At 32.3% G+C, this 72,089-nt stretch overlaps 4 protein-coding genes and 2 long non-coding RNA genes across 6 annotated transcripts; all 6 read left to right on the forward strand.

Moving 5' to 3' along the window:
- Positions 1 to 3,950: 3,950 nt before the first annotated feature.
- LOC133825822 (uncharacterized) lies at positions 3,951 to 5,765 on the forward strand. Its single transcript, XM_062258716.1, has 2 exons — positions 3,951 to 3,997; positions 5,291 to 5,765. Exons 1-2 carry the CDS (start codon positions 3,951 to 3,953, stop codon positions 5,763 to 5,765), a joined length of 522 nt encoding a protein of 173 aa, XP_062114700.1.
- Positions 5,766 to 15,865: 10,100 nt separating this feature from the next.
- On the forward strand, positions 15,866 to 16,151 carry LOC133824748 (uncharacterized). Its single transcript, XR_009888565.1, has 2 exons — positions 15,866 to 15,921; positions 16,028 to 16,151. It is a non-coding gene; the product is annotated as an uncharacterized LOC133824748 (long non-coding RNA).
- Positions 16,152 to 19,080: 2,929 nt separating this feature from the next.
- LOC133824749 (uncharacterized) lies at positions 19,081 to 24,141 on the forward strand. Its single transcript, XM_062257724.1, has 4 exons — positions 19,081 to 19,577; positions 19,660 to 19,803; positions 22,779 to 23,230; positions 23,315 to 24,141. Exons 1-4 carry the CDS (start codon positions 19,133 to 19,135, stop codon positions 23,954 to 23,956), a joined length of 1,683 nt encoding a protein of 560 aa, XP_062113708.1. The 5' UTR covers positions 19,081 to 19,132; the 3' UTR covers positions 23,957 to 24,141.
- Positions 24,142 to 32,972: 8,831 nt separating this feature from the next.
- Positions 32,973 to 35,593, forward strand: LOC133825823 (uncharacterized). Its single transcript, XM_062258717.1, has 4 exons — positions 32,973 to 33,405; positions 33,499 to 33,642; positions 34,121 to 34,572; positions 34,958 to 35,593. The coding sequence occupies exons 1-4, from the start codon at positions 32,973 to 32,975 to the stop codon at positions 35,591 to 35,593; spliced, it is 1,665 nt and encodes a 554-aa protein (XP_062114701.1).
- A 6,216-nt stretch (positions 35,594 to 41,809) lies between these two features.
- LOC133824750 (uncharacterized) lies at positions 41,810 to 44,007 on the forward strand. Its single transcript, XM_062257725.1, has 4 exons — positions 41,810 to 42,317; positions 42,402 to 42,554; positions 42,719 to 43,170; positions 43,265 to 44,007. The coding sequence occupies exons 1-4, from the start codon at positions 41,870 to 41,872 to the stop codon at positions 43,901 to 43,903; spliced, it is 1,692 nt and encodes a 563-aa protein (XP_062113709.1). The 5' UTR covers positions 41,810 to 41,869; the 3' UTR covers positions 43,904 to 44,007.
- Positions 44,008 to 49,978: 5,971 nt separating this feature from the next.
- LOC133821706 (uncharacterized) lies at positions 49,979 to 50,474 on the forward strand. Its single transcript, XR_009887747.1, has 2 exons — positions 49,979 to 50,220; positions 50,344 to 50,474. It is a non-coding gene; the product is annotated as an uncharacterized LOC133821706 (long non-coding RNA).
- Positions 50,475 to 72,089: the final 21,615 nt, after the last annotated feature.

Consider the following 72,089-nt stretch of genomic DNA (forward strand, 5'->3'; position numbering starts at 1 on the left):
CGTTTTTTCAGCAACCAATTTTCCAACTTTGCCAAAACGTTTCAAATTCATTCCCACTTGATTTTGTAACTTCCATACACATTATGAGAGTTAAAATCACATCTCTAACAGCTATATTTCACATATGGCTTTAAGAAATTCAAATCAAAATGTGTAATATCAAATCTACATATTATTGGGTAATATTTGGGAGTTACAAATTTGTAACTGATTTTGTAACTCCAAAATATGTCACATTTGGACACACACATGTGTCTAATTTTGTGACTCTCAATAATATGTTACAAGGTGTGACAAATCACATTTTGTCACATTATTTAACCTAATATTATATTATATGAAATAATATAACACCTAACTTCTCCCGAAGCATTCACATGATTCTTGCCCATTTGTATAAATGTTTGAAGACTATTCCAAAACTCATCAGAGTTACGACGCCTATTGGTTATCCAACTCTTGTCAATCGTCATAATTGATTCAAGTGGAAAAAAATTATCACAACGTGATAATCATAAAACTACGTTTATTTGGTAATAATTGTAAGCACTATATTTTTTGGTAAGTAATTTATGATATCTTATTGAATCTTATGAATAAATTATTAAATTTTATGAACATCTTATCAAATTTTATGAACATATATTATTGTTAGTTATGAATGCATTATAAAGATTCATTATATAAAAAAGTAATATTTTATTGTACTTATTATTAAATTATTTAATAATTATCAAATTCTTTTTATAATTTTCATTTTTTTAAAATTACCAATAAAGTTTTATTTTTTTAAAATTTATTATTTTAATTTTAAATTAGAGTAGAGTTAACTTAATTCCTTATTCTATCTATATATATTATTGTATTTTATAAATATATTATATTTATTAATTTACCATTAAAGATTACTATTTTAATTTCTACTTATTTTATAAAAAAAATATTAATAAAGGTTTATATTTGTATAATTTTTATTATAATTTACACTTTATTATTTTTATAATTAATTGTTTTAAAATTAATCAAAAATTAAATGGTAATGTTTAATATTTCTAAAACTACTAAAATTTCGGCAGCATAACGACTATTATCTAACATATCCCAAAATTTAAAACCTGCATAAAAACTACAAAACCAGTCCCAGAACATACATATAATTGATTTCAAAGATTTATATCTCATATCAACAACATAAATCATATTATAAACATTTAATTATATTTATCTAACGTAATAATCTAATTATTATTTTATTCTAATATTCACATCTACATTAAATCATATAAACATATTCACATTTTTTATACATACATTCATATACACATAAAAAAATAAACATACATATATTAATAAATAAAATTGTATCATCTTATATCTATACCTATCATATGCATTTTTTTTATACACATCTAATATTTTATATCAACATAATCCCCTAGTGTGCTATTTTTGTACTCTACAGTGACGACATGTCGTCACTGTAAGAAGTGAAATTTGACTTAATTTTTTTGGCGGTTCACGTTCCCACGTTTTATTTTGGACCCTATTGCGACGACATGTTGTCGTTGTAGAGTGCAAAATAACTGATCAGTGGATTATATTGGACTCTACAGCGACGACATGTCGTCGCTATAGGGTGTGCAAAATAGGCAACCAACTCTGGACGGCTGAGTTCCCTGAGCATCCTACAGCGACGACATGTCGTCGCTGTAGACAGACATATTTCCCTCTTTTTTTCTTACGAATACCCTACAGCGACATATCGTCATTGTATAGTCAGTTCTCGTCTCATGTTCCCTCCAAATTCCTGGAACCCTACAACGACGACTAGGGTATCAGGAATTTGGAGGGCCAGATCGTGTGTTGTTTGACGACCCTACAGCGACGACATGTTGTCGCTGTAGCTTATTTTTTAATAAATTAAGAAAAATTAATTTTTCGTGGATTTTTCCTACATACAGTGACGACTTTAGAATTATCGCAATAGATGTCGTCGCTGTAGAGTCTTTTTCTTGTAATGAAAGAAGGCTCTATATTCATTTAAGATGAATGATGAGAAATCGGTAGATGAAATCCAATACGGCTCTATATTCATTTAAGATGAATTGATTCTTGATCTTGAGAATATTGGAGTAACAATTGAAGATGAGGATCAAGCCTTGTTATTATTGAGTTCACTTCTGAAATCTTGTGAGAATTTCAAAGAAACTATGTTATATGGAAGAGATTCTGTAACTCTAGATGAAGTGCAATCGAAATTGAATTAAAGGGAATTAAATCAAAGAAAGAATGCTAATAGTCAGATTAATGGTGAGGGCCTTACTAATAGAGGTAGATCGGAAAAGAAGGAACTGTTGGGCCTAAAATGTTCGGCCTAAAATCCTTTCCTCATTTACCGAACGTTTAAAACGAATCGTTTTGATCTACAGAAGCTTCGAAGGTAGAAGCCACGGGTCAGAGGCAGCCTGCGCCTCTGACTTCTAAACGTGAAATTCAAAATCAGTATTTTTGGAGGGAAATTCGGTTATTTTCCCCCACCAATCCAGGGCTTGCTTGAACTAACTAACCACTTTACATATTCATAGAAAAAAACAAGGGATCGAAATTTTTACTGACTTAAGCATCAGAATGTCTTTCTTCCAGGTAACCCCGACGAGTCAAAGGCAAAATTCATCACCGGAATAGTGACAAAGCATCATCCATCGTTGGAATATACCTCCATATATAGAAAGACAAATTGTTGCTTCAACAATTGGTGCCGTCTGTGGGAATCGTTAAACATTTCGGCCTTAGCACCATCGTTGAATCAAGAAATCAAGAACCCTCTTTTTGCATCCAAGATCCTCTTAAACCTTGGAGCCATGCCGCCAAAAGGCCACGGAGTGTCGGGTCCAGTCGCACCGAGCGTCCCTCCGGCGAACGTGGGCGACCAGATCGACAGGATGTGTCGCCTGTTGGAAGCTAGCCAGCAGCGGTCCGACAAAGCAATCAAAACATTGACTGAAGCTCAGGCTAGGCTCGAAGCTGAGATCGCTGAGCTGCGCAGGTCCGTTGACGTCACATGCAGCACCCAAGCCAACAACAACCTCGACTCTGGTAGACCCGAAGTTCCAATTGACCGCACCAGTTCCCCTCAGCAAAACACGAACCTCGGTGGCGAAGGATCCCAGGGTCTCCCACCACCCTTTGGGGCCGAAGAGCAACGAGCCTCGCTCTGTGTCACGCATATGCGAACGGAAGCAGAACCGATCCGGTCCACTCAGCCAACAGCCGAAACCCGGCCACAACAAACCACACATCGGGCCACGCGTGATTCACCCTCTGAAGGCCGTGTTCCCTCGATCTGGTTCTTAGACAGTTGGAAAGAGGATATGATGAGAGAAATGATGCAGAAGTTCTCAGAGGGGCGATCTGTTTACGCCACCGAGCATTTGGATCTAGTGTCAAGAACCACTGAGAAATCTCCTTTCTCAGAGTGGATTCAGAATGAGCCTAAGCCCCGAGATTTCATCATCCCTTCCCTGCCTGCGTTTAATGGAAAGGGAGATCCGCTAAATCATCTATTCCAATTTCAGCATAAAATGGCGTTAGAAGCTAACAACGAAGCCATTCAATGCAAGGTCTTCTTGTTGCGAAAATTATAGCAATTAAAATACGCAAGTATACGTAGCCGCACAAGTAATATAATGGTAAATGAGTATCGTCTCCACAGGGATTTTAAACTAAATAATTGCAAAACCAACTAAAGAACAATTCAAAAAGACAATAACCAATTCAAGGGAATAATGGGTAAATGAATCTGGAATTAAAAGTATATATGCAGAATTAATTAAACTAAAATAATGGAACCAAGAGAAATCAAGTCTGTGAGAAAATTCTACGTGAACACGTGATCTGGGTGGTTAATCCCCCTATAATTTCTTTCGAGTTGTTATAGCATAAGTTCAGCAATGGCTCAGCAATTACATCCAGAGTTAACAGATTTCAAAAACGCCCAGTAAGTCTTTTCCAAAACCCACTGTATAATGCTTACAACCCTCTCAACACACTCCTGTATTAAACCAGATTGCAAACAGTCTATTAAGCAACAAATCTTGTGTTATACAAGGCAGCAAAATATCCCTATTTCACCACTAAAATTTACCTACAAATAGGCAAGTTTCTTGCATCAATTAAATGGGTTCAGCTAGCTTAAGTTTTTCCAAACTTAGATCTAACAAGGATACAATTACTTAACCATGCATCAAAACATTAATTCATATTATAGGGTTCATAACCACCCAAACCTCTAAGGATTAGTTCATGTCTGAAATGAAAAGTACAAAACCAGTAGCAAATAGAATATCCATAGAGTTGTTCACAGTTGAAATGGAGAGAAAATTTAATACAAAATTAAAAGGAAGAAGGAAAGAGTAGAATGTATTGATGAGCTCAAGTCCTCCTAGGCATCTGCCGTGGTCCTCTTCCCTTTTTGGTATTTTCTCTCTGTTTTCTTCAGCTCTCCTCTGTACTTCTTTTCTCTCTTCAAAATGGTGATAAAATTTTCTTCAGCAAAAAAATGGTCCTCTATGTTGCGGCTGCCCCCCTCCTTTTTAGGGTACTTTGCTTTACCCTAATAGGAAAGTCAATTCCCACCTTGTCCTCCATGTGCCACATCACCCAGCTGACTTAAGTTTTTTAAAATTCTCGCCACATAGGCGCTGATATTACTCATTAAGTCCAGTTGGCTTCTCTCCCCGTCATCTGCCTTTTCCTTTGAATTGCTGTGTGGTGATCTTGCAGCATTGAAGTAGCAACACGCCCCTTTCAGAATTTGTTTTCCCCTTGCTTCCAGCATTTTTCCTTTCATATATTTTCTTAAGCTTCCTTTCTTGATTAACACAACACAATAATTTACATAAAAACACTGAAAAATATTACAATATATAACTAATTCTTACATGGACTCACTACCTAGAATAATACACTAAAACTAACAAATTAACAATAAACAAGGACTCATTACTCTTTTTAATTTGAAAAGCAAGTTCAAAGATTATAAGAATAACTCTAAATCCTAGAGTTATCAACACCCCAAACTTGACCTATTGCTCGTCCTCGAGTAATGATGAAAACAGAAATAAAAACACACACAACTAAAACATAAAAACAGACACAACTTGCACATGAGAGAGATATCTAAATAATCCAATACAGCTTAGTGAAAATAATTGCTCTCAGAAACGTGGAATGGAATGAAATGATGTAGTGTTTATGCCCTGACTTTATATGCTGCATTTCTCATTTTCAGTGCTAAGGATATCATTAATACCTCCCTAAGCAGGTACTGCCTCTTCCATAAAGATCACGGCCATACGATCGCTGAATGCCACAACCTGCACAATCAGATCCAAGCCCTCATGAGAAGTGGAAGGCTTTCCCAATACATTAAAGAGGCAGGCAGACCCGGCACCTCGCGGCATAATCCTGCTTCTGCCCCAACACCACAAGCGTCAGATCTCGTGCACACATCCTCTGCTAGCCCTCAAGAGCCTCTTAAGCAAGTCCCTATGATACATGGGATTGTGGAACTTACTGAGAACCAAGAACATGTCACCAAAATCCATAAGAGGATGGAGGAACGGCTGAAGCGATGCAAATCATTAGGCCACACAGTCAATCTTGTCACTTCAGAGGACAGAAGTTATCCAGCCTCTGCAATCGCCTTTACCGACGATGACCTGAAAGGAGTTCACCTACCTCATGACGATCCACTCGTCATTTAACTACAGGTCGACCATTGCTAGCTTGGAAGAGTTCTAGTCGACGGGGGCAGTGGGGTTGATATCCTCTTCTGGGAAGCCTTCCAGAAAATGGGGCTAGAGGAAAATCAGATCCGGCCCTCCACCACACCCATTTTGGGATTCAACAGCCAAAGAGTATATCCGAAAGGCGTCGTACGATTACCTGTGGTGGCCGCGGAACGCACCCTACCAGTAGATTTCCTCATTATATATTCTATCACAACCTACAACGCCATCATGGGGAGAAATTGGATCTACAGGATGCATGGGGTAGTCTCAACTTTGCATCAGGTGATGCGATGTCTATCACCCAACGGGCGCTACACCGTCGACATCAAGGGATGCCAGAAGCAGGCCAAAAAGTGCTTCCTTACCTTGAAAGAAATAAATAGTTCTGGCACTTCCTCCCATAACGATTTTCCTGACAAATAGCAATTACAACAGGACCTACCAGCATGCCTCAAAGGGATCGGTCTAGAAGAAGACCAAGAAAAACCCCCAGTTACGCTCGATACCCTAGAACAAATATGTCTAGACCACGTTGACCCATCTAAGATAGTGCTGGTAAGTACCAAGCTCTCTGAAAACGAAAGACAGACCCTAGTACAATTTCTCAAAACCAGAATGGGAACTTTCGCCTGATCCCCACACGACACACCCGAGATAGACTCCTCTGTCATGAGTCACAGCCTTAATATATCAAATAGCTTCTCAACTGTCAAGTAGAAGCAGAGGAGGTTCGCTCCCGAAGTAAACCAGGTCATCCGAGAGGAGGTGCAACGGCTCCTGAGCACAGGGGCAATCGAGGAATGCCTATATCCCAGTTGGCTTGCCAACCCTATCATGGTCCCAAAGAAGAACGGAAAAAAGCGAGTATGCATAGACTACACCAATCTAAATAAAGCATGTCCAAAGGATAGCTACCCTCTACCAAAAATCAACCAGATGATAGACGCCACAACAGGGTATGAAAGAATGAGCTTCCTCGACGCCTACTCTGGATACAATCAGATCCCAATGAAATCAGAAGATCGGATTCACACAGCTTTCATAATAGAAGATGGATTATATTGCTACAAAGTTATGCCCTTTGGACTAAAAAATGTAGGCGCAACATACCAAAGGCTGATGCACAAATTGTTTTCCTCATTGCTTGGAAGAAACATGGAGGTCTATATTGACGACATGGTCATCAATTCTAAACAAAGCTCTTCACATATAGGCGATTTGACCGAGTGCTTCGACATTCTCGACAATTACAAGATGAAACTGAACACCTCTAAATGCGCCTTCGGGGTGTCCCCTGGACAGTTCTTAGTGTACGTGGTCAGTTAGAGGGGGATCAAGGCCAACCCAACACAGATTGTGTCCCTCTCAGAAGTCAAAGAACCCAGAACCATCTGAGACATACAAGCTCTGACGGGAAAAATCGTAGCATTAAGCCGGTTCATATCGCGCATGTCCGACCGTTGCCAGCCCTTCTTGCAATGCATAAAGAAATCCACCAACACCACCTGGGGAGCAGAACAAAGTAGAGCATTGGAAGAGTTAAAAGCTTATTTGAGTTCCCCTCCTATATTGAGCTCCCCCATCGCCAATGAAGATCTATTCTTGTATCTGTCTTTCTCACACTTCGCTGTGAGTTCTGTTCTTTTCTGGGAAGAGGCTAGTCGTTAGAGGCCAGTGTTTTATTGCAGCAAAATGCTTCTGGACGCTGAAACTCGCTACAGTATGATGGAAAAGCTGGCACTCGCACTCATCACAGCGAAGAAGAAGCTACGACAATATTTTGAAAGTCACACCATCATTGTATATACGGACTATCCACTGAAACAAGTATTGAATAAGCCTGATCTCTCTGGAAGGTTATCTAAATGGGCAATTGAGCTAGGGACGTATGATATACAATTCTCGCCACGAAAAGCAAAAAACGGACAAGTACTTGCTGACTTCCTGGTCGAAATTCAATCCTTCACCCTAGACACCCTGCCTGAATTGTTAGAATCAGAAGATGAATGGGGCATCCAATTCGCAAGGAGCCGGTATTGGTGTCGTGTTAGAGGCTCCATCAGGCCTCAAAATCGAGGAAGCCATTCGCTTAGAACAATCCGTGATGAATAATGAAGTGGAATATGAGGCTATGATCTATGGTTAAGAACTAGCACGAGACATGGGCATTAAACGTCTGAATGTCAGAGGGGATTCACAACTTATGATAGAACAAGTGGCTGGGAATTTCGATACCAAAGCACCCCATCTGGCTAGCCTACTACAGAAGGTAATTGACTTGCGATCACATTTTCAATAATTTGAACTCGTCCAAGTACCATGAACAAAATCAAAAGGCCGATGCCCTTGCCAAATTAGCCTCTGCAGGAGATTGTACCTGCCAATCCTCCATATCTATAAGCCGATCGATCAAGGCTATGGATGTCTGCTCAACCTCATCAGAACCTGAGTGCTGGATGGACCCAATCATTCGATACTTGTCCACCTCTGAACTCCCTTCTCATCCAAAAGATGCAAAGCTTCTGCGCCTTCGAGCACAACATTATTCCATAATCCATGGAACGCTATACCGCAAGTCCTTCGATGGCCCCTACCTACGGTGTTTGCATCCATCAGAAGCTAAAAAACTACTGGAAGAGATACACGAGGGGGCATGCGGGAATCACACAGGGGTCGGAGTCTGGCACACAAGGCACTTACAGCGGGGTATTACTGGCCGTACATGATGACAGAAGCACGTGACTATGCCAAAAAATGTGACAAGTGCCAACGATTTGCACCCACCATCCATCAACCCACTCAAACTTTACACTCAATCGTTGCACCATGGCCTTTCGCAAAATGGGGTATGGACGTGGTAGGTGAACTACCTAAGGCTGCTGGAGGAAGACGGTATGCTCTGGTAGCCACTGATTACTTCACTAAATGGGTTATGGTAGAAGCATACGTCACAGTCAGTAAAACAGACACTATGACCTTCATATGGAAGCACATCATCTGTCAATTTGGGATACCATGGGAGATAGTCGTTGACAACGGAACCCCGTTCCAAAATTCCAAAGTACAAGAATTATGTGACACATACAAGATCAAGTTGAGTTTTTCCTCTGTCACTTACCCGCAAGGCAATGGTCAAGCAGAAGCTTCCAATAAAGTCATATTTGCTAACATTAAGAAGAACCTAGAAGATAAAAAAGGAGCATGGGCAGAGGAACTACCGAAGGTGTTATGGGCATATAGGACAACAAAAAGGTCCTCTACGGGTGAATCTCCCTACGCCATGGTATATGGAACAGAAGCTATCATCCCCACAGAAGTGGGCCTGCCTACACTTCGAACAGAGATCGCCTCTAATCACACCACAAACAACATTCAACTAATGCACAACCTTGACCTTCTGGAAGAAGTACATATGCTAGCACAATTACGACGAGAAAATTATCAAAAGGCTGCAGAACGCTACTACAACAAAAGAGTCCACTCGCGCACATTCCAGAAAGGAGATTGAGTTCTGCGCAAGGTCACCGACAACAAAAAGAAGCTAGAACCAAATTGGGAAGGGCCTTTTGAAATCTTAGAAGTATTAGGCAAAGGGTCTTACACCCTTAAGAATGTATGTAGTGGGAAGATCGTACCCCGTACTTGGAATTCAATATCTTTGAAACAATATTATTGTTAATAATTGTACTGTGCGATTCAAAAGTAATACAACAACTTTCCCTTTTTTCACAATATTTTAAATTTATCTTGTACATTCCATTTTTTGACATTATTGTCCATAAAGATTCCTCACTATGACATCACACTAAGCAAGGCATGTGACAACTGACACCTCACTTGAAAGGTGCTATCAAATATATCCCCACCTACCCTTATTAAAAACAACATTATTCACGTGCAATTAAAACTACCTACCACTCTGACTATAAATAAGTAACTATCTGAGTGCTTGAAGTAATCAGTTTCCATAACAATACACCATAAACCTTTGGTCTCAATACAGACATCCCCCACGCCTAGAGTGAAAAATAATGCATGATGGGATGCAGCGTCTCGCCCCACAAGTTGGCACAAGGCAGATCCTCACTGGATCGAGACAGCAAGGCCACTACACATAATCTGTGTACACAATCTTGCTACCTCTGCCATTTCAGTCAATATTGTGGATTATTGAAAATTCGCCTAAAAAAGGGCAACTTCATCCACTCACGATGCTCACCTGCAACAACAATATCGTCATCACCAACCGATCACTATAACACTACGACGAATCACATACAGAACACTTAACTGGGCATTCTCTCCCACCATCTGTATGGTTTTTCACTGTATCTCACACGCAATGGCCTAAAGGGTCTATGAAGCTTCTGATCCGAATAAACCAACTGATTCTCACTTGTCGTAATGAATTTAATTAAGTACCCAATGGAGAATAACACATCCAATAACACACCAGACAACAAACATGGAACAAAACTCAACTTGTATTGATAATTTTCCCTATTACAATTGTCTACATACTAACGGCCAAAAAGACCAAAGAATGCATATACAAGAATTAATACAAAGCAAAACATAACAAACTTTAACAAAAAAGATAGTGTGTCATTCATTCTACGACACCTCTATCACCATCTGACCTGGCCTCTGCAACAGGCACTGATTCTATCGCCTTCTGTTCAGAAGCCTCATCGACAAAGCCTTCTTCCACAGCTTCCCCGTTAGCATTATACATCGATCCCAGCGCGTCGCCCGTCAACTTCAACTTCTCAAGATGGCACGCCGGATAGGAGATCTGCAGATCCCTGAGTTCATTCAGATACTCGTCAACATTATACTCTCCTATTTTCACATCGACGCTTTTACAACACATCTCGAGTTTCGCCCATTTCTCCTCTGGGGTCTGCTTCTTATTGTGTAGTGCCAGATCAAGGTACTTCGCCGTATCTACCTCAGCCATCCTCACAAATTTACGTTTGATGATCTCACGATCTTGGATGCGCTGCCTTGTGGCTTCAATCGCTGCCTCTTCTACCCTCTGTAAAAGTAAAAACATTATGAAATCAACACCCGTGCCTTATGGACCCACCAACTTTCCAATACATTAATAACTACAGAAAAACCACATACCTTAGCCATCTCCTCCAACTGCTTCTTGGCTTCGGTGACCGCCTCTTCTGCTTCCTTCAAATTCTTCCCTAGATGAAGTTCAGTCTCCAGCTTCTGCTTCTTGGCATCCGCTGTATTAGCCTCAAGCTCCTCTGACTTTCGCTGCAATTCTCTCTTCTCTTTTTCTAAGATCTCCTTATCCGTCTGCAACGACACTATATCCTCATCAAGGTCGTTTATCATACTGCCAAGCTTCTCCATGTGGGCTTCATGCTGTGCGCAGACTTGGTTTTTCTCCATCCACTTATTGGTCATATCCACCAAGTCAGCTTTCAGTTTGTCTCGCTCTACTTCGAGTCCGACAGTGCCTACCAGCTTCTCCTCTGTGGCGGCCACCTTCTTTTTAGCCTCTGCCAGCTCTGCCTCTAACTTTTTGATGGCTTCCACAAGCACATCTTGATTTGCTTCAGCCATCATTCTCCCCGCCCGTTCCTCTTCTAACTTCACCGTCTGCTCCGCCAGTTTAGAGCCATTCTGTACAGCCGCCGCATATTGTCGCCTTGCAGCAGAAGCACATACATAACTCTGTGACATGTCAATTACACTCATAAAAAATAACATTACACACATATCACAAGATAATAAAAGATCCTAATTTTTAACCAACTTACCATCCAAATGTTGTCCGATACTTGCTGCAGCAAATCACCTTGCCCACTCAACGACCCAATTGCTTCTGTAGGAAGATAGGGTCTGCTTATGCGCATCATCTCTTCCATCACTTCCGTAGATGTAGAAGGACCATATTCCGACACAACTTCTGCTTTGTCATTTGCTTCTCCCCCTGCTAATGCAGCAGCAGAAGCAACGGGGGCAGCTGGCTTCCCACCTTCTGCTAACGTCGACACCATAACACTGTCAGACACTAACGCAATTGTTGCCATTCCAGAAGAATATGTCTTGGAAGGGCGTACAAGTAAGCTATCGTCTTCACCCAAGTCGCTTGGAAGGTACACCAGCGTCTGCACGACGGAAGCAGTTAGATGCTCCAAGAAAGCACTGGGAGACTCAAAAGTACTAGTACCCTTCGGAGATACAACAATGACATCTCCTGGTTGAGACTTAGAAGCAACAGGTGGTAATAAGGAAATGTCAACATTGAGAGTATCAACACCTGTTATTTCGGCAGCCCCTAATTCCTGACTCAAAACCCCCTCCAAAAGCATCCCCTAGAAGCCTGTTCTTACGAGAGGCAGAAGAAGGGCGTCTCCTCTCTGAGCCGTGTTTACGACCAGCGTCAGAACCTCCAGCCAAAGTAGAAGCAGAGAGTAATGCCTCTGACCATTTCATACAGACGACAGGAGACTTTGCCTCGACTGGCGGGCCACCTTGCACACCATCTCCAGTCGCCGCTTCTGATGATTTAACTGGTGAAGAAGAAACACACGCAACATGAGCCACCCCTTCTGAACCTGCCTTCAAGGAAGACCCAATTACATGCGAGGTAGAAGTCCCCCCAGGTAAAGACCCAGCAGGGATAGACCCTCGAGGCTTCTTACACAACATTAGAGCCTGGCCTGTTGGTAATTTCCCCATAGTGAGCTTGGGGATTGCAAGGGGAGATCCTTGATCAGTGGAGACAGAACCCTTTGGGATCCGAAGCTTGGACGAAATACACTTCCCATCATCCGAATCTTCACCAGAGGATTCCTTATGCTCCTTTCTTTTTCCTAAGGCATCCGTAGGCAGAGGCACTTGTTGAAGAGGCTAGATTTGGAGAGCGCCAGAAGGCGTGGACGATCGCCCTTGAATACGGGAAGATCTGCGTGATAAGCCAGACTATTCAGGGGATGATTCTGCAGCAGAAGCTAGACCAGAACCCTCTTTCTTTTTAACTTCTGGGACCCCTTGACGTTTGGCACATGTGGCGTAGGTCTCAGAACACGCCCTTTCACACTCGGTCTCCGACAGTGACAAATTTAAAGAAGCAGGAGGAGACTTCTTCAAAAAAGCTCCCAGCTGCTTCGCATATGCTACTGTAATTTTGCAGAGGGTCATGTCACCCTTTTGCGATCTAACCCGCATGGCACTAGGGTCGACTCGATCCATAAAGCAAAGCCGAGTCATAATTTGCATACAGTAGGGGTTTAACACGCCCCTGATACTAATAGCATTCTCCTTAGACTCATGCAGAAGCCCCTTCTCTGTCAACATGCTCTGCCGTTCGAAACTCATGTTAACCTGAGGCCAAGAAAAATCTGATACAAAAAAACAAAACAATAATACGCAGAGTCAGATTAAGAGGCGATCATCCAGATATGGTCAACTTACATTAAAAGCAATAAGGAACAAAATGAAAATGTAACTCGCCTTTTATGAACACCCTGACCAAGGGAAAAATTTCTTGAGGCAGGAATTCAGGGTACCATGCTCCTCCAATAGCAAAAAAGTATTTATCCCAATTTCGATGGGAGCTGTCAAAATCGATAAAGATTGTCCGATCCTTTTTGGGAGAAAGGTAAAAGGTTTTCTAGGGTTTTCCCTCTATCGCCTTGTTTGTCGACTTGGTAAAGCATGCGTAAATGTCATCTGACTGAATGTCTACATTCCTGAGGCTCCCTATCATTTGAGCTCCGACTATGGATTGAATAACATTTGGGAGAAATTGAGAAATGTGAGCTCCAGAGTTTGAAATTACTTGAACCAGCAGAGTAGGAAGAGGGAAGCGGAGCCATTCGATATGTCTCAGACTCATGATGATTTTGGTGGGTTTGACCACATCCTTGAATCGCCATTCCCGAAGTTCAGCATCCGAAAGCATCCTCATCGTGACATTGTTGGGAATATCGAACGACTTGCGTATGCGTTCATACGCATTCTTGTATCCTTCACGATCCAAAGGTTCGGGAGATGAACGAGAAGACATGATTGTGAAGACTGGGATGATCGTTGTAGGATTAAACGATTGAGTATCTTTAGGGTTTTTTCCCTCAGAGCTTTTTTCTGAAAGGTTTGGGATAAAGTTTGAAAATTTGGATGAAAATTATTTTGAAATAAAACTATTTAAATGAGAGGAAAAATTCTGAACCAGATGTTTTACTCGATAATTGTGTTTACATTAAGTGTAGTTTGTCAAGAGATCAAATGATCATGTACCTATGAATCGCCTCGATCTGCGGAGAATGACGGCTTTAGGCGAAATTTTTGGCATTGAAGAGTCGGCCCAAGATTCGAGTAGATTAGCATGCCTCGTCCGTTCAAAGCTTGGGCCAGGGGGCATCTGTTGGGCCCAAAATGTTCGACCTAAAATCCTTTCCTCATTTACCGAACGTTTAAAACGAATCGTTTTGATCTGCAGAAGCTCCGAAGGCAGAAGCCACGGGTCAGAGGCAGCCTGCGCCTCTAACTTCTGAACGCGAAATTCAAAATCAGTATTTTTGGAGGGAAATTCGGTTATTTTCCCCCACCAATCCAGGGCTTGCTTGAACTAACTAACAACTTTACATATTTTGTCCTATAAATACGAGATTCATAGAAAAAACAAGGGATCGAACTTCTTACTGACTTAAGCATCGGAGTGTCTTTCTTGCAGGTAACCCCGACGAGTCAAAGGCAAACTTCATCACCAGAATAGTGACAAAGCATCATCCACCGTTGGAATATACCTCCAGATATAGAAAGAAAAATTGTTGCTTCAACAGGAACATAAGAAGAATGGGAAATCAGAGAGGTCAAGATCGAAGTCTAATTCAAGAAAGTCAATCACCATCAAGTGCTATCACTATCACAAAGAAGGCCATATTCAAAGGTCATGTCCTGATAGATTAAAGCAGGTTGTTGATGCTGCTGTGGCAAGTGATGGTTATGAGTCATGTGATGCATTGCTAGTGTCATCATGTACCTTTGAAAATGAATGGATCCTAGATTCAGGATGTTCATTTCACATGACTCCAAACCAGTCATGGTTTGAGGAATTTCAGCAAGAAGATGGAGGCAAAATACTAGCTATAAACTATCCATATATAAATCCAAAATATCTATTTTTGGCTTAAAGTATTTTCTTATAAATATATATAATATAAATACATACATTGGAAAGACTCTCACTACAAATAAATGTGCTCTTTAGTGACAATATTTTAGTCACAACATATATTTTGTACGACTAAATAATATTTTTAGTCACAACAAAAAAATTCGCGTGACTAAAAAATCATACTTAATCACAAGTTGTCATTGATATAGTTTTAGTCACAACCTATTACTTTTAATAATAAAGTTTGTTGTGACTAAAAATATATTTAGTGACAATAAATTATGATTTTTGTTATTAATACTTTTAGCCACAAATATTTTAATGATAACACAGGTAAGATGATTTTTCTTTAGTCACAAATTTTTTTACTGGTAGTCACAATTTTATTGTGACTAAAACTAAGATTTTTTTGTAAGATTTTTCTTTAGTGCATATACGTACATCTTAACTTATTTATATAGTGTGGGGCATTGTAGTTGTGGAAAATCCCAATTAAGTTTGTCTAACTTTTACTAAATAATAATATAATGCTGCGAGACTTCCTTTTCTGTTTTTTGTTTTTTTGGGAGAATACTTTTTGGTCTAACTTGGTCCAATTGTGCGTCAACGCTCTTTCACCAAAGAAATAATAAGTTTGTATTAAAGGTAACTTAGTGGGGAGAAATTTCCAAGTGTTTACCCGGATAAAGTAATAATAATTAATTGTTTGATTTTGCTTTATGTGGACGAATGAGCATTATCTATTACCTAATTAAAGTTTTGAAGAAAGAAAAGTAAAAGGCAGAAAAGAATATAGAAATTTCTCCGAATCCCACAAATAAGGATTTTTGTATGTATCTTAATGAGTAACACACACACACATATATATATATGCTTCTTCACCACTATATATATATTTTTGCATTGTCTATATATATACATCCTCACACAAATTTACTTCTATATAGTTATCCATTAATATCTTAACATCGATATCTTAGCTAGGTATTCATATTTATATGTGTTTGTATCATTATTATGTTAACATCTTAGGTATATATATATATATATATTATTCATATTTATATGTGTTTGTATCGTTATGTTGTAGAAAGGTGAATATATGGAGGACCATTTTCGAACCGCAGCTTCTTATTATACAAACGTTTCTGTCTCTTCCACACCACAATCACCACCTACATTTAACCATCCTCCTTGTCATCTACTTGAAAAAGGCATGTACTTAAATCATAATTTTCTGTTATATATATTTTGCATGATTAAAAAAAGTATATATACATTCATATGTATTGATATATATATGTATGACTTTGTCTTCGTTACGTTAAAAGAGAACTATCGAAAAATGGGTGCACAGGCTTTTTTCTTTTTTTGATAAATCAGGAAAGATTCATTACTTCAACCAAAATCAATCAATTACAGAAGGAAGACCTCAAACCGGCCTGAACAACAAAGGGAGAACTAAACAAACAAACAGACCCATTACAAATTCCCAAACCAATCTAAATTTCTTTGACTAAGTTTCTTTGGCATGATTTATGTAATTCTAATTTTTACACTAAATTTTGTATTCTGTACAATCCTCTCAGGCTGGGTAAATTTCCCCAACCAAAAAACCTCATTCCTCACCCTCCAAAGCTGGTAAACCAAAGCTGCAATAGCAGCCGATAAAACCTGCTTTCTAAATTTACTAACTTTGGCACGATCAATCCATCGAATCACTTTCAACAGCGTAGTTGATTCAGTTTTCCAATTCAGCCAAAGTAATACCTGTTGATAGCATCTGATGGTAAATGAACAATTGAAAAATAAGTGATCACAAGACTCTTCAAATAGCCCACAAAGTAAGCAGTCAGAATTCTCAATGACCCTATGCTTTTTGAGCCTGTCTTTGGTATTCAGCCTATTATGAATAGCCAGCCATAAAATAAAACGTGTATTCAATCTTCCCCATACCACTTTGGTCCAATGAACTAAGTCAAGATCAGTATGTATAATGCTGTAACCATACCTGATCTGATATTCCCCATTTTTAACTTGCTGCACTGAAATCAATTTTTTGAATTTCTCTTTAACTTCCACAATTTTCTTCCAATACCAGCTACTAGAACCAGGGGCAATATAATCCCACCAATCGACTTGTTTGATATAAACATGATGGACCCATTTGACCCAAAGGTTATCTTTCTTCTCAGCAATAGACCAAATATACTTTCCAATTGCTGCAATGTTCCAATCACTAGTATCCTCGAATCCTAAACCACCTGAATTCTTAGGATTGCACACTAGATCCCAAGCTATACGACCTAGTCTAGTTGAAGAGGCCTGATCTGTCCAAAGGAAAGCTCTTCAAATGGCAGAAATCTCATTCAAAATATTTTTAGGAATAATCATAATCTGATTCCAGTAAAAATGAATTGAAAGGAGGACTGAATTGATCAAGATAACTCAGCCAGCAAAGGAAATATGGTTTATAACACTGATCAATTCTACCTGGGAAATTAAAGAATCATTTTCAGTTGTTTGCGAAATTATGTGTTTTTTGAGTCCATGAATTTTTTAAGAAATGTTTATAGGAGGCAATTATATATCAATATGTGTTTCGACGTACATTTTTTTCTCACTTTATTTTTATTTATTTTCAAGTTGCATGTCTATTATATTTTCTAAACAAAGAGATGTTAGGCTATGCTATTCTCTTTTGTATATCATTTTTTCTCTCACCGTAGTCTTCTTCTTCTTCTTATTATTATTATTATTATTATTTTGTAATCATAACGTATTAGAAAATATAAAATGATCCCACTTGGAAACCACGTACGATATTAGAAACCATCATGTTATATAGTTTTGTCCACGTATCTTTTTTTAATAAAATAATTCATATGATATTTTTTACTCAAATCTTTTTAGAGTAATAATGATATACACGTACTTTTTCACCACACATTATCGACGTGGCATATCTTGTCAACCACAAATGAATATAGTGAACCAGACTTTTATGTTTCCACACATTCCTTCTAGTCCATGAGATCATGTGTTGCCCAACTGGATAAGACACGTTGGATTGGACTAATTGTCCAATCAAATGTTTGGGTGTGGTGAGTGATTGGTCTAGTCCAATCACTCAAATATAGTTCCACATAAGCAGGACTTTTTTATAGAAAGAATTAAGATTTAGTTTGAATATATATTAAATCTTGATTATATTATTTTAATTTATAATATATATCATATTATATTTATAAAAATATATTTTTTAAGAGAAAATATCAATTTGGCTATTGTGTTCTTCTTCAATGTGCGATTGACTATTGTGTTTTATTAAATGACAATTCAGATAATGTGTTTTACAAAATTGATCAAAATAGTACGTATCCTAGACCCAATTTTGGTCAAAATATTTTCAAATATAATTTTTCATTCTCATCTTCTTAATCAGCTTCTCAACTACAGTGAATTTATCTCATCTCCAACGATCCAATAATTAATCTTATAAATGAAAATATTTTAACAAAATCAGGTACTATATTTTGATCAATTTTTTAAAACATGTGGAGGCTAATCGTGTTTTCGGGAAAAAAATATATAGGGACCAAAATGATATATTTTTATATATATAAAATATTTTTATTCTTTTTAATTTATATATAATATTTTTAGAGATATTTGCGGCCAAAGTGTCAAAAATTTTACTTTTTTTACACGTAAGCAACAAATTTTTTTTTGGCGATGAAAGTAAAAAAATGTTACTTTTTCTTGCATTTCGGTACCAACCGTCAAGTTTGTACCACTATTATGGACTATCCTTTAGCTGACACGTAATTATTACCTTAACGGTTAATACAAAAATGCAAGAAAAACTAACGTTTTACCACAAAAAGAAACAAAATTTGAAACTTTAGTCACAAATATCCCATATGTTTATTTTAAATAATAAAAGAATTTTTTTACTTGAAAATATTTATTTTAAAATATCAATTTAAAAAAATACTTAATTAATAATTTAAGTATTTTCCTATAACTGATCAAACAAGTTCTTTCAAAGAGATTTATATATATATATATATATTTTAAATGACCATATTTATCATTATATATATTATCTCATGAGTATTAATTGGCATGAAAATCAGAAAAATGGTCGACGTGCAATTCTCTTTATCATGCAGCATTGAGTGGAGACTGTAAAATGGGTAGAAAAATCATTGACCAAGAGCGTCAGAAGAGTGGTAATAATGATATTATAAATTCTGCTATTACGAGCTCCATGGAAACTGCTCTTCACGTGGCAGCAGGAGCCAATCAAGCTGAGTTTGTGGAAATGTTGATCGATGATAATGATCGTATAGATTTGACTGTTCAAGACGCACATGGCAACACAGCCTTTTGTTCAGCTGTTGCAGCTGGGTCTAAACGAATTGTCCAAAAATTTCTCACTCTCACACATCTGGTTCCAACTGATTATTTCATCAAAACTCGTGGTGGCCAAAATATGTCTCCGTTGTACATTGCTTCTTGGTTTGGACAACCTCAAATAGTTTCACAATTGTTTCAAGATAGCATTAGTAAGGCTGATATAGAAGTTGGTGAAATATATGGGATATATTTCAACTGTATCCATAATGACATGTACGGTACGTTTGTAATTTTTATTGATTACGTATTATAATTTTATATAAATCAATGAGGTCATTCTATTTCTATTCATTTTTGCAGACTTTGCCATAAAAATGATTGAAGATAATGCTCATCTTGATATCGCACACTGTTGGGATACAACTGAAGAATCTGCTTTGCATGTTTTGTCTCGAAAACGACCTTTGGATTTTACAAGCAGTCCACAAGCTAAAACGATATGGAGTAAGTTTTTTATTTTTTATTTATTATTATTATTAGTATTGTTAAGTACATGTTTATGAAAATACATGTAAATTAATTTACTGTGTGAAACAAATTGATTGATTTTATCATAATGTACATGTAATGGATTTTCGTAAGTTTTATTAACAAAAAAACCAGTATAGTCCACAACTAACAAACACTACAAGTTAAGGTTTTTGGGGCTCCGCAAAACCTACTTGTAGTGACATTTTGATGAAGTGATAAAAATTATAAAAAAAAAATTTAATCTCTCTGTAAAGATTAACAAAGTTTGATTTAATAAGTAATAACTTGATAATCACTACAACAAAATAGGCATTTAATGACTATATGGGAGAGACATTGTATACATCTAATATCTAATGTCTCCCCCTATGGGAGACATTGTTGAAGAAGCCATCTTAAGTGGGCCTACGATGACTCCCGTGGGGAGACTTTGTAGACATTCAATATCTCCGTCTGGTAGTCAGTAGTCATCATAGGGTGTACGTTTTACACCCTACGATGACGACTAGGAGGAGCTGTTGAATGCCTACAAAGTCTCCTCATAGGAGTCATCGTATGTACCTATGATGACTCACAGGAAAGACTTTGTAGACATTCAACGTATGACTCACAGGGGGAGACTTTGCAGACATTCAACGTCTCATCTGGAAGTTATCATTGGTTTTTGTATTTTTAAAAAAAAAATTTAATTAAATAGTTATTTTCATATTATTTAATTATATATTTTGAGATGAAATTAAATATATTTATTAAAAAATCTAAACTATATGCAAATTTAAAATGTGAACTTTTATTAATAAAACGAAATGTGTATATAATATGTTTTAGCTAGCTAAAAATACAAAAAAGTAATATTTGTTGTTACACATACAAAATCAACAAATATATTACACTAGCTGGGTAGACATATAGTAAGATAGAAAAAGTAAACAGTAAAAACCTATTTTTTGGGAAGATGACTTTGAATTATCGATACCATATCGTTCGCCCACTGTTGTCGCATTTCATTAATCTCTGTTGGTGTATATGGCATAGTGTTTAGCTACAAAAAATATAAAGTACAATATATTATTTAATTATAATTATTTGATTATAAATACTTTAATAATAAATAAAACGTAAACTTTTTATAAATTTATATATATACATACCGCTTTCTTCAAATAACGTCCAGATCTATCCATATCATTTCCTATGTCTTTGAAAAATTAAACAAAAAATCCTAAATAAGCATACGAAAATTTGGCCAGCATTTCCCTTATATTAGTAACATAATCATCTGTCAATCTAATAAAATCTAATCAAATAAGCACGACACAATACAAATATAATAATATAATACATATTTCTAGACAAAATTGAAAAGCATTTCCCCTATAATAGTGATCTAACCGTCTGTGAACAATAAGCCAAACAATTCAAACAACACACATTAAATTTCTTCCTTATAGCTCTGCAGCATACAAACAAATTTTCCAGAACCTACTTCACTAAAACACACAGTTCTCAATCTTCTGTTATCACTGCAACACACAATTTTAATCTCAGAACCTACTTCACTATGAATGAATATTTAAGATATTCAAATTCCTTTAACAAAATTTTAATAATACTAAAACAATAAATAAGATAATGTATGTACCTCATGCAATTAATAGTCCTTGCTAGCAAATTTACTTCACTTTTACAATGCGTGCACTATACTATTAATTAAAATTTTAAATTAATTAATTAATGAAAAATTAGTAAATCAATAAAAAAGAACATAACTATATATAAATAACCTACTTAAATGTCAATAAAGATATTACAAATACATATATAATTTTCTAATTAAATAATAAAATAAATTAAAAAAATTATAAACATATAAACTTGAATTACTATTTAGTATGTAAAATTAAAATTATTTTATTTTTCTTATTTTATATAAAGTTATTAAATACATTTTAGCAAAACATATTTATTTATATATATATATACTTAACAAACATTAAAAATTAATTAAAAAATATATAAATTTTAGAATAAATAGTAAATAAAAATTTTTAAATAGTAAATAATGTGGTATAATGTTATAATTAAACAATGTAATATCTCACATATACATAAAAATTATTTTTCATACTTTAAACTAATATTTCTAATAAAACCCACAAAAACTATAAAAAATAAGCACAAAAATAATTTTTTCTACCATTATAACTATAATACATTGTTTAATCTTGAAATCCTACCTCAAATATGTTTTAAATCCACTTTGATGAGCTAAAAATCACCAAAACCGCAATTATCATAAGCCCTAAAATCTCAATATCAATCCCTTAATATTTAGAGAAAATAAGCATAAAAATTATCCTAACTATTATACAACACTTATAAATGATAAAAACATACCTCAAATGGAATTTTATGGCCTAAAATTAGCCAAAATCATCAAAGATAATCCCAGGAATCCCCTGAAAATGTCTCCTCTTCGACTCTCTGTTTCGTTCATATGCTCTCAGCAAGGAAGCAGAAGAAAAAAGCTGAGTAATATAGTAGGGGAGGCCTCTAACGTCTCCCCTTGGGAGACATCCAATGTGGCATGTCTTCCCATGGGAGACGTTAGAGGCTAGGCACATCTTCTCAAGGGAGACGTTAGTTAGTCATCAACAAAAACTTTTAATAACTTACACTTCTAGACTTTAAATATCTCTGAATACTTTTAATGACTTACACTATTAGTGTAATTCATTGTAGAGAGTCATTAAATGTCAATTTTGTTATAGTGAATACTGATCAACAGCATTATTGTTCAAGAAATCAGACCATGGCATGCTATCACTATCACGTTTACAGTTTACTATTTATATACACATATACATACATACATATATATATTATTTGTATTGTTCTTGTATATCTTAATGAATATATAACTAAATATGTCACATTAATGTTACTAGGTCGAGTTTGGCCAAGAATTTCATGCCAATCACCTAGTGAAATGCCAGCACTAACATTGGCAAAAATAATCTGGAAGCAAGTTTTGGAAAAGTATTGTTATCAATACAATGAAATTCGAGAGATAATTAAACATCCATTCAACTTAGTAATAGAAGCTGCGAACAATGGAAATTTTGATCTCTTGGAAGTACTTATAAGCATGTGTCCTGAATTGATTTGGGAAAGGGATGATAAAAATAATACCATATTTCACATTGCAATTTTGAACCGTCATGTCAAAATCTTTAGACTAATACACGAAGTTGGTGTGTTGAAAAGTGTAATACGAATTAAAGAAGACAACAATTCCAACAACATATTACATCTTGTTGCGAGAAAGCCACAACAAGGTAAGCTTGATTCTATTATAGGAGCAGCATTGCAAATGCGACATGAACTCTTGTGGTATAAGGTATATTTCTTTATAATTTATCTATATATATACTTCCAACTATCTAATAATGTTCATGATCATCAATATATGTGATATATATAGGAGGTGGAGAAGATTGTAGCACCTTCACTAAGGAACAAAAAGAATGATGAAAATCAAACACCAGATGATATTTTCAATAAAGATCATGCGCAGATGATGAATGATGCTGAAAAATGGATGAAGAAAAACTCCAACACATGCCTAATCGTTGCGACAATCATTGTGACAGTGGCATTTCCAGCAGCTTTTGATATCCTAGATCAAGGAGACAAAGATAAACATAATGTCAGTTCTGTAAGCCAACTTCCTCCACCAAGGGACATTATCTCTATCATTCTTTTAATCTCAAATGCCGTTGCCATGTCCTTTTCTTCAATAGCTATAATGCTTTTCTTGTCCATCATGATATCACGTTTCACTAAAAATGAGTTTCTTTGGACCTTGCCATGCACCTTTATAACTGGACTCTCTCTACTTTTTGTCTCAGTCACTGCCATGATGGTATCCTTTTGCTTTGCCTCCTTAATACCCAATGAATCACTAAGGATACCTATTTTCTCCTCTTGTATTGAGCTTCTACCAATCATTTTGTTTTTCTATCTTGTGTATCCTGTCTTTCGTGACACAATACATTCCACATTCTTCTCTCAGAATGAATTCAAGGCAATAAATCGCTTACTACTTAAGCATTATGAAAAGTAACAATATTTAAAAGAAACTGTAAGTTATTTATGATTTACCTGGCTAAACATATATGCAATTGTCCTAAACTATCATCTAGAACTTTAAGTTTATGATGGTTTATCTTTAATGAATTTTGTGTGTACAATGCCTCTTGTACTATGACTATCCATGTTCGAGTGCTTTGGAATCAATATTGGCAAATACTAGAATGATATATACAATTTGCACTACTACAGAAATATTGGTTATTCACATTAAATATCCTACTCAACGTTGAAAACTTTCCATTTTAGTTGAGCAACTAACGTGAAAAAACAAGCAATATGATGTGTTTCTTTTTGTTTACGTTGGTTTAGAATCGACGTGAAAAGACCTGGCACGACCATTCTATTCAATAAATTTTAGAACCCAAATAAGTAATAATAATAATAAAAAAAATTGAAAAATAGATTTAAAAAAGCCCTATTATAATATCTAAACACACAAAGACAAGAAAATTAATTAATAAGCTATGTTAATCTTTCAAATGAATGCCATCCCAATCCGACAATATTGTAAGTCGACAGAAGAAAAACAAGCAAGAGAGGTAATTTTTTTTATTTATATACAACTAACTCAAAGAAATTATAAGAAAATAAAAATGAAGGAAGACGGGGATTAATGACTTGAAATGTGAACATTAAAAGGATAATCCATTTATGAAGTCTTGTCTATTGACGGGGAAGGAGATACTCATGGCTGTTGTTCAATCTCTTCCTTCTTATGCAATGAATGCTTCTCTCCTTTCTTTGGAGGTGTGTAAGGATGTTGAGCAAATTTTGGTGGAGCTCTTCTACAAATTCTAGGAGAGGAATCAGTTGGATGAGTTGGAAAAGAATGAGCTTCCATAAACACAGTGGTGGGATGGGATTTAGAAATTTGCATGATTTTAATCTTGCTTTGTTTGGGAAACAGGATGGAGGTTGATGGAAAGAGAAAATTCCTTGGTGGGAAGAGTTTTCAAAGCACGTTATTTCACTAGATGGACATTACTTAGTGCTTCGTTGGGCACTAATCCGAGCTTCATCTGGTGTAGTATCTGGGAGTCTCAAGCTTTGATTCGGCAAAGGGGCTTAGTGGAGTATAGGAAATGGTACTAGCGTATCAGTTTTGCATGAGCCTTGGCTGCCATACGATTCTTAACCTTGTGTTATCACTAACTGTTACCCCCTCATCAGGCCAGGCGCGCATAGGTGCCCGCAGACAGGCATGTGCGCGCGCGTCAAGGTGCACACGCACGCGCATGGGCGCGGGGCTTGGGTCGAACGGACACGACCGAGCCAAAAAAATATTCCTTGGGCGGTTTATGGTTGAAAAGTATCCTAGAGGGGTCTAGGATGTGAGGTTAAAAGGGCTTGAGGATTTGAGCTTGGGAATGTTTCCAAAAATGGAAATATGTCTCCAAAGAAAAAATCATATAAGTTCCTGCCAGAGGGCTAAATCTTCAGAATCCTCTATATAGGGGGTGACCTTGGTGCCCCCAGGGAGGGTCTTCGGCCATGGCCTAGGGACGGTGTCTAGGCCATATTTAGGTGTTGCTAAGCTTCGGAAAAGGTGGGAAATCAAGTGTTGGGTTATTGACGCCATATGGTGCCAAGTGGGGTGGTGCGTGCGCGCACGTCTGACGGGTGGCGTGCTCCTGGGCGTCCCCGAGTTGACTGATGATGGTGTCCCTACGAACAGGTGTAATTGGGCAGTTACATGATGGTTATTAGGGAAGATCTGAGGACGATTCAAGTGGAACGTCGCGACCCTTGGAGGAGATTCCAACAGTAGATGTCCCAGGAGCTTAGCTGGGCGACAGGTGTCCAGTTGTGGGGCAAGTGGCTTGCCTGGTGGACTTGTTGCATGCTGGTTGGTCCAGCTCACACCTAGGTGGTTGGGGTTGTCAACCATTGCCACTGTTGGCATATTATTTATATGGCTTAGGCGCCTGAGACATCGGGATGTGATGTCCAGCGCATGTACACTTGTGTTCTTTGTAATTTGTGAGTAATATACAAAGTTGGGAGAGGGCTCCCGTAATTGTGGTGTGTGCCTTTACTTGTGTTCGCGCATGTTTATTTACTTGATACACGAGAGTGTGTGAGTTTGTGATCCGAGTATTGTTTGTGTGCGTATTAGTGTTGGGTTGGCTGACTAAGTTGGGGAACTTAGGCCATCACAGGAAAAAAAATACATAGTGTAGAGTGACCCTGTGGCAACTGGTATCAGAGTGCAGTTTCGTGTTGGGAAACTAGCAACAATGGTGACAATGGCAGAATTGAGAGAAAGGGTGGAATGGCTTGAGGAATGAGTTGGATCTCCAGCGGATAATAACGCTGTCAGTTTGTTCCTTCGTGGTGATGAACATTCTGAGCAGTTGACTGTCCTGGGGAATGCTATCACAAATTTGTAGAAGAATGCCACTGAGAGGATCGGTGTAATCGTATTTGCAAAAGGTTATGAGCGCTCACGTCGCAAACTTGTTGTGACACAACCTTCACTAGTAAAGTCAATGGTACTCTAAGAACAAAATATAGCTAAAATGGTAAAATGATAATTTTATTCCCTTTTAATTATGAACCATTAATAAAATATTAACGTTGTATGTAATAATTATATCAATAGACACTTTATTCTTTAATAAAGTACTCTGTAAATATATGTCTATAATTATCAAAAGTTCAATCTTATATTTATAGTGGAGTAATCACGAGATTTATAAATATGACTATTTAATTAAAGAACTTTGATTAATAATCTAAAATTTATTAGAGCTTGATATTATTGGTTTATAGTTTTCCATGGTGGTTCTATCAATATCATATCAATGTAAGAATTAATACAAAAGTAAAACTGAAATTTGAAAGTATGAGAAAAATGACCCAAAGAAGCCATATCAACGTAGTAGTTGATACATGACTTATTGAAGAATTTAACAAAATTATATCCCATTAACTTTTTGTTTGTAGGTAGTATAAATATATGGCAATAACTTAAATTAAAAATATATAGAAAACGTTTTAACGTTCGTACATGCATGCCTTAAAAAAACAATAAATTACTGAAATTTATGGTTATTTAGAGCCCCATAATTAATATGTCGTTGTAGGGTATGACATATTAAATTACTAATTAAGTATAGACTATATATACATGATTGTAGTTTTAATGATTACTATCCATAAATAATTATTTTAATATTAATTATTAGATTAAGATTAATAATCTATATTTATAGTTGTTAACTAATATTTTTAAAAATAAATTATGATTTTTTCAAATTTTTAGAAAGATTAGTTGAAGAAAAATGTGTATTTATTATGACAATTTAATATTGTAGACTTTTCATTTTTCAAATACATGTCAATTTTTAAATATTATTAGTGTCTCTAATTGGTTGGAAACAACATTAATTATAACAAAAAAAAACTAAATTGAAAATTAATGTAGAAAAAAAATATTTACATGTTGGTGACTTGCTATACCAAGTCACTATGTTGTCACATCATCATAATTATTAGAATTCATTTATAGGTAATAACCATTGAGAAGTCTTCCATATATTTATTTATATTGAATTAGCAAATGTTATTCAAAATTTCTCACTTTCAGCATTTGCGCGTGAATGACCGTTTACTTTGGTCAATATAAGATATGCAAAAATTAACCTTATATCTTTTGTGTGTTATCCACTATTGGTGGAGACTAATAAAGGTTTTATTGTCATAAATTCCACTCACTACAACTCTCTTAGAACATACATTTTCATTTTAATTTCCTATCAATTTAATCAAAATTTACTACTACGAAAATTATGCATTTTTTCTCTTAATCTTCCTCATCAAATAAAAAGTTTTGTAATGAAATTCTTGAAAAGTCTCTGACCCCACTTTAAATTCTCCTTGGTGAAAGTGATATAAATTGTAATTAAAGAATTAATGCATATCTACTAGAATCTCAACTACTGTAACAATTAATATATCGTGCTTGTTGGCTATGCCAATCAATAAGCATTGACTCAAATTGACTCCTATTCCAATTCTAAATCATTCACTAGACTCTACAAGGCAAATTAAGGGGTTTATTTTCAATCGTTTTATGGTTTAAGTCGTTATTAAGTCTTTGTTCTTGTAGAGCTTATCTTGATTTAAAAGCAAAGCGCACCAATTGAGTATGGTCATGGCGTTTATTAATTAAACCAGGTTGTTATTGTCGAACGAAAATTCCACAAGCTTTTCAACGAATATGATCATTTTTAATTCTTGCTTTTCCAGTTTGTGGACGACTATATATATATATGTATATATATCGGACCATAAATATATATTTTTTAGCAAAAGTTTTGAATTTCGTAAGGCTCATCATGATTTGATAAATATAGTTGATAATAATATAAAAATTGGATTTTTCAAAAAGAGAGTTCATCGAGAAAGTAGGTATTAAATTTTGGTCGAGTCTTCCTAAAATATTGTATGTTTTTCTTTTCATTTTCATAGCTAATAAAATTAATTACTTATGTACGTAAATATTCTCCAACCACTACTTCAAAAGTTATTCTTTAGTAATTATTTTTTAGTCACAAATATTTTTTATTTTTAATCACGTTAAAAAATTATTTATGACTATAAAGTAATATATAGTCAATAATTGTCACTAGCTAATTAATTATTCATAATATAATTTAAAATTTGTTTTCACTAAAAATATATTTAGTTACACAATAAATTGTGATTTTTGTACCTAATGCATCTAATTATAGACTTTTCAACAATGGCATATGTATAATTATGTTTTTATAATCGCAAATGTTTCACTTTAGTCACAAATGATTTTTTTTTCCATTAAAAGTGAACAAATAAATACATTATTTATTAAAGAGTATTGCTATTTGGCACCTTAAGGTGCCCAACATCACATGAGGTGTCGACTCATGATTAGTTAGCGATACACCATAACTCTTATTAAATTTAAATAAGTGGGATCCGATATTGGATTGCACCAATAACAGTATATTACCTACTTGTGGTGTTGGGCACCAGGTGCCCCTTAGCAATTCTCTTTATTAAAATGTATAAATTTACTTAATGTGGTGGTGCCCATGTAAACTTCTCGGAATTCTACAAAAAGACTATTAAAATGTACGTACTATATCATCTATAAATAATGAGATTATGATCCCTTCTTCACTATATTCCTCAATATGAATTCGCTCTAGTTTTTCTTATCTTACTTTTATTTAGAATATTTGATCTGAAACCAGCCTCATCAAAGCAATCCATATTTATATAATTATTTTATGTTTAATGTGTTTTTATACAACTAAATGTTCATATCATACATATATATGAAGCTGAGATTATATAATATTTCTAACATTGAATTTGTTTGTAGGTGAATATATATATATATATTTATATATATTAAGGAATGGATGGTCATGATCAGAAGGAAGCTAATAGTTCATTAACTACTTCAGCTTCTTCAGGTGAAGAAGATGTTTCTTTCTCTCCCACGCCACCTCCTCCACGTATTCCATCGCTTCATCTACTTACCAAAGGCACGTACACTCCTAAAAACTATCTTATATGTCATCATTGTTTTTTTTTAAAACCATAATTTCAGTCTAACAATTTTTTTTATAGTCACTTTAAACAAAATTTTTGTTTTAATTATATTTTACAAAGTAACATTCTAGACACTCACAATACTCCCTAATATTTTGTCAGAAATTCTCATCACCATCTACATAAAAATTTCAGAAATTTTCGACAGCCTATCTTGAATTCCAAACTCATGTCTTTTTTTTTTTAAAAAAAAAAACTATCAAAAGAATATTATTTTGCAAAATCTTATTATAAAATTATCTGATTTAACAATTTACTTTTATAGATATATATGACAAGAATTATGAGGTTTTATCTAAAAATTAATTAATGATTAATGGAGTTGCCCATATTCTTATTAATGATTTAATATTCTTACACTTGTTTAATATGTGAAACTATACTACAATATCCCCTCAAGATGGTGGTTATTTTTGCTCACCAGATCACAAGTGACATTTATCAGCTTGCTTATTTTTTGGGATCTTAAGTGTCTTTTTGAACTAGGTGGATCTCGTACGGCTTACCTTGTTATTTGTATCTTATGTGTTTTGTTGAGCATTATATAGATCTCATGCAACTTACTTTTTTTTTTAATTCGGCTCATTATTTGGATCGCTGTGGATTGAATGCCCGCTTCGGATATGGCTCATGATACCATGAAAAGAATCATGGTGCTCTATCTAAAAATCAATTAGTGATTAGTGGAGTTACCCATGTTCTTATTAATGGCTCAATATTCTAACACTTGTTCCATGTAGGATAGTTATGTCAATACTTATTGATAATTACGTTGATTTTGCCATTATATTGTTAGCCAATTGTTGTGTATAATTTAATATTGATCTAAAAAATTTAATGAGCATTAATTAATGATCCATAACTTAATATTTACCTATTAACATGATATGTAAAAAAATTATTCTTTTTAAACAAATCTTGATTAAGATTTCACATTTTTTTCAAAATTAAACTATAATTATAATTATTTATTAGTTTCCAAAAATTTAACTTTCTAAATTTTTATTTAATATAAAATATATTTTCTCAATATTTTTTTTTTGGTGAATAAGATCATTGTATTGCTCAAAACCACTCATGTATTTTCTCAATATTTATTCTTAAAATTTCTATAAATCAAAATATTAATTTTAAAAAAATATATTTTTTGTTAAGTACGTATAAAAATAGTGTCCAACAATATATAAATTATAGATTTATTGGTCCAACGCTGTCGTATATAATCACTATTATATACAATATTTTTACCAAGATGTCTATCCAAATCAGTAATCTGAGTCTCGACTACTTGCATCATGTATGCTTAGTAAATCGTACTAGCTAGTAACCACTCATTAAATATTTCTTACTTTAATACGTTATTTTTTTTTATTCATTGTATACGATCTTAATTCTGTCGTACTAAAACAAGATCATATCCTCATAAATGAATATATAATTTTCTTAACATTTATATAAATTATTCAAATAATAATTTTAACATTAAAATATGATAAAAAATGTACTTTTATTTAAATAAATAAAATGTCTTTCTACATGTTTTTAGGGCATTAACCCTAAAACGTTCCATCCTTCAAACCCCATGTCTCCCCACTGGGGAAATAAACTCATAAATATCTACAATTCAAAGTGAAAAAGGAAAAGGAAAAACAAATTCATATCCCTATCAGAGTTTGCTGCAGACTTGAACCCAGAACAACTTGTTTTCTACTATGCTCGTTCGATCGCGAGGTTAACAGATCTGAATAGCCCAATCGTTTGTCTATTTAAGTCATCGTGGACCAAAACACGGTGAGATCTAGAAGCACCGAAGAGACAAACGAGTAGAGGGGATCGTGGAGAGGTGGTTGATAGACGACAAGTTGTTCTAATTTAGGGTGGTCGACGAGAGAGAGGAGGATGAGGAAGATTGTGGATGGAAGAGAGGGGGAGTGGATGGAGAGAGAAGTATATTTTATTTTAGTATTAGTTTTAAATATTTAATTAATTAATTAACATAATTTAAAATTTAATACTATATATTTAATAAAACTGTTGGGTGTACAACCAAAGTCCCACATTGGCTAGAAATGGGAAGGATCTTGGGTATTTAAGGATGGACACTATCTCCATTGGAATGAGGCCTTTTGGGAAAGTGCCCAAAAATAAATCCATGAGGGCTTAGGCCCAAAGCGGACAATATCATACCAATGAGGAAATAGATGGTGTTCGACGGTCCTTACAAGTGGTATCAGAGCCGGATCCCAAAATTAGCCATGTGAATGTATCCTCGGATTGCCAAACAAAGGAGGTGAAGCTTCTGCTAGAGCCATCGTAGGTTCAGATTTGATTAAAAGGGATTTCGAATCTAGCTGGTGAAGGGATTCATCTAGCTTACTCAAGGGGATCTTGAGTGTTGGGATTGCCAAACAAAGGAGGTGAAGCTTCTGCTAGAGCCATCGTAGGTTCAGATTTGATTAAAAGGGATTTCGAATCTAGCTGGTGAAGGGATTCATCTAGCTTACTCAAGGGGATCTTGAGTGTTGGAATCGAGGGATTCAGGTATTCGAAGGGATTTCGAATCTAGCTGGTGAAGGGATTCATCTAGCTTACTCAAGGGGATCTTGAGTATTGGAATCGAGGGATTCAGGTTTCGATCTGTAATCGTCTGAGGGGAGGCAAGGTGGTCCTTTGTTTGAGGGGAGGATTGTTGGGTGTACAACCAAAGTCCCACATTGGCTAGAAATGGGAAGGATCTTGGGTATTTAAGGATGGACACTATCTCCATTGGAATGAGGCCTTTTGGGAAGGTGCCCAAAAACAAATCCGTGAGGGCTTAGGCGCAAAGCGGACAATATCATACCAATGGGGAAATAGATGGTGTCCGACGGTCCTTGCAAAAACTTAGGAATATTTTGATTATATTGGAAAATATTATGATGAAAATATGGTATCAATGTTGCAACTTTAATTCATTTTATAAAATACAGGTATGTTCATTTTATGAACATGTTATTTAACCAAACACATTGAATCCAAATACATATTCAACTAAAACACATGGTTTAAATGAGTCTTTTTCCTTATTTTTTATTCTGGATGATATTATATGGTTCTAATGTTCCTCATGATGATCTTTGGAGTTGGTTCTGTCATAACCGACGCCCCATGCTCAACATTCTTCGTATGGCATAACTGTTATACATATTATATATAATTAGTGGCTAACTTCATATAATGATGAAAATGTAATTGAATTCATGCATTAATATTTTCACCATTTATATATACACGTAGTTATAATTTGTATCTTATACATTATAATTATGATTATTGGCTTGATCAAATCAGAAAAATGGTCAACATGCAATTCTTTTTATCATGCGGCATCGAGTGGTGACTGTGAAATGGGTAGAATGATCATAGATCAACACCCTCAAAACCGTCACGAAGTAGTAAATGCTGTTATTATGAGGTCTACCATGGAAACTGCTCTTCATGTTGCGGCCGGTGCTAATCAAGCTGAGTTTGTGGAAATGCTAGTCAACGATAAAGATATTGATCTTACCTTTCGAGACACTAATGGCAACACAGCCTTTTGTACAGCTATTGCGGCTGGAGCTACAAGAATTGCAGAGAAATTTCTCACTCTCACAAAACCACGTGATTATTTCATCAAAACTCGAGGTGGCCAAAATATGTCACCATTGTACATTGCTTCTTCGTTTGGACAGGCTCAAATAGCCTCAGTATTGTATAAAGATACAATATCTAATGTTGATCTAGAAGCTGGCGAGTTATTTGGTATATTTTTCAATTGTATTCATAATGATATTTACGGTAAGCTATATCAAAAATAGTATTAATTTAAGTAGTAATTTCTGTAGAGATATCAACAATATCTTGGTTTAATATATTGTGATGATTTTGCAGACTTGGCAATAAAAATGGTTGAAGATGAAGATATAGCACCGAAACTCATACTCGCACGTGATACAACCAATGAAACTGCTTTGCATATCATGTCTCGAAAACGGCCTTCGGATTTCACTGTTAATCAAGTTCAAGGAATATGGAGTAAGTTAATTATGAACAATCATTATTATTACTAGTATTCATAAATAGTATGGTTTTTTTATTGCCAAGTCTGCAATAATTTAGAATAATTTTCATTAGACCATAAAAACCGTTATACCATATGTACATTAAAAAAATGTTAGAAAATACATGTGTTACTATTTTATATGACATAATATGATATTTGGAAATTTTTTAAAACCTTAACAATGTAATATCTTATATGGCATAATCCTAATTAGAAGAACACAGAATAGTTGGATTCTAGAACTTAAAATATGAAATTTAAGAAAAATAAATAACTAATAGGTTTAGGATGATTCATTATCATTACTAGTCAAGAAATCAAAATTAAATTAGAAACATGGTTGTTTTATATTGATATCTTTATTATGTTTACTTGTCCCACATTATGGTTGCATTAGTTATTGTTCTTATCTTACTCAATAAATTATTATTTTTCTCACACTAACTATAGGTCAAGTTTCATCAAGAATCTCACGTCGATCGTCTACTGAAATGCCAGCTCTGATATTGGCTAAAAATATTTGGAAGCGAGTTTTGGAAGAAAACGATCACCAGTACTCAAAAATTAGGTCTACAATTTCATATCCATTCAACTTAGTGTTAGAAGCAGCAAAAGTTGGAAACTTTGATCTCTTAGCAGTGCTGATTAGACTGTGTCCCGATTTAATTTGGGAAAAAGATGATGCAAACCAGACCATATTTCACTTTGCAATTTTGAATCGTCATGTGAAAATCTTTAAACTAATGCATGAAATTGGTTTATTAAAAAGTTTAGTACAACTGTCTGAAGATGAAAATGGAAATAGCATATTGCATCTTGTTGCCAAAATACCACACCAAAGTCGACTTAATTCTATATTGGGGGCAGCTCTACAAATGCGACATGAACTTTTGTGGTTTCAGGTATAATTCTGCCAAATAAACTCGTCAGATTGGTGCGTGTGTCGGTAGTCTGCTGTGTCCAATTTACTGTCCCCTTCATGTCCCACCAATTATTTTAAGGCACCTCATTTATGTATAGTGTTAATATAGTTGGGAAAAGAGAAAGTTGTAAATATTTTAAATATATATTAAATAAATAAATGAGTTGTCTTAAAATAATTGGTGGGACATGGAAGTGATAGAAAATTAGGCATAACAGATTTTTTTTCTTATGGGTAGAGAGTTTGATCGATGATTAGTATAATTTCACATTAGTCAATAAAGTTACTTTAATTTCAATTCCATATATATTACTATATAACAATAAAGGTATATGTTCACGATCATTGATTATTATATGTTATAGGAGGTGGAGAAGATTGTGGCACCTTCCCTCAGAAACAAAAGGAATTTCGACCACAAAACACCAAATGATGTTTTCACAGAAGAACATATGAAATTGACGAAAAACGCTGAAAAATGGATGAAGGAGAATGCCAATACATGTATTATTGTGGCCACAATCATTGTCACAGTGGCATTCCCAGCAGCTTTTAGTATTCAAGGAGAAGATGGTAATAAACACAGCAGTTCTCTAAGCCCAGTTTCCCAACCAAGTAGTGATCATATCTCTATTATTCTTTTAGTATCAAATACCATAGCCATGTCCTTTTCATCAATAGCTGTAATGCTTTTCCTGTCCATCATGATATCACGTTTCACTGAAAAAGAGTTGCTTTGGACCTTGCCATGCACCTTCGTAGCTGGACTCTCTTTGCTTTTCATCTCTGTGGCTGCCATGATGGTGTCGTTTTGCTTTGCCTCTTTCATACCCAATGGATTTGTAAGGATAGCTATCTTCACCTCTTGTGTTCAGCTTGTGCCGATTACTTTGTTTTTGTATCTTGTGTATCCTGTCCTTCGTGATACAGTTCATTCCACTTTCTTTTCCCAGCATGAGTTCAACCCAAGAAACAATGTTCTCCAATACTATGAAATGTAAAGTACAATAGTAAAAAGTAGCTAGAGTAGCTAGCTAGTCTTGTTTTATAATCAATTTTATTTCAAGTCTCATGTACTATATATCATCTAGAATTTATAATGGTTGTGTAAATTTTTGAATTTCTCTTCTTTTCAATAAAGATTTTGGTGTGCAGGTTATGAGCTTAATCCATCTATGTTTCATTGTCTGAAAACATGTTGACATAAATTGTTAACTACACAAGTGCGTTTAGCTTCATCTCACACATGTGGCCATAGAAGGTCACAAAAAGATATACTCATGTCATTCGACATGATACCAATAGAAGTCTGGTACAATGGAAACTCCCCATGAATATGTCGATAATGCCTACCATCCAATTTGGTATATGCCCAACTGCATCCAAGTTGCCCGGGCCCAAGCCATGCCATTGAACAAATTACTCGTGGAAGTACACAGTGTATGAAACAAGTTTATTGAGTTGTTCAACCCCAATAATTACTTTATTATTACAAAAAATAATTACACTAAGATTTAACATTTTAATATTTGACCACAATACACACCAATCACTCACACTTTATTTTACTAAAACTTACTCTTACAACTCTTCACTCCTCACACACTCTTTTATATATCACTCACATAACCTACTTACTCTCACACTCTTTTAACACACTTTAAGACTCATTTTTGGGACTTACATGCAAGGGACCAAAAGTCCCTATTTATACTGCTTAGCAGCAAAAGACATTCTAGCTTAATTAATATCTATTTTTGTTGTGACTTTGTAAAGCTAGAAAAGTTTAGTATAATACATGGGCTTGGGCCCACTGCTAGATAATACAAGATAGCTCTAGAAAAGTCAAGAGACAAAATAATAAATATGCTTGAAACTTTTACAGACAGGCGCGGTGGTCAAACCAATTAGAGTGTTTAGAGTAGCAAAATTAGTTTTGTCAGCCTAATATAATCTCACACGAAAAGAGAAAATGCCAAATATTCTTTAAATCTTTGCCACATATATAGGGTAATTTTACTGTGCATATATTTTGTGATTTGTTGTGTTCCTTGGCTCCTGAATAGTTTTCGGCGCGATTTTTTTATGATTGTGTTTATTGTAGTTATTTAGAGCATCCTGCAAATTTTTAATATATTTTGAATAATTTATCATGTTGAAAATTAAGTTCAAATTAACTATTTTCCACGCGTATAAAAAAAATTAATCACGCATGCAACAACTTATTTTTACTTATATAAACAAAATTAATAAAATTAAATAAAAAGTACTATTTTTACTTATATACTATTACACTGGTTACAAAACTTGTTGTTAAAGATGTAATAGTAAAAAATAAAGAAGGTGGTTGACTCATTAATTAAAAAACTATTTTTGTTTTTAAAAGTTAAAAATTGTTTTTTGAAAACAAAATTGGGTGTTTGGCGTTGTTTCCATAAAACAAATTTTAAAAACTAAATTACAAAAATCAGAAAATTTTGAGAACAACAAAAAATTGTTTTTTCTTGCTCTTAATTTTTTTTTTTAATTTTTTTTCTCACATCACTTTTTTAATTATTATTATTATCTAACATTATTTATTGTCACGTCATTTTCTCTCATTAGTTTTTCTCTCTTCACTTTCTCTCATATCACTTTCTATCTCTCCACTTTCTCTCTGATCACTTTCTATCTCATTATTTTCTATCTCCTTACATTTTCTCTCTTCACATTCTTTCTCGCTATTTTCTCTCTTCTCACTTTCTATCTTTTTATTTTCTCTTTCATCATTTTCTATCTTCTTATTTTCTCTTACATCACTTATTATATCATTATTTTCTCTTTCATCACTTACTATATCCTTACTTTCTCTCTCGCCATTTCCTCTCTCATCATTTTTTCTCTCTTCACTTTCTTTCTCATCACATTCTCTCTCATTTTTTCTTGCATCAATTTCTCTCTTCTCAATTTCTATTTCTTCAAATTTTCTCTCCTTACTTTCTCACTCCTTATTTTTCATCATTTTTTCTTTCAAATTATTTTATCTCATGATTTATTACAAACTTTTCAAAGATTTTTCCCTTTGTAAATATATTTGTTAATTTTTTATTTAAGATTTAAAAAAAATAAAACTAAAAAATTAATTTTAGAAAACATTAATCGAATACCTCTTATTTTTTGAAAATTACAAAAATTGTTTTCTGTTCTCATTTCTGAGAGCAAAACTTTGAAAACAAAAAATAGAAAATAATGAAAAACAGGCCCAAAATTTTTGAACTGTAAATAATTTTTTTGTCGCATATATATACATGGGGGATCTCACACTTCCTTCTTAGGTGAGGGAGTAATTAATAAGTGCCTCAAAATAGAGATATAATTAATTAGTGTACGAATTTCAAATGTCTTTACATTTAATTCTCCTATCAAGATCTATATGCGTTCAATTAGTGTACAATGCATTATATTTGCTCTATACTAGCTATAAACTATCCATATATAAATCCAAAATACCTATTTTTGGCTTAAAGTATTTTCTTATAAATATATATATATAAATAAATACACACACATTGGGATGGGTCTCACTATAAATAAATGTACTCTTTAGTGACAATATTTTAGTCACATATATTTTGTGTGACTAAATAAATTTTATGTGTCTAAAAAATCATATTTAATTACATGTTGTTATTAATATAATTTTAATCACAATTTATTATTTTTAATAATAAAGTTTCTTGTGACTAAAAATATATTTAGTAATAATAAATTATGATTTTTATAATTAATATTTTTAGCCACAAATATTTCAGTGATGAGATAAGTAATAAGATTATTTTTTTTAAGCATATACATGCATCTTAACTTATTAATATAGAGTGGGGCATTGTAGTTGTGGAAAATCCCTTGGTCTAACTTTGACTAATAATAATATAATGCTGCGAGTGAAACTTCCTTTTTTGTTTGTTTGTTTGAGGAGCATACTTTTTGGTCTAACTTGGTCCAATTGTGCGTCCACGCTCTTTCACCAAAGGACAAAGTAATTAATAATAATTAATTGTTTGACTTTGCTTTATGTGGACGAATGAGCATTATCTTTTACCAAATTAAAGTTTTGAAGAAAGAAAAGTAAAAGGCAGAAAATAATAAAGATAAGGACTTTTGTATGCATCTTAATGAGTAACACACACACACACACACATATATATATGTTTCTTCACCACTATATATATTTTTGCATTGTCTATATACATCCTCACACAAATCTTAGGTATATATATATATATTATTCATATTTATATGTGTTTGTATCGTTATGTTGTAGACAGGTGAATATGGAGGACCATTTTCGAACCGCAGCTTCTTATTATATAAACGTTTCTGTCTCTTCCACACCACAATCACCACCTACAATTAACCATCCTCCTTGTCATCTACTTGAAAAAGGCATGTACTTTAATTAATTACTTAACACTTTTGTCTTAGTTAAATCATGATTTTCTGTTATATATATTTTGCATGATTAAAAAAATTATATATATATATATATGTATATATGACTTTCTCTTCGTTTCGTTGAAAAAGAACTATCGAAAACAAGGGTGTGCGCACAGGCTTTAACAAGTGTCTGGTTTATAAACTTTATAATAATAAAATCATTAATTGTTTGCTTTGTTAGGTCTGACTACATATAACACTGTTCTCTTTTATAAATATATGAATATGATTTATTTATTTATGCGTACGTACGTATATGTATTTATTATTTTCTAACTTTTATATGAGTTTCGTTTTGTTGATCATTTTTTCTCTCACCGTGTTCTTGTTCCTTTATTATTATTATTATTATTATTATTATTATTATTATTATTATTATTATTATTATGCTTTCTGATTTATATAAAATTATTATTATTTTGTAATCATAACGTATTAGAAAATATAAAATGATCCCACTTGGAAACCACGTACGTTATTAGAAACCATCATGATATATATAGTATTGTTCACGTGTCTTTTTTTAAAAAAAAAAATTCATGTGAGATTTTTTACTCAATCTTTTACACGTACTTTTTCATCACACACTATCGAAGTGGCATATGTAAAAAGTATATGTGCCTAGCAAGTATTCCATCTTTTTAAAACACTTTATTATTTATTTTTCATTCCTCTTCATTTGTTTAATACTCACTCTTTTATTTCCTTGTCAACTAGACTTTTATGTTTCCACACATTTCTTCTTCTACCATTATTCTAATCCACGAGATCATATGTTGGCCCACTGGATAAGAAGCATTGGATTGGACTAATTGTCCAATGAACTAGATGTCCAATCACTCAAATATAATTCCACATAAGCGGGATTTTTTTTAAAAAAATGATTGAAAGAATTGGGATTTAGTTATTTCTTTTAATTTATAATATATATCATATTATATTTATAAAAATAGGTTTTTTTTTTCAATACACGATCGACCACTGTGTTTTGTTAAATGACAATTCAGACCATGCGTTTTACAATAGACCTGATTTTGGTAAAAAAAAAAATTCAAATATAATTTTTCATTCTCATGTTCTCGACCACATTCTCCACTATTGTAAACCGATATCATATCCACCCAAGAATTGATCATTGAAAATAGTTTAACAAAAAATCCGGGTCTATAGCATTATTTTGATCTATTTTTTAAAACACATAGGCCGATCGCGCATTCGGCAAAAACATAAGGTCGAAAAATGATATTTTTTCTATTTAATATTTTTTATTCTTTTTAATTTGTATATAATATTTTTAGGGATATTTTTGGCTAAACTACCAAAATTTTTACTTTTTTTTTACAAGTACCAATTTTATTTTGTGGTAAAAGTACCAAAACGTTACTTTTTCTTGCATTTTGGTACCAACCATCAAGTTTGTACCACTACTTAGGGGTGCACACGGGTTGGATTTTCGGGTTTCGGGTTTATCGGGTTCAGGTTTTGCGAGTTTCAGGTAGAGAAAAATTGTATCGAAACCGATTCGAAAATTTTCAGGTTTTTTTGGGTTTCGGGTTTTTTTGGGTTGGGTTTCGGGTTGGGCTGGGCCTTTTGGGTTTTAGGCCGAAAAGCCCAATTTTGGAAAAATACCATTTTTAATTAAAAATGAAAAAAAAATTATGTGTGATCATATAAAGGTTATTATTTTTCACTAAATATACTATTTTATGAAAAAATTTCAACTCTTATCACATACATATATAAATCTTCTTTATATTTATATATATATTCAGTTGAATCATGATATAATCTCGATTCACTCACAAACAAATACTCAAACAAATGTTAAAAATATAATATCCAAAACTAAACAAACAAATTCTCGGTTCGGGTTCACTCACACAGTCACTGACTGGGTCTGGGAGGAGACGAGGAGGGTGGCTTGGCAGGTGGTGGCGCTGTGGCGGCGAAGGGAGGAGGTCCCTATTGGTGGCTGGCGTGCTCCCTATGCTGCTGTGGGAGGGAGGATTCGAGGATGTGGTTGCCGTGCATGAGAGAGAAGGGCGCTGGTGTGAGTGAGGGAGGCGAGAAGGTGATGACCGTGCGTGAGAGAGAAGGAATTGCCTTGCTGCGCAGCTGCTGAGTGAGGGAGGGAAGCGTTTGCTTTGCTGCGCGGCTGAGTGTGAACTGTGAAAGAGAAGAAGAAGAAAGAAAGCTTTTTAGGTTAAATTTCCAGATTTTTTTTTAAATAATTTCAGTCGGCTTTGGGTGAACCCGGAATAACCAAATTTAAAACCCGAATTCGACCCGACATATGTCGGGTTCGGATCGGATTAAGCCCAAAATAAACGTGTTATGAAAAATCAGGTTATCGGGGTTCGGGTTGAGCAGGTTTTGCGGGATAAATGTTCACCCCTACCACTACTGTGTATTATCCTTTAGCTGACATGTGGTTATTAACTTAATGGTTGGTACAAAAATGCAAAAACGCTTTACTGCAAAAAAAAAATTGCAACTTTAGCCGTGAGTATCCCATATGTTTATTTTAAATAATAAAATATTTTTTTTACTTGAAAATATTTATTTTAAAATATCAATTTAAAAAAATACTTAATTAATAATTTAAGTATTTTCCAATAACTGATCAAACAAGTTCTTTCAAAAAGATTTATATATATATATATATTTTAAATGACCATATTTATCATTATATTTATGTATATTTATATATATTATCTCATGAGTATTAATTGGCATGAAAATCAGAAAAATGGTCGACGTGCAATTCTCTTTATCATGCAGCATTGAGTGGAGACTGTAAAATGGGTAGAAAAATCCTTGACCAAGAACGTCAGAAGAGTGGTAATAATGATATTATAAATTCTGCTATTACGAGCTCCATGGAAACTGCTCTTCACGTGGCAGCAGGAGCCAATCAGGCTGAGTTTGTGGAAATGTTGATCAATGATAAAGATAATATAGATTTGACTTTTCAAGACGTACATGGCAACACAGCCTTTTGTTCAGCTGTTGCAGCTGGGTCTAAACGAATTGTCCAAAAATTTCTCACTCTCACACATCTGCTTCCAACTGATTATTGTTTCATCAAAACTCGTGGTGGCCAAAATATGTCTCCGTTGTACATTGCTTCTTGGTTTGGACAACCTCAAATAGTTTCACTATTGTATCAAGATAGCATTGATAAGGCTAATATAGAAGATGGTGAAATATTGGGGATATATTTCAACTGTATCCACAATGACATGTACGGTACGTTTGTAATTTTTATTGATAGATATAAATGATGCTATTACGTATTATAATTTAATATAATATTTCTATTCATTTTTGCAGACTTGGCCATAAAAATGATTGAAGATAATGTTGATAATTTTCGACTTGGTATCGCACACTGTTGGGATACAACTGACGAATCTGCTTTGCATGTTTTGTCTCGAAAACGACCTTTGGATTTTACAAGCAGTCCACAAGCTAAAACGATATGGAGTAAGTTTTATTATTATTATTATTATTGTTAAGTACATATTTATGAAAATACATGTAAATTGATTTACTGTGTGAAAGAAATTGATTGATTTTATCAAAATACATGTAATTGATTTTCGTAATTTTATTTTCCATAACTAAATATGTCACATTAATGTTACTAGGTCGAGTTTGGTCAAGAATTTCATGCCAATCACCTAGTGAAATGCCAGCACTAACATTGGCAAAAATAATCTGGAAGCAAGTTTTGGAAAAGCATGGTTATCAATACAATGAAATTCGAAGGATAATTAAACATCCATTCAACTTAGTGATAGAAGCTGCGAACAATGGAAATTTTGATCTCTTGGTAGTACTTATAAGAATGTGTCCTGAATTGATTTGGGAAAGGGATGATGAAAATAATACCATATTTCACATTGCAATTTTGAACCGTCATGTCAAAATCTTTAGACTAATACACGAAGTTGGTGTGTTGAAAAGTGTAATACGAATTGAAGCAGGCAACAATTCCAACAACATATTACATCTTGTTGCGAGAAAGCCACAACAAAGTAAACTTGATTCTATTATAGGAGCAGCATTGCAAATGCGACATGAACTCTTGTGGTATAAGGTATATTTCTTTATAATTTATCTATTTATATACTTCCAACTTTCTAATAATGTTCATATATATGATCATCATCATCTATACATGTGATATATAGGAGGTGGAGAAGATTGTAGCACCTTCACTAAGGAACAAAAAGAATGATGAAAATCAAACACCAAATGATATTTTCACTAAAGATCATGAGCAAATGATGAGTGATGCTGAAAAATGGATGAAGAAAAACTGCAACACATGCCTAATCGTTGCGACAATCATTGTGACAGTGGCATTTCCAGCAGCTTTTGATATCCTAGATCAAGGAGACAAAGATAAACATAATGTCAGTTCTGTAAGCCAACTTCCTCCACCAAGGGACATTATCTCTATCATTCTTTTAATCTCAAATGCCGTTGCCATGTCCTTTTCTTCAATAGCTATAATGCTTTTCTTGTCCATCATGATATCACGTTTCACTAAAAATGAGTTTCTTTGGACCTTGCCATGCACCTTTATAACTGGACTCTCTTTACTTTTTGTCTCAGTCACTGCCATGATGGTATCCTTTTGCTTTGCCTCCTTTATACCCAATGAATCACTAAGGATACCTATTTTCTCCTCTTGTATTGAGCTTCTACCAATCATTTTGTTTTTCTATCTTGTGTATCCTGTCTTTCGTGACACAATACATTCCACATTCTTCTCTCAGAATGAGTTCAAGGCAACAAATCGCTTACTTAAGCATTATGAAAAGTAACAATATTTAAAAGAAAATGCAAGTTTTATATGATTTACATTGCTGAGCATATATGTAATTGTCCTAAACTATCACCTAGAACTTTATGATAGTTTTTCATTAATAAATTTTGTGTGTACTATATATATGAGTGCTTTGGGATCAACATTGGCAAATAGTACTAGAATGATACAATTTGCACTACTACAGAATAGGTTATTCACATTAAATTTCCTACTCGACATGGAAAGCTTTCCACTTTAGTTGAGCAACCAAAGTAACTTCGTAGACCTGGTACGACCTTTCTATTCAATAAATCTTAAAACCCAAATAAGTAATAATAATAAAAAACAATTGAAAATTAGATTTAAAAAAGCCCTAATATCTATACTCACAAAGACAAGAAAATTAATTAATGAGCTCTGTTAATCTTTGAAACGAATGCCATCCCAATCCGACAACATTGTAAGTCGACAAAAAAAAAACAAGCAAGGGATGACATTTTTTTATCTATATACAACTAACTCAAAGAAATTATAAGATATTAAAAATGAAGAAAGACGGGAATTAAGGACTTAAAATGTGAACATTAAAAGGACAATCCTTGATAATATTTCGTAGATTCTAAGTCATCAAATCTAAACCTTGAAACTAACTCCCAAACTTAGAATTTATATTGAAGCTTACATAATAATTTCCGAATCTAGCTTGTAAATTATTATACTTGGACAATTAACTAGGGAATTTTTATCCTTAATTCTCAATAATCAGATTTTGATCTTAGAATACCTAATCCCAAGCCTTGCAGTAACACCCTAAAGTTTCGGGACCAAATACCACTTTTTGTCCCCTTTGGTTACAAATTGGTGACCAATAGTAACCAGTTCAAAACATGCTCATGCACGTGACCACCTGAATATGGACTCCCTCACCCACGGCAGCCTCCATGACCAACTCGACTATGCTTGGACCTAAGGTCCCTCACCATGGCAACCACGACTTCATCCTCATCACCACCATGATCATCACTTCAGCCACCACCATCACCACCACCGGCCTCCACCATTAACGCCGGCAACAAATGGTGTTGTCCCTTTTCATGACAGCCACCTACCAAGCACTAACCACCACCAAATTATCCCCAAAACTCAAGATCTTTTCCTATTAAATCATCCTCAACACCTTAATGAGTGTTTCTAGACCCAAAGTGCTGATTTAAACCATACATAACAGCCCATATTCATCACCATCCTAAAAAACGAAAATGAAAAATCGGAAACTTAAAACTACGAAGGAAATCTATGAATATATACCTCTTACTGTGGCCGGTTCTTGGTGTTTTATTTCTTCTCTTCAACTTAGTCCAAAACACCATAAACACAAAAAAACCATTCAACATGAATTTGGAACTCAGAATCTAAGAGAGAAATGAACACAAAGTAGGTTCGGACTTACGTTATTTTGTTCTGACTATTCTTGCACCGAACTCTCAAAACACTCCCTTCTTTCTCTTGCTTTCTTCTACAATCAAAACAGAGGTTCTAAGGACGTTTCTAAAGTCCGTAATCCAAAAAAAACCAAGAAAACTCACCTTGCCTTCTTCTTCTTGGACCCGAACGTACCACTCTCAAGAACACCAAGTGTTCTTCATCTTTTCTCTCTCGGTTTCCCTTTCAATTTCGAAGATGGCTGAGCAAAATGAGAGGAACATGGCACCCGCTCTCAACTAACCTCTAATAACTACCATGATCCTTTCAAAACTTCCCACCAAAACTTGATTTGTGTGGGTAGCCGAGACACACACGTGAGAAGCACAATAATATATGCACTGAAATGTTACATACATTTTATCCAAAATAATGCATTAAACCATGGCTTAAAATAATTAAAATCAACTATGGTCTAAGCACTAAATAATACAACTTTGGTATAAACTTATGTCTATGATTTGATGTGAGTCATTTCAACATAAAATCATAATTTTAATCCCATAAAATTCCTCTTGAATTATTCATAGACTCTTAGTGAATAAGTCACAAAATCATAGTCTAAAATAATTCTAAGATTTTATGTGGATTCCAAACACATAAAATCATATACTTAAACTTTTTGAACAAGATGTTCATCTTAGATTTATTTCACATCTAAGTCCCCATACTATGGTCTAAAGCAATCAACTCACACTTCATTAATTAAAATAATATTCACCAAATATTATTTTAATTATTATTCCTACTCTTAATAAAAAATATTCACAGAACAATATTTACATAAAACACAATAAAAAAAATAAAAAAAATCCGGGTTATTACAAGCCCTGTGCCTTTGCCCACTGCAGCCAACCTACCTCAATCATTATTAATCTTCAATGTTTACATGGTTTAGAGAAAGCCTGAATCCAAAGTTTGAATGACTAAATTCTCTTGGAAAATTTTAAAGATTCCACACCTTCCTAGATTCTACAGATAACACCAACAATCAAGCTTAAATTTGTTGGGTTTATCAAATGATGTCTTTTGGTGTCAATTAATATGATCTTTGCTTCTAAAGATATATAACCGATCTTACTAAACTACTCAGTCAAGAAAATTTTATAACCCGAAAAGAAAAAAATGAAGGAGGAAAAAAATGATACAAAAAGTAATGAAATATAAAGGAAAAAAACATATGGATCCCACAAGGGCTAGTCTTCAAGCAAGTTTTATGGCACATGATCAGCCAAGAGGTCCAAGACAAACCCAACAAAGCAAGCTTCGGAGACCCATCGGTACCAAAATCCCCAATTGTTTCAAATGATTCTTTGTTTTTGTAGTTTTAAGAGAAAAATTAGCATAAAGACACCATATATTGCATATGAATTCCCCTATTGAGTGCTGACAAAGTGAAGAACAATTTTACAGACATTGTCATAACTATTTTGAGTTCCATTGTGCTTCATGAATGCGATTTTGTTCTCCTAATAGAAGAGAATTCTGTATAGAAAAGGGATATATATTCATTCTTAAAAATTCCTTGAGATGAAGTAGATTAAAAAAAAATTCTACCAGGAACAAATCACAAGTATATTCCCAAAATATATGATATTCAAATATATATAAACAATGAAAATAGAATAAAAAAATATTTAGTTACCTCATTGGATCGAGAAGCAGAGATAGACTGAGCTGAGTGATGACGATGGAGGAAGAGAGTCGTCGGGTCTTCCCTGTTGAGAAAATCGATGGTGCAGAAGCTGAGCTGGGTTTTTAATGAGCTTGCTCACTTTACCGAGAAGCAGAGATGGACAATGGTAGAAGTTTGGGAGAACAGTATCGGCGCAAGGCTTAAGAGAGGAAAGTAGGGAGGGGATCAGTGCAAGGCTTAAGGAAGGAAAACAGGATCGGCGCGCAGACTTATGAGCAGCTCTTGTAGCAGATTTAGGAGAGGCCCAGATGAGTTAATGGGATGAGGTGAGAGATATGGAAATGGTTGAGCTCTTGTAAAGGAAAATAAAAGTTAGAAATAATCTCTTTTCCATAAATAAATTACCGGGCTTTTAGTGTGTGTTTGCCGCCCATATTTTTAACTCAATTATAATACTTTTTCATTAGTGTTGTATTCATGTATTATAAAAAGGGGTTATTGGTGTAGTGGATGCATTGTTATATATTAGCACATATTAAAAAAAATGTAGTTCCAATGGTGTGCAAAATGTGTCAAATTTAGTACATGCTAAAAGTTATGTCAAAATTTGCACAAAATATAGCATAACTGGGCCAAATTTGGCACACAATAAATGTTACCTTTTTTAATTACATTTTTGTTACTAATTAATGTCTTATATATTAATTGAAAGCTTTCCACTTTATGCATTAGAGCACAATTGTAAAAATTGGGCAAAATATAATATTTGGACATTTTAATTGAACTAAATATGATACAAAATTTATAACATCCATTGGAGATGATCACAAAAAGGTAAACAATTTGCTAAAAATATTTATAAACCAAAAAGATAAATTTTTTTAATACAAATTAAACAAAATAGTTTATAACATTATGTGTAACATAATTGAATTAAATAAACTATTTAGGACTGACTAATGGTAGAAAATACATATTTATTAACCTTAAAAGATTAGATAAGTTGAATTTTAATTAATATTTCTATGCAATTAATGTTATATATTTTATAATTAAAAATATTTAATTTATGTTATTTTGAAGGAAAATATTTCATTTCGAAGAAGCTTCCAACAAGCTCTACATATTACATGCCAAATTCCAACTACACAATATTATTGCATAAAAATTAAATTAATTCCAAAATCTAAAAAGAAAAGTCTTTTTATATTATTTTAATATTTTTATCAGCGCTATGTAACATTTATCAGCGCATTTATGACTTTTACTAGCGCGTTTGAATGACTTTTGCAAGCATAATTAATCCTAAAGCATCAGCAAAAATTCAAACGTCAAAAGTATAAAAAAACTTGCCGACACATGTGGTGGTTGCGCGGGCAATAGTGGCCTTTGCCAGCGCGCTATTGAACTGCGCCAACAAAAAATTACTTATGCTGGTGCAAAATTACGCTGGTGAAAAATAAAATTTTGCCAACAACTTTAGTTAAATGCATGGGCAAAACTCAACTATCATCTAGTTTTCAGGACAGTTTCCATAAAAGTAGAAGCATAAATGAAAATAAGACTTCACATCAATAATTCGTACGTGTTAATTTGCTTGTTATAATAACATTTATAATGCATGATAATGAAAGAATTGCATATAAGAATATTAGAACTTGCCTTGCATTTCTTCAAATTCTAACTCTGCACTATAGAAGAGAGGCACTTCAGGTTCTCCAAAGCACCTTCCAAATCCAACATTATTAAATTCCAATAACTACTAAGTTTAATAAGAGTAAACAATTTATATCATGAATTTGACATCAATCGTTGGATGCAAGTAGACCTAATATGTGTATACAGAAAAGTACTCATAAAAGCAATTATCACACTTTAGTCATCCTCTTCCTACTGCAAAACAATAAAACAATAACAGATAAGTCAAAATTTCTGATTAAGGGTATCTGCTACTAAATTTACTGACTAGCATATATATAAACCCAATCAATTAAGTTACAAGCCAAAGAACAAATTGTCACATCACATAATGAGAGACCAACTGTTCTTTCTTTTTGTGAGAGACCAGCTGCACTTGATGATCAAAACAAATATTTAACTAGTTAATCTCATCACAAAAAATAGAAATAGGGCAATTCATTACCGAAACTACAATATGAGGAGTTGATGATAGCTGTATTTTCCGGCGATTAGGTCGTCGGCAAGGTCATTCCCAGTAGGGAGGAGACCTGGAGGAGTAGGTCAATCTACGATCTTTTAGTTATGAGAGAGGAATTTAATTACATTTCTTAAAGTGAAAGAAAAAAATATTGGCCCAATATTATTTAGCCCAATGATTCAATTCATGTTTATAGAGCCCATGTGTTTAGTTTTAAGTTATTGGCCCATTTTTTCAATAATAACAATTTTTTAAAAATGTCATTTTCAATGTGATATAAACTCTAAAATGTTGTAGTGCACATCCATAATTGAGGTATTTTTCTTTTCAGTGAGCATAGAGAGTTGAATACATCCTAACTGTCCGGTCGATCATGCATATAAATATATATATATATATATATATATGCTTACACCAAATTCATAAAGAGGGTCTTATTGGTTATTACCTAATCTTGCATGAAAATTCAAGACAAATCTACATATATAGTTGTTAGCTCTTACTATATTGGCATATCACACGCATCCTCGATACGTACACATGAATTAAGGTGTATATCTAACTAAAAATATAAAGTATAAATTCCAAGCAACGACATTGACTTATTCGTAGTTGTTAATTTGGTAATTATTAATTATTGTCAACAAAGACTACTGTATTATGGTCAAGTATATGTATGGACAGAGAGACTTTTGAAATAAGACTACCGAGTTGTAGTTTCTAGAGAAAGAAATTAAAGTAGTCGATATAGATATAAATAGCAGACAGAATTAGCTTGAAATCTCACAATTTTATCAGCTTTATCATCTCTAACTATAGCCACCCATGGCTTCATCAAGAAGACATAGCCAAGGTTCCATTTTAAGACCAGTTCCTCCACCAATAAAAACCATCGAAACACCTGACCCAAGATCCAGTTTTGGACCACTAATAATTATACTTGACCATAATAAGGATACACCTCTTCCGGCTCCACCATTAATCGCCACCCACCGACTTAGCTCAGCTCCCATTTTTGGACCTCGATCTTCTTCCTACCCCTAACTATAGCTAGCTGGTACGAATCTATTTATATATTATTAATATTTGTTCAGATTGATATGTTTTTAAGTTTCATATTGTCAGTTTTTTTGGTGTAATAATCAGAGTTGTATCAATTGTGTGTTGTGATCCATTTCAGATGTTAATATAGCAAAGCAAATTCCAGAATCTATGACCGCTGTTCATCGATCGTCTTTTACGAATAATTACTAGCCTTATTAGTGTAATTAATTTTACTTTATTGGGAGATATAAAATACAATTTCACTCATGTAATTTCATTCATGGTCTATAAGGAGTGGTATTTTAATTAATTTTCTTATATATAGAGATATATATATATATATATTATATTTGTTGTTCGCAATTGCGGAACAGAAGAAATATTCATACCGCATCTAATAAAGAATCACACGCGCTATTATATTATTTGTACTTTTAATGCATTTTTTTTTACAAATAAAGTTATTATAAGAGAGAAGAAGGAAGAGAACATTCAAAGGAAAATATTTTATGAATTTATAATAAATGCACAAACATAGAGACCCAAGCTCTGATCAATCTCATATTCAACATTCATGGCATGTCCTAATCACATGTTTCTCATGCATCACATACTGGGTGCAGTTTTCTTATCTCTGGTTCGAGCGAGAAATAACAATTGAAAGACCCTTGAGACCGATCGATCATTTTGATTCCTTAGCGGTCACCTAGTCATAACCAATTACAATCTCCATTAATGAAAATCAACAATAAAAAGGTATTGACCTAAACCTCACTCTCGGGAACCCGAACTGTACCTAAATGGTGAGTAGATTCAATCCCGAGCCTTAGGGATTGAAACCCCGAGCCAGAAAGCCTCAAAAGTGCCCAAAATATGCATCAGGAAAAACAGGGTAGCGCTACCCCTCTAGCGCTACAACGAGGATTGATTTGCCCTGGCTAGCGCTGCAGCGCCCTCCCTTGGGTGCTGTAGCGCTAGGACCAGGCTGATCAGCCATAGTTTTTCCCTCCTTCGATTTTTCCATTTCCAACCTGAAAAACAAGCTTCCAAACCTCAATTAAACTCCCAAATGAACCCAAATACCATATACACAAGCCCTAGGCATCATAACCCAAGTAACCAAAGCCAAAACTCCCATCAATTCCCATTATCCAACTCAAAAATCCAGCTGAAACTCAATAAGAAAAACAGAGCAAGAACCATAGTCTTAATGGCTAGAAACTCACCTCAATCTCAGAATCACACCATTTTCAATTGTAGAACAGAACCCTAGATCATCAAAGTTTGGTTCCTCAAAAAGAGCTTCAAAAATAAAAAAGAAATGAAGAGAAGAAGATGAAGGAGAGAAGGTGAAGGTGATGCTCTGTTTTGCTTAACTTTCCACAGCCTTCTAATGGCTAAATATAACCTTAGGGTGAAAAGACCATATTTCCCCTAAGCCTAATTAAAACCCTAAACAACCACCAAGGCAAAATCGTCATTTTCCACCTATCTCGTTAATCATAATTAACACTCTCCAATTCCTGTTATTCTCAATATTCTCAAATGCTAATAAATCATATCTCATTACCCTTTAATTATCGGTATTTTTCTAATCACCAAATTACTCCGAGACTCACCTCGAACCCCGTAATTGTAAGCATTCCCACCCAGCTACTGACTATATAAATTTATATGTACATAATTAAATGAAATTTCGAATTTGTCAAATTGCTGATTTAAGAAAATCAACAAATAACCACTGACCAACAAATATAAATATATATATATATATGAACAAGTTAAATGGGAAGAATATATACATCTACAGCTCAAGTTCTTACATATTGACCAGCAATTTAAAAAAAAAATACACATATATATTTATATGACAAGTTAAATCTCATTTTGTATATGCTAAAAATACTAATATGAGTTGTGTTTAGTACGAAAAGTCAAAAACTTATTTAAGATTTATCTAGGATTCATTGAATAATATTACTAAGAATAGAAACGTTAACATACATTAATTATTTTCGTGTAGAATTTCAACTATACTAATAAAAGTCTTAATTTCTATTCCACCAAAACAATCCTGTTGAAAAACATGTATACACCAAGAAGGGCAAGAAGAACTTTTTATGCCCAAAATTTATTTGATCCAGCAATCTATTTACAATATTATCCCAAATCTAATAAAGAATTTGCTTTGTTTCGACCTAGGGTTTTACAAAGAAAATTATTATAAGAGATGTAGGAAGAGAACATTTAAAGGAAAATATTTTACTAGTTTATAATAATTTTTTTTAATCATTTCTGTTTTCGAATAAATTTATAAATTAAAAATTCCATATTTAATAAAAAGACATTATATTGAACTCTCCAAACAAGAAAAAATAAATCCCTTGAATTGTTTTTTTCTGTCATAAAATACAAACTTAAAACAAAGGAAATAACAATTTAAAGATAAAGAAAATGGTTTAGATTGTGTAGCTTTCAACCAGCACTACAAGAAAATTTAATATTAGAGACAGTGTAATTAGAGGCGGACTGAGTCCGCCTGTAGTATACAGGTTATTAGCAGCGTACTATCCGCCGCTAATACACTAAAGTAAATGCTCGAGAAAAAATATAATTAGGCTTTATTTTTAGAATTTTTAGTACCGGGTAATCACTTTTATTAGAGGCAACTACCCGTCACCAATACTATTATTAGGGACGGGAAAATAATTGGGTCCCACCTCTAATACTTATGCATATGTTTAAAATTTTGTACAGTCCCTCATTCGCGTCTCTTCTCCGAAAGAAATTTTACAGTTTTTATCCGAAAGAAATTTTATTTGCAACAACTCTCTTCTCCGGCCAGATATGTTTACAGTTCTTATCTAAATGCATTTTCATCTTTCCTTCCTTTCAATTTTTTTTTTCAGGTGGTGCAGTAGTACAAGTGCCCTATACGCGGCCACAACACTCCCCCGAACAATCTCCTATGGCCACACTACTCCTTCACTCCTCCCAATAACAAAGTAAGCAACAACTATAGCCACCACCACAACATAATGTTGAAGATGAGGATAATTAACAAATTGAACTTAATGATTATATTTAGTTATTAGTTTATGTATTTTGATTAAACTAACATTGTAATTATTTATTATGATAATAGCGATATTAGTTAGTTTGATAAATATTAAAATTATATATTAATTTTAATATTAGTTATGTTTAAATAAATTAATTGGTTATTTTATTAAAATTTATTATGAATTAGTTTTAAAAATATTAAATTTAACGAATATTAATTTATTTTAAATTAATATTAGAAAGAATAATAAAAAAAATTATTAGCGACGGACCCTGCAGCTAATAGTCGCCACTAATTAGTATTATGAATCAGTTCTGACACATATAGTCCGCCGCAGATTCCCGCCGCTAATAATATATTAGTAGTGGCAGGTGTGTCAGTCTACCACTAATAAGTGTTATTAGCGCGAAACCATTTATTACCGGCGGGGAATTAACGGCGGAACCCCGCCAGTAATTATTATTAGCGGCGGATCTTACCACGGCTAATGCCCTTTAATGTTCTAGTGCAGGTTATTATTATTTATTTAAAATTTTAATATACGATATATCTCATTAATTTTATTCATTGATACTCTTCTCAAATTTGACTTCTTTATTTTTTTTTATATATAAATATATATGTAAATAATATTTGTCAACATTATTTTAACCTAAACTATTGCTGCACATCTATAATATAAATATCATGACCAGTGTCAAATGTTTGAAGTTCAACATATATATTAGGTCATTTTGTGGGTGCTATTAATTATTAGGTTTGAAAATAAAATTTGAAATTGTAAATATGTATATGTTATATGAGCTGTGCAGGTACGTATACGTGTTTGTGGAAAATGAGACGAAATTTGCTTAGTCATATATAGTATATTGTGATTGATAATAACTAAATTGGCATAACATATACTTGGAAATGTATATATGTATATATATAATTAAATGAAATCTCGAGTTTTGTCAAATTGCTGATTTAAGAAATTCTACAAATAACCACCGGAATGACCAACATATATATATAAATATAAATATATATTTATATGAACAAGTCAAGGGAAGAATATATACAAATATATGTATATATGAGGAACACTGGAAAACCAATTCAACACAATATCTGAAAGAGAAGATTCTTTAATTCATTACTAATAATGACCTTTCTTATTGGTTATTAATTACGTAATATTGCATGAAAATTCATGACAAATTAATAATCTACATGATCATCACAATGGCTTATATCATTATCCCTCTACACAGTGTAATAATTAGAGTCGATGCTATTAAAATAGAAATCCATATAATGACATAGACTTCTCTAGAAGCAACTAATGAAATTATTATTGCTTATTCATAGTTGTTTGTAATCGTCAGCATACAATATTAATTAAAGACTACATATAATTTTGTGATCATCATAAGTATGAACAGAGACTTTCGAAGGATTGATGAGAAGTACTTCTCGTTAGATATCATCACCTAATAATAATAATAATAATAATAATAATAAGAATAAGAATAAATATAATTAATTATCGATCATCGCTTCCTTCTAGAGAAAGAAATTAAACCCTAAAACACACACACAAACACAACAACAATAGCAAAGTATAAATAGTAGATCAACCTCATAGTTGTGTAGCTGCATTAAACTGTCCCACTAATCATATATAATTTTCACTATCTAGCTAGCCATGGGTACGGAAAATAAACCCGTAAAAGGTAGCAAGGGTACACCTCCTGGAAAAAGGATACCAACCGAACGACCTAACTTAGGTGCTAGTTTTGGATCTACTGCTCTGGTCAAAAACGATACTGGTGTTACTACTACAGAGGGCACCGGCACCATTACCGTACGACGTGATCTAGTTTCTAGTTTTGGACCTGATCTAAGGTCTAATAATGTCAACAACAATACTCCTCCTTCTTCTACGGCTCCCGACACCGTTACCGTACGACCTGGCCTAATTAATATTATTGGATCTACGTCTCAGGGCAACAACAATACTGGTCATACTGCTACGTCCACCCGCATCAAACGTGAAAAAATACCAACTGGACCTGATCATGGCCGTCGGCATGGAAAGGGTAGTGGCTGGTATGCTATCTCTATCCTTGATAAGAATTTTATATTATTAATCAAACTATATATATGATATATATGTATATATACTACTACTACTACTACTACTCCTGCTGCTGCATATTCATTTATAGATTAGTCTCCTCGTTTGGCTCCTAAGGATAATATATAAGATATTGATTGGTTTACAATTTCTATTTAAAAGTGTTTTGTTTCTCATTATTGATGAATTCTTTAAAACAATTTAATACCAGAGATTATCTATCCATATTCATATATACAATTTTGTCATTTCTGATAGTCATTACACCTACAAATATAAAGTGTGACACTTATATAATTAAATTAATTAATCCTTACATATTAGATTACGTATATATATATATACTAGATACAAGCAACATGTGCACGTTTGCTTAGTTTTATTTATAGTATTTATTATTTATTTTTATTAAATTTATATTAGTTAGTGTCATATAAATTTTGAAATAAATATGTTATTTTAATTAAATAACTTATTTATTTTTGTTTAAGTTTATGTTTATTCTAGTTTTTTAATTTGGAAATGAAAACATGAGATTATATATTATATATATGTTTGATGTAATATTAAATATTATAAGTGGATTTTAAATTTAAGTTTATTGCTAGTTTTAAAAAAAATAAATTTGTTGCTAATTCACGGTAGATTATCATTATATTATATTTTTAATATGATATTATTCTAATAAGTGAGTTTAAGTTTAATTAAATTTTATTTAAGTTATAAAACGTCTGATTTTATTATTTTTAAATAATTATGATTGTAAAATACCTCAAAAATATCACATTTTAATTTGTTTAATTATTTATTATTTTAAAATAATTATCACTGTAAAATATCTAAAAAATATCATATTTAAATTTTTTTTAATTATTTATTTTATTTTATTTAATTTTAAGTATTTACAAATTACCTTTAAATATAAGAATATTATGTTAAATATAAGAATGTTCCGTTAAAGTTAACATTAAAAAAAATAAAAAACCGTTAAAACAAAAAAGCTGACTCTTCACGTTAAAACTGATTCTTGGAGTCCCCTAAGCTTGTTTGTCACCAACCACGCACACCATACACTCTTGAACACACTTAAATAAAAAATTATCCAAGAATATGCATTTTCTTGGATAAAAATGGTGAATCACAATCTGAGACTTTATAATTGTATTTCCCACACTCAAAAGGTTGATTTCCTCCCCTAGAATGATTCTACAACATTCAATACTGCCCAGATTTTTCCCAAGTGCAAGATCTCAAAAATTTCTTCTCTTTAAAAAAAACGACAACTACCCTCTCTCTTCGATCATTTGCTTCCCTCACTATTTCCATGATTTCTTTCCTTCAAATTATCATGGTAAACACGTTTTAGAATAGGCTTAGATAAGAAGGTTAGCGTTTGAAGTGGTGGGATCCTCTTTTCAAGGAATTCTTTATATTTTCCTTTAAAAAAACTAAAATAAAATAACTAAGGTTACACAACTGATATCATCAGTTAAATTTTGAAAATTTAACTCATTTTCAAAATATCTAATCATGTTAAATCAAAAGAAATAAGGTCTCTAAAATGCCTCTTGAACCAATCCCAAACTTGAGGGTATTATGGTCTTTGCGCAAATTCAATTATTTAATATTATGGCAAACCAAAAATTACACATAATATGATAAAATAATTTCAAGCATATTATTATTACTATTATGCTCATAATAATAATAATTTTTAATTAAATAAATATGAGAAACCATGAATTTTATTTTCATTGGAAGTCATACATATCAAATATTCCATCAAAGGAAAAGGAAAAAAAAATAACAAGAATGCACAATGTAGGAAAATTACGAAATTGTCCTTCCAAGAAAACGGATATTACAAAAGTTTTAGAGTCCATTCAACAAAAATGACTTTTTTACTCATATATATTTCCTTACAAAAGGTAATTTTACTTACACTATATATAATTTTGTTACGCCCTATATTAGAGCAACTCTAATCACACTAATTAATCAAATAATAGTTAAATTTTAGCTAAAAAACTATTTTAGTTAGCCACTTTCAATTCCATCACTCCAACCATGCTCTCCATAATAGTTAAATTTGATTAATTTAATAATTTTTACAAATTTAGATTTCCAACATAAATTAATTTATTTCTTTTTATGTCACTTCATTACTTCTTTTATATTATTAAAATCATATGACATCAATTTAGCTAATGACTTCACATTAGTTAAATTTTGCTAGGCATCAATTTGGCTAGCCTCACTACAAAAATCAGGGCCTATACCGAGAACAAATGTCCTCGGTATAAGCCGAAATGTCCTCGGTATATCTTATACCGAGACAATGTCGTCGGTATAAAGTTGTCGGTACAGCCGCGTCGGTAAAACAAAACGTCTACCGACGACATTCAAAATGTTCTCGGTATACGTTTTACCGAGGATAATGTCCTCGGTAGAAAGTGACAAATGTCCTCGGTACAACAAACCTCAATTTCTCATCGTACTGGTATATACCGACATCTTGGTGGTATATACCGAGGACAATGTCCTCGGTACAGACTTGTCCCCAATTTTTTTTTATATTTGTTATTCCCTTATTTATTTATTTATTTTGAATTAAATATAAGAAAATAGAATAAACTAAAAACACTTATATTAAAGATATAAAAAAAAACATAAGAGTGTATTCGTTGAATTAAAATAAAGACTTGTCTTAAACATGATAATGTAATAGTCAATTGTAATAAAATTCATACATAAGTCCTACTGAGTCGGTGCTCCAACATCAGGATCATCGGGTGGTGGTGGTGGGGCAGATTGAGATCCCGGGGTGATACAATGAGTCCGGACATGCTCCTCTAACTGTCGAAGACGCTCTCTCATCTCAGACAACTCTTCATCTCTAGTTTGTGAAGGACGAAAATCAAATGGAGTTCGGTCCCTTATGTTAAGGATACGTCCATATCCTTTCTGGTGGCCCCGTCGTTTTCCGAAGACATTTTGTACCAAAGATATGTCTTCATCTTCAGGCGCACTCGAAACTGGTGTGGAACTCTCAGTATCAGTTGCCTGTGTCTGCTGTGTGTCGCGGTATGCACGCAATTCCTCCTGTGATACAATGTATAATGTAATTAAAATTTTGAAACAATTAAAAATTTGAAAAATGTTTAAAAAAACTTAACGTACCCAAGTATTTTTTGCTGTCTCTGTCACCCACCCTGTGCCTGATTTATGGTGAGTATCCATCCAGCTATCCGGGATGGACTCAAGTTGCCCAGTCTCTAAATTGCGCTGTCACGTACATATATTTTTATAAAATTAATAATTAAACGTAAATAAGAAAAATAAACTAAAAAATAATTAATTAACTAACATTTTTATAGCGTAAGGCTGGGATTGACTGAGAACCTCCATAGCTAAGCTCTTTCAGTTTCTTTCTATTTTCCTTGTTGACCACAGAACGTTTCTGCAAAAAGTTATCGTTAGTAATATATTTAATTAAGATAGTTAAGTTTAGCAAGAAATTAATACCGTAATTTCTGGGCGACGGAAAAAATCAATTGCTTTTTGCCACTGCGTATCCGTGCAACCACCATAACGATTTTGTGGCCCATTAATCGTTAAGTGCTCTTTAATATCGTACTTCCAGTCAGAATACTTTTTAGCACACGAAGTATCAATGCCTCTCAAGATCCCAGGCATATGCCCTTCTCCATATCTAGTACGCCCAATATCAAACAAATCATCCTAATTTACAAACATTTATTAGTAAATATCATATATAACATAAAATGAGAATTAACATAAAAATACATAAACTACTTACTTCCAAATGTGCAAGTATTCTTTCTTTCGAGGCATTTGGTACTTTTGACCATTGAGGACTATTGTATGAATGTAGCACTGCACGGAACACTAATCATCAAACTTACAATCAATTTATGTGTGTCCTAATTCAGAGAGAGGCAAATGTAAGAGTCTTCAATGACTCACCCTCTCTAAACGGGTCTAAGGCTTCTTGTGATGAACACTAAAAAAATATAATATTATCACTATGTGATAATAACACTATTATATCTTTGGTAATAATTTTTTATTACCAAAGAAAAAAGCAAATATAATTAAATATGTTTTTTTAATGTCTTATGCTTTTTGAAGTTAATTATGTTGTTTTATGATATCTAACTATAATATATTTCAGTGTAAATATTATTAAACTTATTTAAATTTGACATATTAATTTAGTATTTATTAAATTACATATTTTACTTATGCTTTATTGAATAGTTTGATTAATTTAAACAAAATTTCAAAAATTTGTTTAAAATTTATTTAACTACGTTAGGATTAATTTTTATTTTTATTAAAATTTAGTTGCATAATGTTAATGTTAATTTTTTTTATTCTTAATTTTAAAATATATTATTTATATAAAAAACATAAATTATTCAAAAATTGAAAAAAAATATTAAAAAAAATACAGAAAAATTAAAAACAACTAACAAATAATATTAAAAACATATTTTTTTAATTTTAATTTTAATAATGATTAAAACTAACAAATATTAAATTTAATTTTTTTAATTTTAATTTTAATTTTAATTTTAATTTTAATTTTAATTTTAATAATGGTTTTCTAATAATATATTTGTTAATTTTATTTAATCAGAACTAACACATATTATTTTTTTACATATTAATTTAGTATTTATTAAATTACATATTTTACTTATGCTTTATTGAATAGTTTGATTAATTTAAAAAAAAATTCTAAGATTTGTTTAAAATTTATTTAACTACTTTAGGATTTAATTATTACTTAAATTATTTAATTAATGTTTATTTTTATTAAAATTTAGTTGCATAATGTTAATGTTAATTTTTTTAATCTTAATTTTAAAATAAATGATTTTACTTATCAATTCACTATTTATTAAATTAGAAATTTTATTGAGTACTTCTACTAATATTCACAATATCTCTAAATTTTACAATTCTATAAAAAAATTCGGCAGCATAACGACTATATTTTCATCTATCCCAAAATTTAAAATCCTGCAAATAACACATAAAAAATATCCAGACCCAGATCATGCAGAGAGCATTACAAATTCATTTTAAATGACTATATAATTTATAATTATTAGTCTAAATTTTATTAATTATTCAATTTTCTAACCAAAATATTAAAATTCTACTAAAAAATAACAACAACAAATTAATCATCAATATTCATAAAATCTGAATTTTTACTACTAACATAAGCAAAAAAATTAAAATTGACAACAACAACATACTAACATTACCACCAAAATTTTCAAATTAACACTCAAATATTTAATATGTTTACTAATATGTTTAATACACATAAAATTCACCAAACACAACATAGAATTTATTTAAAAAAAATACTAATTAATCATTTAACAATTTTCTAATTCCTAATATCATTTTTACTAATACTTATTTTGAAAACCTAAAAATAAATACATTCTATCTAATATAATTATTTCAGATTTTTATTAAAATTAATATTATATTATTTATATAAAAAAACATAAATTATTCAAAAATTGAAAAAAAAATTAAAAAAATTAAAAAAAATTAAAAAAAACTTACCAATGCCTTCAATATCTTGCTAGCAATCCCTATAGTCAAACAAAAACCGAATACCCAACCTTCAAACAAAAATTAGAAAATATCATTATACAATTTCATAAATATATATATATATATAAAATGAATAAATAAACCATACCTTCAACAAATACACAGAAATTCCTTCACCCTTGGCAATTTTGGGGCTTAAAACCGAGCTTTTATGGAGGAAAACGACTATAATCGGCGGAGGGAGGCGGAGGTTTCGGAGAAAACCCAGAGAAACCAGAGAGGAAGGAGAAGGGGCTTCGCGGCTGAGTGTGATATTTATAAACCCTATACCGAGAACATGTTCTCGGTATAGGTCCTCGGTATAGCAACTAAACCTATTCAGAACCGCGAAAATGTCCCGCGCATATGAAATGTCTATACCGAGGACATGTTGTCGGTATAATGTTCTCGGTATTGAACCTTTTTTTTGTAGTGCCTAATGGGTTATAAGAAGTTAATAAAATGTCACATCACTAGCTAAAATAGCTAATTGATTGAGATGGCTAGCAAGGTTGGAGTATGTAGTTACTAATATATAAGTACTTAATTATACATTTAAATTATGTGTACTTATATATTTTTTGTAATATTGTGATTTCAGATGATAATTTCGTAAGAATGCCCTACATTCGAGTGACAGCATAGCGAATTCGAGTGTATTTGGGAGATCTACCCTATTATGGTCCTTCAAGAGTGATGTTGTAATTTTATATTTTCTAGTATTGAGATAAATAAAAAAAAAAACATTTCCATTTCTATTTATGTAATCTTTATGGTTGATTTTCTGGAAAATAATTATTCAATTTGATTGAATGAACTAGAAGGACCCTACTTATAAATGAAAAAATTTATATTTTTGGTTTGGCAATAAGTTGTTAAAATATTCCTATACATAGCTGAATATTAATTTTTATTATTTGAATGTTTAGATAATAAGTTGCAGATAGTGGTTGTGATAGGGTAAAGAATATTATATATCAAAAAGTACAATACTAAAACTTTATCGTATCTAAAAGAATTATAAAATTCTCTCCTGATTTTGGAAGAAGTCCTTTAGTTATGAAATAGTGAATAATAAATAAGAATGACTTCTAGAAGAGCATTTAGAAATTACTTTTTGAATCTAAACAAAATAAAATGAAATTATTTAGATTTTTTTCTTTTCTCAAATACGAACTTCAAACAAAAGAAAACATTATAAAAGTAATTAAAGAAAAATGCTTCTGATTGTGGCATTTTACGGAGGTTACATTAATTGTGAGACACATTAAAAAAATATCATATATTAATATATGTTTTAATACGCAGTAGTACTCCTAATTAATCTCAAGGAATATGAAAAATTAAACCTATTTCTCAGCTAGGTTTGTCGAAAATGAGACTCATTATTTTGATCCTCTCTAGGCATTATTCGGATACACAAAAATACTAAAAATACTCACTACCCAATAATTTTCCTTATAAATATATTAAGTCCAAATTATTGGTAGATTGAAATAGCCGGTGATGAATGATGAGGATATATATATCTAACAAACTCTCAAAAACCCATTTAAGAGTTAAGAATCATTGACTAATAATATTATTCGTAATTAGTAACGTTGACATTGACTAATTCCTTTAGAATTTAAAGACTAAAATAATAATATAATTCAAAGTCATACAAAAAGAAAGACCATAATTAAGTAAACGTAATAATAAAATTGGATAGTACTGTATATATAATTATATACATGCGATTTGTGCTATCAAAGCATACATTCAAACATTACATATAGTGATGTAGCAATTTAGTCTAGTCAATCACATTTATTAAAAAACAGTGACACGTTAGCATGCGTAATATTTGAGTGCATATTTTAAGTGCACATATCATTACGCAGAAAAGAAGCCAAAATCATATACTAAAATACACATGGAAAAAGAATAAAATAATAAGACAAATTAAGATTATTCACGTTATTAGGACCACAGTAATAATAAAATAATAAAGAGATTAATAACGAAAATTTGGGACATACGTAGAATTAATTTCAACATGTGACCTTAATTATAAGAAATTGTTTGGCCAAATATTATTAATTAATCTTGATTGGGACACAAATAATATAATTCAACTATATACCTATGTGTAAAAGAGGGTCTTATTGGTTATTATTACCTAATCTTGTAGCTAGGACAAATGAAAATACATGACAAATCTAACAATGTAGAAAATGTTTTTGAATCACGTTTAGCCAATTAATGCATAGATACTGGTCATATAAGAATGACTTCAGAAGAATTGATTTAGCTATTTTTAGCCTACTGGTCATATATATATATATATCTATATATATATACTTGTTATTGTCAATATTTGCCACACCTTTATTTTTCAAAATATGTGGTTTTTCAAAACTATAGATGTGAACAGACTTAATTTTCAAGAAGATTGAGAGTTGTTATCCTTGGATAATATTAATACCTATTGATCATTTTTCTCGATAAAAAAAACTCTAAAAAATGCTTCAAATTCTCACAGTTTTAGCCTGGATTTGTCTCTGTGCATTAAACTGTGTAGTATTGATCAACCAAACGTCTCGACGATATACTTATTGGGCAAAATTTGATGACAGAAAAACTATCAAGTTGTGTTGGCTGTTTATTACTTTTCTTTTTTTATATTATTTCTCTATATAGCTAGCCTATTCTAGAAGTGTGTTTGGTTATTTTTTATTAGGAGATTTGCGGCAATAATACCCAAACATTTTTAAATGTTACATTTTACAAACTCAATAACACATCTAAGGTGATATATATATATATATATATATATATACGATCCTTATAGGTCTTTGAATAAAATTAATTAACTGAAATATATCGTTTTTCAGAGATAGAAAAGAAAAACATAAGATTACGTACATGTATGGAAATCTTGCTTATATCTCGATAAATTAGAAAACATAAAATTAATGAACGTACATAAAATGAAATTGTTGTTTATCTGAAAATCGATCACAATAATACAATTGATAGAACTTTGATTATTAGACCAAAATCCTGACAATATGAAACTTAAAAAACATATAAATCTGAACAAATATTAATAATATATAAATAAATACGTACCAGCTAGCTATAATTATTATTATGGTCAGGTATAATTATTAGAAACTACAACTCGGTAGTCTTATTTCAAAAGTCTCTCTGTTCATACATATATATACATCAACACAAAATTGTCTTAATACAGCAGTCTTTGTTTGACAATAATTATAATAATTACCAAACAACTGTGAATAAGAGTCAATTAATGCATGGTTTTGCTTGGAATTATTACTTTATTTTATTAGTTACATATATAGACCATAATTATTCCTCTGTATCTAGGGTGTGAACCATTATATTATTCTCTTTATTTTCTTTGTTATTAATGCCATATTTGAAAAATTATTAATTAATAATTGTTTGGTTTGTGGATTTTCTTTTATGATGCAATTAGACAAGATCGAGATTTCACTTAATTTCATATTTTATAAACCACACTGAAATCAGTAGCTGAGTGGGAATGCTCTCACTATTAAGTATTTACTGTACTTGAGTGAGTAAACAAAGATAATCTATCACAATACTAACCGGGCTTACCCCTACTTTTATAAAAATGTCACTTTTAAATAAAATACAAAAGGCCTCGAAATTTTTTAAATTGCCATTTGTTTTATACGAAAAGCATTTAAATTTTTCAAAATACCATTTTATGTATAATGTTTTATATAAATACCAAATTGTTTATATAAGTCCTCTCAACATTTATGGCAGGCCACTGGTATATTTACACAATCTCGTATAACATCCACATAAGTCTTCTGCAATTTTAAATTATTTAACTTGTTTTAGGAGAATATGCAATTTTAACTTTAAACCTAATCATCCACAAAATGACCTATTATGTTAAGAAAAAATTACATAAAATATGTCTTTCTTTCTTTTTTACATATATATATATATATGTATATATGTCTTTTTAAGTTTTCTAAAATATATGGCTTTATCACATTTTATATAATTTTGAAAAAATTACCACGTATATTTTAATTAAGTTAAGTCATTAGTAGCGAAAATAATTAAATTTTTCAAAATAAGCAGTTTAATACATAAGTCTTTTTTTTTACGGCATAAATTTCTTCCACCAATATTTTTCTTGACAACCTAAGTTCCTAACGTTAATTTTTCAGTTAAGTGCCAAATGAGCACCTACGTGACAAAATGTGATTGATCCATGTTTAATTTTTTTTAAAATTTAATTATAAAATTTTTAAAAAATATTATAAACTAATCAAAAAAATTATTTAAATATTTAAAACCAAATAAATAATTAAAAATTACAAAATAAAATTTTTAATTGAATTATAAAACTAAGCCCATTTTAATTACATGTTCTTAACATTACCAAATCAACCTTAGATGTCAAGTTCTATATACTTTTTGGGATGATTCGGAAAAAAATATTCTTGCATTATTTCATCTTCTTCATTTCAACAATCTCTCTCCAAAATACATAAACAATCTTACTATCTTCTTCAACATTGCTTCCATCAGATTTTTTTTTAAATATATAAATATAACTAAAATGTGAACAATGAACAAAAAAAGACTTAGAAAAATAACATCTCCCCTCCAGAAATCTCGACCTCCAACGCCACTTAACCCTTTCCAATCTTTAGATCTGTCAGTCGTAATCCCGACAACTCTCGTCGAGTCTCATAGAACCACCCACCTTGTCATGACCTCAAAGCACACTGAACCGTCTTCTACCGCCAAGACTCTTAGCTCCATCCTTGTTAATTAAAGAAACCAGGAAAAAAAAAAGCAGACCCAAATAAACAAAGACATCCATGGAGAAATCCCAAACCATTCCCCAAATATCGACAAGCAAGAACAAACTAAACCCTCGGGCATTAGAACAGCCATCACATAACAAATGCATCTTCTTGGCAAGCTTTTTATTGACATGAATTTTCGTCAACTCAGAATTAAGAATTAGAAAGGAGTTGCTTGAATAAACTGTATGTCAAACGTAATCACACCACAGTTTTACGTGGTTAAGTGGTTAAACTTCACCTAATCCACGAGTGCCTATTATTTCTGAATAATCTTTTGAGAGAGAATAATTTGTGATAATTTCTCCATTTTTTGTTCATTCTTCTTCCATTTACACTGGGAAATGAACAAGTTTGGGTAACACACAACTTTAGGTAACTACCCATAATTACAAAAGATATCCTCTTAATTTCTAATTAATTACAATGTATATAGAAATTGAATACTTTCCTTATTGCAAAGTAAATCCCGGATTTTACTACCTAATTTCCTAGGACGGCCATGTGCATAGAACTCACTACTCACCCGAGTGATTTTGAGGATATCTTTTTCATGACCAACGAGTTCACAAACTACGAACACCGATACTTCTACCGCCTCCTCGTAAGTTCTGTTTAAGTCCGCTCTTATGTATATATATATATACATTATTGGTTGTTTGTCTAGCTTTTTGTTCATATTGCAGCAATCTATAAGCGATCAGAAGCATCTACAGTGAGGATGGATCAGTACTCCCAGCTCGCTGCTTCTTGGTGTCCCCTGCTAGCCCGCTATGATCCTCACCACGTCGTGATGAGAAGACAAAAGAGAATACCAATTTAGCAAGCAAAGTTGAAAAATTACACATAATTGCATTTTCCTCCAAATAGTAGCATATAAAAAATTTGATATATAATACATACTACTTGAACATAATTTTCTTTGTTAAAAAATATGTAGGTACGCAGGGGCATGAGTATCAATTTAATTGAGAATTCAAACCAGACCATTAACTACGTAGACAAATTTTTTTTGTTTGTGAAATTATGACAAATTGCACAAAAAAGCTAATAGTTTCATGTTGTTCATCATATGATTTTGAATGAAAAGTTATTATTATATAACCATGAGGTTTTTCTATCATTATTATACATTTGAATTAATTATTTTAATCATAATATTAGGAGATTTTAATTAGTTTAGGAATTTTCGTCCTCTTTATCAACCATATAAGCATCCCATTATATAAGCATTCTATGTGTCAAATTTTGATTATTGAATAGACGTTTATATATGAAATATGCTGATGGGTGAAAAGTTCAAGAGCATTCCTGTCAAAAATCCTCAAAATAATTAATTGAATTTAGAATTAAAAATAAAACCCAAATACTAAAGGGAAACATTTATGTTGAATGTCTGAAAATGTAAGAGTTTGAGAATTCTGAATATGCTAATAAAAGTGAGACATGGTAGGTTATTTTTCACGTGGGACAAAATTTTTTTTTTTGGTAAATCAATTAATGTACATAACTCCAAATTTATTTTTTATAAGCTGAAAATACTAATTAGTTAGTTATGTTTGGTATACAACGAAGAACACGACAATCAAAAAACCCTTTTAACAAAACAGGGGTAGATATACGTAATAAAATTCAGACTCTTATGAAATGAAAACAAAGACCATAACCACAACGCGCTCATAATAGAAACAAACAAAATGACTACACATAGGCTAATTTACATATAGAAACTATTCGTAAAAGATGGTCTTATATTGTTATATCTCTATACCTAATCTTACGACACATGAAAATACAACATATATATATATGTGTGTGTGTGTGTGTGCATAACAAAACTGTTCAACCTGATCATCACACACCATGGCTCATTATCCCTCTATACAGGATAATGAATTATTAATAGATTAAATAGAGTATTCCAAGTAATGACATTGACTTATATATATATATATAGCTTATTCATAGTTTGCTTGTTATATTGTCAACAGACATTGAAGACAATTTCCCATGGTAAGTATGAACAGACTGACTTTTCAAAGGACTGGGTAAATTCTCGTTAGATTTCATTACCTAATGACAAATATAATTAATAATTAATTGATCGCTCTTGCTTCTATAGAAAGAAATCAATAAACCCTAAAAAAACATACAACAACAACATCAACAAAATATAAATAGTAGATAAAAATGCATCAAATCTCACAGTAGTTTTAGGGTTGTCTCGCTATATAGCTGCATTAAACTATCTCCTACGGACTAATAATCGAATTGATTTCTGACTACTACGTACTAATAATGGATCCGCCGCTAATGACCCGCCGCCAATTGTTGGTCGCTAATAAGGGTTATTAGTGGTGGACTGACACACCTGCCACTAATAACTTATTATTACCCGTGGAAAATAGCAGCGGATCCCGCCACCGCTAATAAAGTTTTTATTATATATTTTAAAAATTAATTTTTAATAAATTATTATTTGTTAAATTTAAATATTTCTAAAAATAATTCATAATAAAGTGTAACAAAATAACCAATTAATTAATTTAAAACATAACTAACATTAAAATTAATGTTAATAGTTTTAATATTTATCAAACGAGCCAATATCGCTATTGTCATTAAAAATAAATACATTATTAATTTATTCAAAATTAATACATAAACTAATAACTAAAGAAAATCATTAAGGTTAATATTGTAATTATCCTCATCTTCAATATTTTGCTATGGCTATGGCTGTGGCAGTGAGGGCGACGGCTGTGGCTGTGGCGGTGAAGGAATATAAGGCTACTGTGAAGATCGTCCAAGCGTGAGGTCCCCAAACTAATCCCGAGGCTGTGGCTGCGACCCTCCCCCAAACTCACCATATCTAACATATGGCTGCTGCAACGAACCTCCAACCTCCACATACCTAACATTAGGTAGCGGATGCTGCATCGATCCTCCTTGAAAATCGGTAAAGTTAAAATATAGTGGAGGAGACTGGGAAGAGTGTCCAAACATGTACTTGTTTTGATACTGAGGAGGTTGTTGCGACGACACATGTGGCGGATACGGTGGAGGAGACTGGTACTGCTGCTGTGGCGGATACTGTGGAGGAGGCTGATACTGCTGCTGTGGCGGTGTATGAAGGTCAGGATGGGCGGTGTTACTCTAAGAAGACGTACCACCTTCAGATTGTGGTGGCAAATACCTCTGCAAAAAACTGTCAAACCGTTGTCATACAGATTACTAGGTTGCTGAGGTACCACCATCTGAATTGTCTCACGCATTGCCTTCATCATCAGAGCCATAGTAGTCATATCTTTATTAGGCGTAGAAGCAGTATTTGCTTGGGATTGACTTTGATCTGTAGAGCTGGAGGTTTTCTTTCTTGCCTTCCCTTTTACCCTATAACCCACTCTTCTTTGGTAGTCAAATCTCTTCTCGAGTACTTTACTTAGTACCTCGTATTGATCAACCGGGGACGAATCAACACCAGTTACATTAAGAGATCCCTCACATGGCTGTTGAGTCTGCCTATCAAGCTGTGACCTCTGAAGCTCCGCCACCATTTTTATTATTTAAATATAATACATTTTGTGAAATATTATTTAAATCCTTTTATTTTCAAATGGTAAGTGAATTTATTACTATTTTTTATATAAAAATTGAATATAAACTAGGTGTATCAATAAAATCAAATAATTTTCTAAAGTATGAAAGAAAATCTAATTATTTATTTATATGAACATAATATTATAATTTTGTTTTACATATTTTAAACACAGTTGCTACTAATTTATTGTTAAAAAATAAATGTGTGATTAAATATTTGTGAAATATTTTTCACAAAATATTTGTTGTCATTTGATTATTATTATTATCATTATTTTTCTTCAATTTCTTTTTATTTATTTTTAATATAAACCTTTTTTTTCTAGATGAAAAAGCACTAGGCCATAATCCATGTTATTATAATTATAATTATATATATATTTTTTTCTAAATTACTTCATCAATTTGTATAAATATTTTTATTTTTGTTTGAGTTTCACTTTTAAAAAAATTGGCCTGCAAATTTTAATTACCTTTTCATTCATAATAAAATCGAGTCGTTATTATAATTTTAAGAAAAAATATATTACTTTATATAAATTACATATTGGGTTATTTTGTAAAGATTTCAAAATTAAAATAGTATGTAGGAACTAATTCAATAGACACGTAATACAAAATGTAATTTATATAATATTATAAATAGACAGTTAATATTTATACAAATTAAATAGACCCTTAATTTTAATGAAATTACATAAGGGTTCAACTTTTCAACGAAAATGATTACTGTACAAAGTATATATTAAAACACTAAAACATCATGAACTAATTTATATATAACACTACAAATTAATTATTGAATTTAGAAAATAAACTTTTTCTCAACCCATGAATCATACAATCTCTTTAACCCAACATGAACTCATTTAATAAACATATAACCCAACTTGTTTTGGTATTATTTTTTCTATTAGCTATTGTTGTACTTCACTTTTATTATTTTTTAAGAAAAGAGGTATTATATTAATTTATTAAAAAAATAGGTATTCACCAAAACAAGTTCTTTAGATAGTTTAACTTTTCTTTTTATTTAGGTTTTTTATTTCCTATTTTTGTATTAAATTTAATTAATGAAATAATATTGTATATTTTAAGTGATTTTTATTTTTTGAACTTATTTTATTATTATTTATTTAAATTTGTAAAACATATATTTAAATATAAACTATAATTTAAATTTTTAATATTTTTTTATTAAATTTATCTATTAAAAAATAAATTGTTTTTTAAACTAACGGGTTTTCGTGCCTTTGGCATTCGTTGGTGGTCATTCTTCTTTTGTCGTTTTTATTTTGTATTGTGATTTTTCTTTTGTTATTTCCTTCTTTCACACCAATTTACTATATATAATAACTTTATATATATATATATATATATCTTACTATATAATAAAGATGAATAGTCAAACATTCAGCCTATTTTTTATGCTACCTTCAGATCTGAACCAATAATTGTATATATATTTTTAAGAAATCTCAATCATTCACCGTGGATAAAATAAAGTTCTAATGCCTATATCATAAAAACAAATTACTTTGAAAAGTGTGTATCATTATCTTGTTTATTTTTCATATTTCTTTGATTTTTCTTCTTGAGCTTTATGCGTTTTTCATTTGATCATTTTCTATCTAATGATATTTTAATATTTAGAATAAAATAAAATGAAATGCAACGTGTCAAAGAGATTGATTTCCTTGGATATATAATCTTTCATAGAGATGTGTACCAATATGGATGTACTTAAAGTATTCATTCCATTCTTCGTTCATTTTATCTTCTTTTGTTTTGTCTTTAGTGTATTTTACTTTTAACTAGCTTATAGATTGAAAAAATTGATCTTTATAATTTAATTTTTAATGTTATCATATTCATATATTATTAAGCTTATTTTATCATTTTAATAATAAAACTTACATAATATGTGCTTGGTACTCTTTTCAATTTTTTTTTATATAATTTAGTAAATAAAATTTGTTCATATTATGTCATATATTAAAACAAAATTTCCACTTTATTCTTTTGTACTTTATTTAAATACTTACTAACATAATTTGTATTTTTAATGATTTATCAAATATATAATTATATAAAAAATATCTATTAAAATTTAATTTTGATTAAAATTATTTAAAAGATAAAATTAATTTTTCTAAATGTATTATTTTTAATTAACGGGAGTATGAGCCTTAGGTACATACCTACAAACTACTATAAATATATATGTAAATAATATTTGTCAACATTATTATAATACAAATATCATGATCAGTGTCAAATGTTTGAAGTTCAACATATATATTAGGTCATTTTGTGGGTGCTATTAATTATTAGGTTTGAAAATAAAATTTGAAATTGTAAATATGTATATGTTATATGAGCTGTGCAGGTACGTATACGTGTTTGTGGAAAATGAGACGAAATTTGCTTAGTCATATATAGTATATTGTGATTGATAATACCTAAATTGGCATAACATATACTTGGAAATGTATATATATATATATAATTAAATGAAATCTCGAGTTTTGTCAAATTGCTGATTTAAGAAAATCTACAAATAACCACCGGAATGACCAACAAATATA

This window comes from Humulus lupulus, chromosome 3 (genome assembly GCF_963169125.1).
Source record: "Humulus lupulus chromosome 3, drHumLupu1.1, whole genome shotgun sequence".
Lineage (NCBI taxonomy): Eukaryota > Viridiplantae > Streptophyta > Magnoliopsida > Rosales > Cannabaceae > Humulus > Humulus lupulus.

What these genes read in the sequence shown, in the direction of transcription:
- LOC133824750 (XM_062257725.1), top strand. Translation starts at nt 41,870, where the DNA reads ATGGGTAGAAAAATCCTTGACCAAGAACGTCAGAAGAGTGGTAATAAT. An exon ending in TATCCACAATGACATGTACG is followed by an intron (nt 42,318 to 42,401) that starts GTACGTTTGTAA and finishes TCATTTTTGCAG; the next exon opens with ACTTGGCCATAAAAATGATT. An exon ending in ATGAACTCTTGTGGTATAAG is followed by an intron (nt 43,171 to 43,264) that starts GTATATTTCTTT and finishes TGTGATATATAG; the next exon opens with GAGGTGGAGAAGATTGTAGC.
- LOC133824749 (XM_062257724.1), top strand. Translation starts at nt 19,133, where the DNA reads ATGGGTAGAAAAATCATTGACCAAGAGCGTCAGAAGAGTGGTAATAAT. An exon ending in TATCCATAATGACATGTACG is followed by an intron (nt 19,578 to 19,659) that starts GTACGTTTGTAA and finishes TCATTTTTGCAG; the next exon opens with ACTTTGCCATAAAAATGATT. An exon ending in ATGAACTCTTGTGGTATAAG is followed by an intron (nt 23,231 to 23,314) that starts GTATATTTCTTT and finishes TGATATATATAG; the next exon opens with GAGGTGGAGAAGATTGTAGC.
- LOC133825822 (XM_062258716.1), top strand. Translation starts at nt 3,951, where the DNA reads ATGGCTCAGCAATTACATCCAGAGTTAACAGATTTCAAAAACGCCCA. An exon ending in ACAGATTTCAAAAACGCCCA is followed by an intron (nt 3,998 to 5,290) that starts GTAAGTCTTTTC and finishes TCTCATTTTCAG; the next exon opens with TGCTAAGGATATCATTAATA.
- LOC133825823 (XM_062258717.1), top strand. Translation starts at nt 32,973, where the DNA reads ATGGGTAGAATGATCATAGATCAACACCCTCAAAACCGTCACGAAGTA. An exon ending in TATTCATAATGATATTTACG is followed by an intron (nt 33,406 to 33,498) that starts GTAAGCTATATC and finishes ATGATTTTGCAG; the next exon opens with ACTTGGCAATAAAAATGGTT. An exon ending in ATGAACTTTTGTGGTTTCAG is followed by an intron (nt 34,573 to 34,957) that starts GTATAATTCTGC and finishes TATATGTTATAG; the next exon opens with GAGGTGGAGAAGATTGTGGC.